The sequence below is a fragment of the Thamnophis sirtalis genome, unplaced genomic scaffold (assembly GCF_051295495.1).
Source record: "Thamnophis sirtalis isolate CommonGarterSnake01/CBP01778 unplaced genomic scaffold, rThaSir2_p1.2 scaffold_9, whole genome shotgun sequence".
Lineage (NCBI taxonomy): Eukaryota > Metazoa > Chordata > Lepidosauria > Squamata > Natricidae > Thamnophis > Thamnophis sirtalis.
In genome coordinates this window covers 61,817,285-61,889,373 of record NW_028261389.1, presented here as the reverse complement: position 1 = coordinate 61,889,373, position 72,089 = coordinate 61,817,285, and the positions used below count along the sequence as shown (strand labels likewise).

Sequence of the window (72,089 nt, the reverse complement as noted above, 5' to 3'; positions counted from 1 at the left end):
GCACCATGAACCTCTTCCCTGCCCCTCTCTTCTCTACAGCTCAGGACAGCACATTTTCTTCATTTGGCAGAATGTACTGCCTACTTTTGGAGAAAGCTCTATGCTGCGAAGATCCACTCTTCCTCCAGATGCACATTCAATCACAATAATGAACACATAAATCAACTGCATTATCACAGCTGCAACTGTAAGATGGGCATGACTCTATCAATATGAGATTTTCTAGCCCAAGTCTGAATGCTGCTTTCTGCAATCTTTATAAGGTAAAGGCAGAGGTTCCACTTGCACATATGTGCTAGTCATTCCCGACTCTAGTGGGCAGTGGTCATCTCTGTTTCAAAGCTGAAGAACCAGCACTGCCAAAGATGTCTCTGTGGTCATGTGGCTGGCATGACTGAATGGCGAAGGTGCACAGAACACTGTTACCTTCCCACCAAAGGTGGTTCCTATTTGTCTACTTGCATTTTTGCATCCATTTGAACTGCTAGGTTGGCAGAAACTGGGACAAGTAATGGTCACTCCATTATGCGGCGCTAGAGATTCAAACTGCCAAACTCCTAACCTTTCTGATCAACAAGCTCAGCGTCTTAGCCACTGAGCCACCACATCCCTTTCTTTATATCTTTCTTTAATTTAATTTAATTTCTTTCTTTCTTTCTTTAATTTTTATAGTTACCTTCCAAGGCAGCTCCATTGTAAAAGTCCAAGTGTGTGATGATTAGGGCATAAGTTATCCTAATGAAGGATTCTACTTAGAAAAGGCCGTTACTAACAAACCAACTGAAGCTGGACAAAGATATTCCTCAATACGCTATTCAGAACCACAAACCCAGTGAGAGCCCAAGAACCCAAGTTGTCAACAGGAATATAATCCTTTTTTCAACCACTTCTAGGACTCATGTTTCTGGATAGCCAAGCTGTTTATGCACTGTTGTGATGCCATCTGTCAATCACGAGACAGCTATTTTCCAGACAGGGAATACATCATCCTTTGTGTCAAGCAGGGCAATCCTGAGAAAGGGTGCTTACCTTATGAAATAGCAAAAGCAGACCACCCCCCTCCCCGGCCTTCTCTCTTTCCCTTGACTTTGAGAAATTGATTTTGCTCAAAGGATAGGTAAGCAACTTTGATTAGAAATGTTAGGATTTTATGTTTTATTTAATTTTGCATATTCCATCTTTATTTGTGATATCTAGTGATTTATTTTCTTTGTGTAAACTCAGCTATTGTATGGCTGATGCAATTCTGAGTATTGACTGAATGCCAGGAGCCTGTTGGGTTCAGGATTGGAATGGGAGGAAATGATGAATACTGCTCTCCAAGATCAAGAAGGTCTTTTGACAACTACAGCTCGCCTTATTTATTGAAAGACTATGATACCCCAAGGCTTGCAGGAAGAGCAACTCTTCAAGGACTCTTGGAAGGCAGGAGGCAAGGGCTTGCCAGATCTCACGGAAGGGCAAGGCAGCTTCAAAGGAAGTGTGCCATTTGTAGCCATTCCTGTATTAGAAAATTCTGCGTGTAGTCACTCATGTCCAAGTCTACATTGCTGCAACGTGCTGCTCATGAGGATGCCTCTGAACTGAATTTAGAAGCTACTGGACACTATTGTACTAAGAAGCTAGTACAAATCAGCCCATTTGTTCACTGTTTGGACTTTCTTGTTATATCCAGATAATCCTACTGCTTTAAGAACTACACTGGCTGCTAGTTACCTTCATGATGTATTTGGAACTTTCAGGCTTCAGATGGCTCTGGATCTGGTTATCTGCAGCACTGTCTCTTCCTACAGCTAATTGACTGTTTCCAAATACCCATCAGATTGAATGGGGTCAACTCCCTCCATATTCCATCCATCCAGGAATGCCATCACACGGGAGCTAGGAAACATGCATTTTACTCCACTGTCCCCATGGTTGCCTCCCCCTCCCTCCTATGGAGATCCAGTTTACTTTTTTCTCCCTCTTTCAGCAAAGCAGTTAAGATCCCATTTTTTTCCATTTAGGAAGCCATACTTTAAACACTATCAGACAAAGGGAAACCTATGACTTCCACAAAAACATCCCAATGATGCTATTTTTATTGAGGTTTTTTAAAATGATGTTACTGGTTGTTAGCCATTTGGATCCTTTTGATATCAAGGGTAAACAAAATAAGTAATGAACAAGTAAATATCATTAACAGATCCATGCAAACTTGTGATTTGACCCACACTTATATCAGTGATGGGATTCAAAAAATTTTTACTACCGGTTCTGTGTGCGTGGATTGATGGGCATAGCTTTTGGGGCGTGGCTTGTTGGGCATGGCAGGGGAAGGATACTGTAAAATCTCCATTCCCACCACACTCCAGGGGAAGGATACTCCAAATCTCTGTTTCCTCCCAATCAGTGGGACTCAGGAGGCAGAGAATAGATGGGGGTGCAGCCAGTCAGAGGTGGTATTTACCGGTTCTCCAAACTATTGAAAATTTCCGCTACCGGTTCTCCAGAACTGGTCAGAACCTGCTGAATACCACCTCTGGCTTATATCTTTTGTAGTCTCTAGGAGATTACTTTCTGTCTGTGATTTTAGCAAGACTGCATTTTTATTTGTACCAGCCCTGCTTTTGTATGTGAAAAAATAAAATAAAATTTTATACTATTGCCATTATTATACTGCCTCATGTTAAGCCCCAGGTAAAGATATGTATATTAGGTAGTTTTGTCTTTAACAGAACAGTAACCAATTATTTTAGTGGGAAATTTACTCCTTAGCTGATCAGAGGCCCATTGCTCAGGATTATGGTGTTGTCTGACACCCTAATTGATCTGATGGGATATTCAATATTTGTAACCAATCTCATGGTATTCAATATATTGTGCATTGTAGAAAAATCTTTGCTAGAAATTTATGTTGGCCTAAATGATCCTACATGCACAGGAAAGGCTAAGTAAAAACGAGTACAAGTAGTCTTTGACTTACTCATTTGCATAACAACCATTTGAAGTTATAGTGACAGTGAAAAACAGTGGCTTATGACCAGTCCTCAAACTTGCAGCTATCACAATCCCCACAATCAAATGATCAAAGTGTGGGTGTTTGGCAACCAGCATGTATTTATAATGGAGGCAGCATCACATGTGATTGCCAATTACGACCTTCTCAGCAGCGGTGTCATCCTCTGAAGTCTGCTACCGGTTCGGTGAGTCTGCTACTGAGTGTGTACACAAATGTGCTTGAGGCGCGCCCGTGCAGCGCTAAAAAAGGAACATTTTGAAGCATTCCGAGTCTGCAAAGGTAAATAGAACAGGGATGGGAGGGGGGGGGAATTGCTGTGCCACATGATTTAGATTAGCTAGAAAGCAGGAAATCCAACATTTATAACTAATGGAAATCGCTTGTCACAGCTGATTGTCGCCCAGCTGATCGTCAGAAATACCAGTTCACCTGAACCGGTAGTATTTTTTACTACTGGTTCGGGTGAACTGGTACGAACCAGTAGCATTTCACCCCTGCTTTTCAGCCAGTTTCTGATAAACTCAATTAGGAAAGCCAAATTCTCCTAACAACCCTGTGATTCATTTACCAACTGTAGTTATTTGCTTAAATATGGAGGCAAAAGAGATCATAAAATCAGGAATGACTCACTGAACTGTTCTTTAAGATTCTCTTAAATGTGTCCTTCTACCTTCTTCTTCACTTTTTCTTCTTTTTGTCACAGAATGTTTTTCCTACTTCCTTGTGAACACTTGCATTGTCTGAACTATCTGAACTGTAAGTAAAGCATGTTTGTTTATATAAAGATGGAATGATTTTTTAAAAAAACAGAGCAACTTGCTCCAGAAGAGAAGGAGAAAGGAAATGAGCTATCTATTTTGTATATTCTTTTTAGCAAAGTTATTTTCCCAGCCTTGCTAAAATCTACATAAGTGGAAATACATATTGTTTCTTCTGAATGCAGCACAGGCTTCCTACATTGAGAAAAGGGTCCCTTCCTAACTATTACTTATATTATAACATTGAACAATGCCTGGAATAGTTTATTTATTTGTCTTTCACCTTTATTATTTTTACGAATAACTCAACGTGGCTAACACACCTTCCTCATCCTATTTTTCCAACAACAACAACAACAACAACAACAACAACAACAACCCTGTGAGGTGATTTGAACTGATAATGATTAGCCCATGATCACACAGCTGGCTTTCATGGCTATGGAGAGACTTGAACCCAGGGCCTTCTGTTTTCTAGCCTGGTACCTTAATCACGACACCAAATTGGCTCTCTATCAGATTGGTAGCAATAGATTGGAATCAAATAAGAAGATTTGTAGGATGAAGTAAATACTGTGATTATTAAGGAAGGAGGAGAGTATTCAACCTTTTATGATCATGACTGCAATCCTCTTGAAGGATCAAACTTCTGGGATGAGTTAATTCATTTGTATCAGACAACACCATTCATTAACTTAGCCTGCTATATTGCCTGCTTTCTCTGAGTGAGATAATCTAGTCACAATTATCTGAGCTCTTGTAATATTTAGGACTGATTACTCTAGTACACAGTATGCACAATAGACACTACTGAATGTTGGAAACTTCTAATCAAACAATATCCTCTGGAGTATTAAATGGTATTTAAAGGACTTCCGTGGCTTTTCACTGATTTTAAAGCAAATTTCGAAGCACTAGCAATTATATTTTAAACTGAATTTGGCTTAGGATCTGATTTTGTCAACTTCTTTATACACTGATGTTATATTCAGATACCTTCAGCCAGGTAGGCCTGTTACCTGTAATAAAGTAATTATCAATGGTAGTGTTCCCTTTGTGATAATCTTTCCTGAGAAATGTCCATTTAGAAGGAATATCATTATTCCTGGTTTTGGCACTAGGAAAAGTTGAATTTTACTCTCCAAGCTTCTGAACGTATTTAATTTTTATATTTTATTTACATGCCTTTCCCAGAACTGTCCCAGAAGTACAGCTGAATAGGAGTAACAGAACAATAGAGTTGACAGGGACCTTGGAGGTCTTCTGGTCCAACCCCCTGCTCAAGCGGGAGACCTTATAAATATTTTAGATAAATAAATGTAGGCTGCTACTCAACTTTAGGAATAAGTCCCATTAAAACAACTAGAACAGTGTGCACTGTGGATAAACATTTGAAAATATGCTATTAGTAGTATTATTAGAAATAACAAGATACAACACAAGGATGGAAAATAACCATGATACCTTATGCCTGCCATCTGGCCAAGTACTACTAAGATAGCAATAGCAATAGCAGTTAGACTTATATACCGCTTCATAGGGCTTTCAGCCCTCTCTAAGCGGTTTACAGAGTCAGCATATTGCCCCCAACAACAATCCGGGTCCTCATTTTACCCACCTCGGAAGGATGGAAGGCTGAGTCAACCCTGAGCCGGTGAGATTTGAACAGCCGAACTGCAGAACTGCAGTCAGCTGAAGTAGCCTGCAGTGCTGCATTTAACCACTGTGCCACCTCAGCTCTTGATGGTAGGCCAGCTAATTCCAGCAGCAATTCATATGTCAATTCAGACTTTCCAGTGATGTGAAGAAATGCAGTGATAAATTCATCCTCAAATTCCAATGAAATTATACCATTGGACAAAGGGGTATTTTTGAGTACTGCCTTTTAATATAACCTTTTTGATATATAACCTAAAAAGAACATTAATAACTCTTGTGCCAAACAAAATGTTAAAGATGTTCCCATAAGCTATATAGTTGAATTTATGTATGAGGTTGAAACCTTCAAGAAAAACACTTATTATGAATAGGAAGTTGTATTCCTACAATAGCAATAGCAGTTAGACTTATTTTTGCATCTTGGAGCGGAAGGAGGAGGACGCGACAAGAAGGTAGTAAAACAGCAACCTTTATTCTAGCAGAGTAAACTATGATTAACCTGGCGTGGTTCGCGCCAAACATTTATACCCCCGGGTTTGAGCAATGAGCCAATGGGGCGTCGAGTGTCTCGGCCAATCAGGGAAGACATTGAACCGGCTCCGCCCGCAAGCCAGTATTCAACACCCCTCCCCCCCTAGTCAAGTACCCTCACGAAGGGCAAACATAGTCCTGTAGATAGGTGGGACGGTGCCGCTCTCGTCCCGACCTTCGTAGCTCCCCGGCAGCTGTCGTCGGGGGGGGAATCGCCAACAGAGGCAAGTCTGTGGCGGAACGGTGATCCTGTGATGCGGCCCCGAGAGATGGCGCTCCAATTGTCTGAGATGGTATCTCCGCAACGGCCGGAGTATCCGACGATGGACCCGTACAATCTGGTTGGAATATATGGTCAGAGTCTCGATAAAGGCTTTGAGGGAAAGAATGGCCAAATGAGGCACGTCTGTCCGAAAAGTTCGTATCAGCTTGTCCCCCGTTTCCCGAGGAAAGGCAGTCCGTTGGGGATAAGGTCATCAAGGGTAGCTCACGCTGAGGGCGAATGTCTGGGGGGCCCGGGCCGTCTATTTCCGCAGGGAGGCGGCGCCTTAACTGGTCCAGGTGGCGCCTCCATTGCGTTCCGTCGGCCAGACCGGCCCTGAAGGAACAGGGGCCAGTCAAAGCTGTGATTGTTGCGGGAACCCACCGTGGATCCCCTGAAAAGGAACGAGCCCAAACGGGATCCCCTAGCTTAAACGTATGGGACGGAAGGGCCCCCAAGTTGCTCGGTAAATCCCCTGCATAAAGTGGATGGAGCCTATCTAGGGGGGTTCGCAATCTCCTACCCATCAAGAGCTCCGCAGGACTTTTATTAGTTGTTGGACAGGGTGTAGAGTGCTGGCTCAAGAGATAGGCCGCCACTCTCTCCTGCCAGTCACCCTGGTCCATGCGGCCCAAAGCTTCTTTAGCTGAGCGAACTGCGCGCTCCGCCCTACCGTTACTAGCTGGATGATACGGGGCTGTGGCCGCGTGTCTAATCCCTTGCTCTGCCAAAAATTCTTGGAACATAGTGGAGGTAAACTGGGGCCCGTTGTCTGAAACTATCACATCTGGTAGCCCGTGTGTGGCGAACATCTTACGAAGAGCCCTCACGGTACTCTCTGCCGTAGTGGAGGTCATGATTACCAACTCCACCCACTTAGAGTAAGCATCAACCACTATCATAAAGTTTCGGCCGTGAAAGGGACCGGCAAAATCAATGTGTAAACGGGACCATGGGCCTCTAGGGATTTCCCACTCACGAGGTGCAGCTGTGGGGGGATTCGGCCTAGAATTTTGGCATATTCTACATCTACCTACATAATCTGCGATTTCCGAGTCTAACAAGGGCCACCACACATAACTACGGGCTAAAGCTTTCATTCGCGCTATACCTGGGTGATTTTTATGGAGCGCGGGCAGGATTCGTGCCCGTAGAACTTTGGGGATCACTACCCTATCCCCCCAAACAAGGCAACCCCCGTGAAGGGCAAGTTCGGCTTGTCGTGCCTTAAACGGTCGAAATTCTTCCGCTACCTTTTTTTCGGGCCACCCCCTCAACACCCATGAAGCTACTTGGGACAAAATGGGGTCAGCCTTTGTGCAAGCTGCAACATCCGCGGCTGAAACGGGGAGATCGGATTCAGCAATAGACAAAATGGAGAGAGAAGGCACGAGGGCTGTGTCCGTCTGTGGCAAAGGGCAACGACTCAGGGCGTCTGCGTGCCCTAGCTGCTTACCCGGACGGTATACCAGCGCATATGAATACGCCGCTAAGAACTCAGTCCAACGTGTCATGCGGGGAGACAAAATGGGGGGGGTTGGCTTATCGCCCGCCAATAGGCCTAAAAGCGGCTTGTGATCCGTAACAAGGGTGAAATTCCTACTGTAAAGGTAGTCATGAAAACGCTTAATACCCGACACTGCAGCTAGAGCTTCTTTGTCAATTTGGCTATAATTTCGCTCCGTTGACGAGAGCGTCCGGGAGTAGAAAGCTATAGGAGCCTCTGAGCCGTTCGGGAGGACATGGCTCAGGACCGCCCCTATGCCATAGGGAGAGGCGTCACACGTTAAAACTAGGGGCATCCTGTCGCTATATTGAATTAGGACTGCTGACGAGGTTAAAATGTCCTTTATAGCCGCGAACGCCTGCGCTTCACGGCTACCCCATTTCCAGGCCGCTGACCGGTCAAGCAATCGATGTAACGGTTCAGCTAACGACGCCTTGTGGGGAATAAAAGGGGCATAAAAGTTTAAAAGCCCCAGGAACGCCTGCAATTCCGCCCTCGAGGTGGGTGCAGGAGCGTTTTTTATGGCCGCAACTTTCGAGGGAGTGGGGTGGATGCCCTGTGCATCAATAAGGAATCCCAAAAACTCTACTTGGGGAACAGCAATTTCGCACTTGCTGCGCTTTAACTTCAATCCAGCCTCCCTAAAACGTGTAAGAACCTCCCGCAGTGTTTTTAGGAGTTCCAGGTGGCTAGGGGCTGCAACCAGGACGTCGTCAAAATAAGGAACGACGCCTGGGATCCCATGGAGCAACCGCTCCATGAGGCTCTGAAATATCCCTGGGGCGACCGAAACGCCAAATTGGAGGCGGCGGCAACGGAAAGCCCCGCGATGGGTAACAATGGTCTGGGCTGTAGCCGCATCATCGTCTACGGGAAGCTGCTGATAGGCCTGTGCCATATCCAGCTTGGCGAAAATGCGGCCTTGCCCCAAAGAGTGAAGTAGATGTTGCACTACAGGAACAGGATATGGATTTGCCTGCAGGGCCAAGTTGATGGTCGACTTATAGTCGGCACATATCCTCACCGATCCGTCGGGTTTGACCGGGAGGACTATAGGGGTTTCCCAAAGGGCATGATCTACGGGCTCTATTACCCCCTGCTCTATAAGCTTATCCAATTCAGCATCTACCTTTGCTCTCAATGCAAAAGGAACCCTACGTGCCTTCAGCCTAATAGGCGCGACCTGGGGATTGAGGCAAAGGGAAATGGGGGTGCCCTTATAACAACCTAATTTCCCGTCGAACACATCTGCGAACTCATCCAAAACGCTATCTACGGCACGGGGAACTACCCTATGCACCCCTTCTATAGTGAGGCCCAAAACGGGGAACCAATCTAACCCCAGAAGAGCGGGCAGGTTATCCTTAACAATTAAAACTGGAAGTTTCCCCTTAAAATCTCCATATTCCACCCGGATGTGGAATATTCCTGCCGTGGGAATCCCATTTCCCTGGTAATCTAAGAGGGAGACCCCGGCAGGGCGCAATTTACTCTGAGGAACCCTAGGGCAAAGGCGGGAAAACAAAGCCCAAGATAAAAGGGAACGGGAAGACCCGGAGTCCACCTCCATTCGGCAAGGCTGACCTTCAAGACGAACGACGGTGCTAATTTTGCGACCGCCGGCAGGGACGTGGGAAGCCTGATAGACTACGCACTCAGCACTAGGGAGCTGGTGGGTAGTTGAATAGCAGTCCTCAGCTCGCCTCGCTGGACGTGGTTGTTGGCGGCGTTGCAATGTCTGACGCTGGTTGCTGGGCTGCATGAACGATGGGGCTGGCAAGAGAGCCCGGCAAACCTTGGCGAGGTGTCCTTCTCCTCGGCAACGGCGGCAGACAGCGGAACGAAACGGGCAAGATACGCGGCTGTGGCGGCCGCCGCATCCACGGCAAGGCATGTTTGAAGCTGGCTGGACGGACGTCGGTGGTTGCTGGTGTGGCCTCTGCTTCGGCTGCGTCCTCATCTGTCCGACGGTTTCCTCCTCCTCGTCTTCCGTGGGGGAGAGGTCGTCAACGAGGTTCGTCTGATTGGAAGGCCCCGCAGCGGTTTGCGTGAAAGGTTTCAGCTGAAGGCGTTCCATATCGGCCGTGGATTGTTCGGAAAGTTCTGCTGCTCGCGCAGTCTCCACAGCTTGCGCCAAAGTAATCTTGTGGTTCCGGAACATACGGCTGCGCAATTGTACGTCGCGGACCCCGCATACAAACTGCTCCACAAGATTCTCCTCTAGGTCTGCAAAATCGCATTGGGCGGCCACTGTGCGCAATGCCTCGAGGAACTGACTGATAGATTCGCTGGGCTTCTGCACTCGGCGGCGAAAAGTAAACCGACGAGCAATCAAAGAAGGTGAGGGGGCGTAATGGTCCCTCAACCTGGACATTAGCTCGTCCCACCCAAGTTTGTAAGCTGGCCTCGGAGCGGCCAGGGCTCTCGCAGAAGCAAACATAGAGGGCTCGCAGCAAGACAGAAAAAAGCTGCACTTCTCCTCGTCAGTCTGTGCCCTGTTCTTTGACGCGATTAAATAGCATTCAAAACGCTCCATGAAGCCGTCCCAGGATTCTCCCGCAGACCCAAACGGCGCGAAAGGAGGAAGCGCTGTTGCCATTCTGATGCAAAAGCCAGGGAAAAGGAAAGAAGAAACAGAGAAGATTTTTGTTCGCTGCCGGCGTTCCTAACCTGAAAGGTATGATTCAAACGCGGAGGCAAGCTGGTTTGTTCTTCTCTGTGGTCACGGGAATCTCATCCCACCTTCGTCGCCAGTTTTGCATCTTGGAGCGGAAGGAGGAGGACGCGACAAGAAGGTAGTAAAACAGCAACCTTTATTCTAGCAGAGTAAACTATGATTAACCTGGCGTGGTTCGCGCCAAACATTTATACCCCCGGGTTTGAGCAATGAGCCAATGGGGCGTCGAGTGTCTCGGCCAATCAGGGAAGACATTGAACCGGCTCCGCCCGCAAGCCAGTATTCAACACTTATATACCGCTTCATAGGGCTTTCAGCCCTCTCTAAGCGGTTTACAGAGTCAGAGTCAGCATATCACCCCCACAGTCTGGGTCCTCATTTCACCCACCTCGGAAGGATGGAAGGCTGAGTCAACCTTGAGCCGTTGAGATTAGAACCGCTGAACTGCAGATAACAGTCAGCTGAAGTGGCCTGCAGTACTGCAGCCTAACCACTGCGCCACCTCGGCTCATACAATTGATGATATCACTCCAAATACTGCAATAGCATACTTGATCATGCCTCTTCTATGACATCCTGTTTGTGAAAATTACTTGGAACAAAATTAGGATGGATATTTCAAAAGCAAATGGTACAATACTTGAAGACCAGAACAAAAGCTTAATGTTAAAACTGAATAGAGAGATCTATCTCAGTGTAGCTATTATAAAAATGAATGGATACAGTTCTAAAAATGACAGTACCTTCCTAATTAAAATTAAACAACAGGATGTTGAAAAAAAACTCTACCCTTGAATGAAAAACTTTAGTTCATAGATCTAACTAAAAATGAAAGGTTAGAAAAAACAAGCCAAGAGTACGCTTCTTGATGAAATATTAAGGAATATTTGGACAATGTGATTACAGTATTAGCAGAAGGATCTAAAAATAAATGTCCCATATCAAGAAAACTAGAATCAGTCAAAATTTTCAGGACTACTTGAGTGGTAATTCAGAACCATCATTGTTATCTGCTGCTTCCTACCCATTTTCAGATTAAAAATTAATTCCATATCCAAATGGTATTCCCTTAATACTTTTTAAGGAACTACAATTTTTAGATTGCTGATTTGTTAAAAATATGCAGCATCTTGATATCTATTTCTAAGAATAGGAAAAGAAGCAACCCGACTCCTATCTTTCAGAGGAAGAATACAATAAATTAGACCATTTAGCTTTATTTTCATTTCAGAAAAAAATAATATTAATTAATAAAGATTTTAAAAAATCACATATATAGAAGAGTGTGTTTTGTTAAAAAGGAACAAATATGGCTCCATTAATATTTCTCCTATCCCTTTTAAATTAGAAGCTGCATTCACATGAGGAAGTATGCTGTAGTTTCACAAAAGCATATGCCTCTGAATAAAAATTGTTATCCTGAAAAGATAACACAACCAGTGGTGGGATTCAATTTTTTTTTACTCACGGTTCTGTGGGTATGGCTTTGTGGGCATAGCAGGGGAAGGATACTGCAAAACCCCCATTCCCTCCCCACCCCACTAACCTGCTTTCCAGCTCCGTTCTCCTGTTCAGGGCAACAAAAGAAGATCAGCTGGAAGGTTGGAGGCAAAAGGGGTGGGGCCAGCCTATTTGCCGTTTCTCTGAACTACTCAAAATTTCCGTTACCGGTTCTCTAGAACCAGTCAGAACTGGATGAATGCCATCTCTGAACACAACCCTACCACAACCCCTTTATTTTTGGCTACCATAGATTTACATGGGAAAGATGTCCTCATCCAAAAGTCATGATGGCCACAATCATGCAGTAACTAAGTCCAATATTTTTTGTTTTTCAATATATAAAAAAGCAGAGCTTAGATTGGTTGCCATTTGGATTTTTTGATACACTCCTTGAAGACATCCCTCTACATGGCTCTCCTTCTCCCATAATGTTAACAAAGTAATATGCCGTTAATATAATATGCACTGAACCTTTGGGATTCCAGGAAACCTCTAGAAAAAACTCACCAAAGAATACAAACTCAGTAGTCATAGGATAAGTAGATGGTAACTATATTGTGGTGACCAGAAATGGAGGCAGTACACCCAAGTATAAACTTACTAGTACAATATAAAGTGGTATGCAGCCTAGGATTAAATTGGATTTTTTGGCAGCAGCAGCAAACTGCTAACTCATAATTACACGGTGGTCTACTAAGACACCTAGATCCCTCTCACAATTACTACTGCTAAGTCAGGTACCACCTATTCTGTACCTGTGCATTTGGTTTTTCTTGCCTAAGTGTAAGACCTTACTTTTCTCATCACTGAATTGCATTTTGCTGGATAAGGCCCAGTTTTGAAGTCTGTAAAGATTCTTCTGTATCTTGAGTCTGTCTTCTATTTTCCCAGAGTGTCATCTGTAAATTTGATGAGTTCTGCTGCTAGCCCATCTGAATCATTTATGAAGATGTTAAAGAGTACTCTGCCTAAGACATACCCTTGAAGTACTCCATGCTTCTCTCCATTTATTGATGACTACATTGATTGCAAACTGTCAGCCACTTGCAAATCCATCTGGTGGTGATGTTGTCTAGCCCATATTTTTCTTTTGTACCAAGAAGTAGCCTGTGATCTACTTTGTCAAATGTCTTGTTGAAAGCTAACTACACTTTGTCTACTTTATTTCCCTGGTCTACAAATTATTCACTTTGTTAAATTCAAAAGAATTCCTATATTTTATGTAATTTTGAGATTGAAGGTCCAAATTTCTTCCAATAAACATTCTCTTTCAGTCTAGGCACAAATAAAGTACTTATTTACTAAATTAAAAGTTGAAGATAAAAAAATCCCCAAAACAAAACCCAGATACTGGTAATGTCAATTACAACTATTTATTTAGCAACTGTTTAGTGAATTACAATGACACTGAAAAAGTGACCTTCAACCAGTCCTTGCACTTAGGACAATCAGAGCATTCCTATACGCACCAGACATGCACTCTGCACACATGCACAATTGCCCAACAATAGATCTGGGCATGTGCAGAACCTTAAAAAGGGGGAAAAACATGTTGCCCCCACCAGAGAACCAGTTCTGAGGTGTGGCAGGCCTGGGTCACTGCCAGTTTCGGTGACCCAGGCTGGAAAACCACTACCGGTTCAGCCGAATCGATCCAAACCAGTAGGAACCCACCTCTGGCATATGCCTTACCAGCCACCTGCGGACACATTGTGGACAACCCACAATCTGTTAGATGTCAAGGTCCTCTTTGAACACGATGGATGAACATCAAGTGATAAGTGACAGTAAGACATGCAAGAATATCTCGTAGTTTTGTCCAAGCAAAGACTGGGGCTATGGAATGCTACTGTACCGAACCTCTCTGTCAACATTTTTAAGAAAAGGATTTAGACTTTGCTGATTCCTTTTTTTTTTTTTTACAGCTGCATCATTTTGGCATAATTTAGGAATTTCATTCTTTCTGATATTATTTTTTGTAGCTAAGAAAACAAGGTTGCCAACAAGCATGCAAATGATCACAGCTCATTTTATTGAAAACTGGAACAACATTGATAGAAAATGTATAATGAATAAAATTAGATAGATACCACATTGCAGCATTTACTTCTTATTCATATAATAATAAACCACCTGACGTTCACAAACTACACTTGTAAATGTACTGCAGTTACCACAAAGTGGCAGTGTTGTGCAATTCTATATACAGAATGCAACTTTTTCCATGTTATCACCAAAGGTGCGTGTCTACAATATATTCCTAATTGCATTCATGCCTTCAAGTTAACAATAGCTAGCACCTTTCCTGATAATTTAGTTATTCCCATTAAGAATATCCTTCAAATAAAAAGCTCTTTAACCCTTATTCCTTAAATAATAGCAAAGTAGAAAAGGCTACACTTGGCTTATCCATTAAAGTGAATTGTGTTTCACTGAGAAATTGAATTGAAATGATACAGCCTTAAGACAGCAAACTTAGCCCATTCCATCTTCTTATTACAACTATAATTTAGATGGAGATATTTTGGGTTTTTGCCTTTCCCATAGGCAAATTCTTAGTATCAATCAATTTAAAATATTTTGAAACCAATAATATAAGAATAACTATACATAATTATATAAATATTGAAATAATACTCATTATATAGGATTTCATTTCTCAAAAACTCAACAGGAATTTTAATCATATATAGGCAGTCCTGAATTTATTACCTTAATGGAGCCTGACTATTATGGTCATTAAGTTGTGATGGTCATAAAGTGAGTCATCACATGACCAATTTTACAACCTTTTATTGTGGCAGTTAAGATAATCACCATGGTCATAAGTGAATATGCTGTCATTAAATGAACGCCATTGTTGATAAGTGAACTCTATGCTTGCTATGGGGAATTTTTGCCAAGAAACAGAAGTAACACCGGGTTTTAGCAAACAGCCTTGTGGCTGTGTATGAGTGGCAAACAAACAAACAAACAAACAAACAGATGTAGTAAATTTGGTCATGTGACTGTGGGAGGAGGGTTGTCCGCCATGGGAACTTCGGAACCAAATCATAAGTACCCTTTGGGGGTCCATCATAACTTCAACTTGTCGCTAAGTGATAGTCATAAGTCAAGGACTACTGCATTTTTTAGTTATTATCTGAGCTTTAAAAAAATAATCAGGTGAAAAAAAGATTTCTTCAAATTATTCCCAGATATTTAGAAAAATAACCCAAATCTTTACAAATATTTATGAAAACATTACAATGGGCAATTAATGTATTTTGATCTATGAAACAACATCCCCTCCCAATTTTATCTCCAGATAAAATGATCATACTATGTATTCCTGCAGGGAATGCAGATGTAAGTGAAAAAAACCTGCAAGATCCATGAAAGTTTCATTTTATTTTCCCATTGTTTTCAATCTGCATTTTAGCTGCTTAACCTTAATCCACTGAACAAACTTCTTGAGACGTCTTCTAAAATCTGTAGTATTATTCTGGCAAGGAATTCAACTGGCCACTTATTCTGATCACTCGGCTAATGATAGAATATCAAGGAAGCTAATAAGAAGTGTGTATACATATACAGTATTTAAACCAGTGTCCAAGGAATTTAAAATGTAAAGCAGTAGATGGTGGCAGAGATTAAACAGACCCATATCCCCTTTTCAAGGGCTTGACTTAGGCTTGTGCGCAACTGCACATAGGTGTCAACACATACCTCTATGAAGGGGTTGATGGGTAAGCATAGATTGCAGATGGTTGCAGAAAGGTTCATGCGCACATCTTCCAAATCTCAACTATGCGTTGTGTGGAGATACATATCCTGCAGGCTGATTGGTTGATCCAACTTCTTGTTCTCGTTTGAGCGTCCCCTAGACAGCTCAGTAATATTCGCAGATGTACAAAGGCAACAGCTACACAACCGTCTCTGAACAACAGACACATGTAATGACACAGAAGTCTAATACTGCCTCAAGACTGTAAAAGAAGCAGTGTAGAATTGTAGGAAGAATATAGGACAATTTAGCTGATATACCAGAAGGGTCAACTTTCTATACACTGATGCCTGAATATGTCATTACAAATATTAGTTAATTTGAGCACAAAAATATATGTGTGTCCCAAACATAATTCACACTCAAAATATAATAGTTCATCTTCAGCCACTGTTGAAGTACCTTTCATCAGCCTAATAAGGTAATTCTATTAGCTGTCTTGGTTGGGATGATTTTCATAGCTTCATAAATCACACTTAAGGAAACTAGACAGAAGTATCAAAACACAGTATTTCTATCTCCCTTTTTAATTCTCCTGGGTATTCAGCTTGGCTCTTAATCCAGTCCTGTGCATACAAATAAAAAAATCCTAGTTATTATCAACTACTTTTATAAAATATATCAAAGTAAATGGGACAAAGCATGCAGAAGCAATTAAACAGATTTCACAATGAGGGCTCAAATGAGATTATAGAATTGCACTGAATCCTGCTTGTTTGAATGATAGTCTCTCCTTTTTTCTCCCCAGCTTTTTCTATTCAATAGCAAAATATTGGAATATTTTAAAAAAATCAATCTATGTTTTAGGTTTGGGGGTTGCTTTTGATTTCAGAAAAGAAACACAGTAGGAGCCCCTAAATCTGCTTCATCATATTTCTTGAGAAAAGAGTATTCTGATATTTTACATTAAGACAAAAACTTTCTAAAAAATAAGGATTTAGTTGCAAGACTGTTAAAAGGGAGTACAAATGTTGCAGTAAGCATGTTGCCATCTTAAAACCAAGAGTGAAATTAAGCAGGTTCTGACAGGTTCTGGAGAACCGGTAGCAGAAAGGTGAGTAATTTGGAGAACCTGCAAATATTACCTCTGGGGCGGGAATGGAGATTTTGCAGTATCCTTCCCCTGCCACGCCCACAGCCACGCCTACAGAACCGGTAGTGAAAAAAAAAAAGAATTTCACCACTGCTTAAAACATGAAAATAATTAAGGCAGCTAAAGAAATTCTGGAATATATTACTTTTAAAGTTTCAGTATAAATCATTCTTCTAATCCTACAAAAGCTCGATAAGTAATACTATCATTTAGGTTTAGATTGGCAGAAGGCCAGCTTTCATAAGCCTCTTGCTTGTGATGGACCATTAAAAAAAAATTAACTTTCCACTGACTTCACTTGAGTTTGGAACATCATACTTCCACTGGCTTCCATGGTAATTAAGGCAGCAGTGTAAATCCTTTAATATATGACTTAATTGCCACACAATGATATGATTAAAAGATTGCAAATTTAAATGCGTCCTGAATATTATGTAAGTATTTCTTCCAATTAGTCATTCTGAACTTGTGTAGGGCTATCTGTGGTCATACTAGACAAATATTTTCAACTATAATTCTATAGTGGAACTATAAACTTTTCTGAATGTGCATCCAGAAAAGGTTTAAGGTAAGGATAACTTCCAACTTGTAAGCCATGTTTTACTCATCAGTCCAACCCACTGTGTTTCTCTAAGACCACCAGAAACATTAGCAGGTATCAGATGAACCACCTGCCAGCTGGGCTGTAAGGCTCTTTTTGCCATTATTCCATGCCATTCCCAAAAGAGGAGGTTCGTGGCAGACAGAATTGCCTACCCAGGTCTTCCACTGTAATGCACTTCCAAATGCAGATATGATTTAGCATTGTTCACACCACAGGTCTAGCCCTTTAATAATCTCAATTTCTTAGAACAAGGAAAGAGATAGCAAGTTCAGGATGAAGGAATTAAAAATGAATTAATGGAGAGACAGAAACAGAGAGAAGTCATGCTACTCTGACTATTGAAAAATTGAAGTCTAATTGTAGCATCTTCTGTCCTTCTAACATCAGACATGGCTTTCATTAGAAGATCAAACTCAAGATAACTCCCCCAACATTTAAATTTACCAACTGCAGCTATGATAAAAAGAACTCATTATTCACTGCCAGAAGCCAGTTTGGTGGAAACAACATGGATCTTACATATTACATTCTTCAAAGAACTGGAGCTATATGTCTGAGCAAGTTACTCTGACATACCTCCTTGTCCAGGAGTATGTTCCAGCAGTCACTACTGCCAATTTGTTCGTGGGCATGCCCCACCCGCATGTACGCTTGATGTGTGCTGTGCGTACATGGACAGTACAATAAAATTTGTTCTGCGTATGCATAAGCAAAAAACAAGACAAAAAAACGGTTTGGGGGTGTTGCAGGTCTGGGTCGCTGCTGGTTCCAGCAACCCAGGCTGCCAAATCAATACCAGATTGGTCAAACCAGTCCAAACCAGTAAGAACCCATCACTGTCCCTGTCACTAAAAACAGAACCTTCAGATTTCTCACAATTGTTGCTAAATAAAACCACTTTTATAAGGGACAAAATGGCAACAAACCACCGCCAGACAAATATTTATACTTCTGTTCAGGCAAAAAATATTTGGTAGGAATAACTGGACAAAAAAATAATCATAATTCTATCCTGCCAAAGCTTACAATCTGAGCCTGGCTTGTACTACATTCCTCTTGCTATGCAGTGATCTGTAAAAGGAATCTACTCTGATGCAGTTTGAAAAGTGCATTTTGTATTTGGCCATCCCTTTGATCGAATTAATCTGCACGTTTTTGTCGCCCTAAACGGAGCCTATGGGTTGACAATGTAGCTGTTTAAAGGGGATTTAGGAGAATAATAGCCAATGCAAATAGTGCCATGAGAATGGCCAGTTGCTTTTTCACTCTCAGTTGCATAATAACAGTGAAGAAGGCTTTAAAAACAAATTGAAATTTTGTAGCATGCCATGTGGGATTATTTTGTGTGGTGTGTATGTAGGGGTGGGGGGAGAGGAGCAGCTGAATGCTGCAGTTGTATAAAAGAATGGGGTAGCGTGGGCCACTCTTAAGCTGACAAGTTTCAGATGGCAACCTTGTGCTTACTGCTGCAAAGTTGGCTAGCATTTCCCCACCCCCACATATTATTTTCTTTCTTGCCGGTTATCAGCTCCTCTCCCCCCCACCCCAATATGTTCTTTGGACCTGGAAAAACTTTGCCATTGTCTACGTTTTCAATTCAAGACGCTTGCAGCTGCTGATCCTTGCATTGTTCTGACCATTATGTATATGCAATAAAAATGAATGTGACCAAGCCTTTTAGGGTCCTTATAGGTATCTATACAAAGGATTTCTTTTTGCTGTGGTCCTTGTTTTCTCCTGAGTTTATATACAAATAAGTGCAGCTAAAACATTAATGCTATAGTTTGTTTCAGAAAATATACCACAGTGGGTGAAAGATATATTTAAATACTAATCTTCCCAATCCCATTAAAATTCTAACATATTATCAAAGATCATGCGGCTTGACTTTCCCTCAAAGTATAATTTCCAAATTACTTGGACTACAATTGCCTTAATCCCTAGATAGGATAGCTATCAGTGTGAAGGAAAGTTATGAAAAAAGCTTCATCAAATATACTTATATTTGCAAATTCAAATGCATTTTGTACTTTCTTCTGTTCTGAAAGAATTTTGTTTTAAAAAATCAAGCAGATTCTTGGAGACACAGCTCAGGTTAAACTATCTAGGATGCAAACTGAATAATCTTGTACAGTAAAACCCTAACTTATGGGACTTCTATTCAGCAGAATTTATATGCAACAGATAAAAATTTATGTTCCTCTAAATCAGTAAGAATAATGTATGTAATTTATATACAGCAAATTGTGATAACATGCATCATTTTCATATTTATTTGATTTTTTTAATGTCACCTGAATGAACTATTATTATTATTTTATGTCACCTGGATCAATTATCATTTGTAAACTGTCATCAACTATATTAATTTCATGTGCATGTGGATTCATATTTAACCAATGACCCTTTCCCTGACTGGTCCTCCAAATCATGCTGCTTTGTACCCGAAAATGCACAGAATCTTTTTCAGTAATTTATTTCTAGTAATTTAGTTTTCAGCTTTAATCTCAGAAATACCTTTGGCTGCCCTCCCCTAGCTATGGAAAATGCAGTTCCATTGTGTTCACTGTACAGTAATGTGTGACTTTTTAAAAATTATCCTGGATTGGTTCGGAAACTTTTGATACTATCAACCAAAGTACTCTTCTAGAATGAGTTTCTGAAATAGGATTCCATATTATAGTGTTATAATAGCTTAAAGTTAAAAGAGAAACTATTCCACACTATGGTTCTCAGGATAGTGATGGAGATGTATATAGAATTTGGAGTATAGTGACACCAATATACAAATCAGAAAACTTTTCCCATTTTCGCCACCAAGTAAAGGATGGAAATTCTGAACTATTGGTGAGACTGCAAACAAACCAAAGCCAAATGTCTTTGGACAATCCTGGCTCATAATCTTGAAACAGAGATGACTGCCACTCCTTACACTCAGCAATGACTAGCAGGGTAAAATCCACAGGGACTCATTTTCCTTCCTAACTCCTATCTAGATAAAAGCATCACCCACTCCAGTTCAGAAATTCCATTAATTCAAACTAATTTAGTAAGGTTATGTGTGTAAGCTAGACAAAGCGGACAGATTATATCTATCTTTCCTATACAAATACTATAATGTTACGTGGGAATGATTTTGGGAAATTGGAAGAATGAGATCAGACCAGATAATAGCTAAGAGGCACCTATGATTTGGATGGCAAACAACTTAGAATGGACATTTCCTAGTTTCTTGAAGGAGTGTAAAGGAAAATGGGGAGAAATATACTTTCAGACTTGCAAGACTTTGTTAATATTACCTTGCAGTAAAGTTAAAGTTAGTAGTTATGAGTAGTTATGAGTTAGTACTTCTTGTCTGGACTACCTCACAAGGCTGACAGCTATGTTACAGTATCTGTAACCAGGTCCAGGCACCTCTTCTGATTGTTTGTTTTTGACATCTGGAAATTGAAATATGAAATGAAATATGACAGAAGATAGTCAGGGATTGCTCTGGGAATGCTGTGAATCTGAGCAATCCTAAGTCCTCTCAGCACTAAAAGATACTGCAGAGGGGATAGCAGTAGCAATAGCAGTTAGACTTATATACCGCTTCATAGGGCTTTCAGCCCTCTCTAAGCAGTTTACAGAGTCAGCATATTGCCCCCACAGTCTGGGTCCTCATTTCACCCACCTCGGAAGGATGGAAGGCTGAGTCAACCTTGAGCCGGTGAGATTTGAACCGCCGAACTGCAGATAGCAGTCAGCTGAAGTGGCCTGCAGTACTGCACTCTAACCACTGCGCCACCTCGGGATCAGCTTATGTCACCCATTAGACTGTCATGAAAGGGATAAGAGAAATAGGGGTGTCCTCACCTTTTATCTTTTTTATAATGATAAAAAATGCAAACTAAGAAAAATATTAAAAGTAAATAAGAGAAAAGAACGGCAAAGAGACAGAAAAAAGAAAAAGAAAAGAAATATATAAAAGATGACTCCCCACTCCCTCCAGACAAGTATGAATAATTTTAGTAACTTAACACCTTCTCTAATATTTCAGTGATTTTCCATATCCCATACCATATCAAAAATCAAATTATAAAAACTCATCATTAAATTCTTATCAGCAAAAGTCTAACCTTAATCTAATACATCAATTTTATATTCCAATTTACTACTTTCTCATATTCAATCCTAATTAAAAAGAAATTCCCTTAATAGGTATCAGAAACCTCAATATATATATTAACCCTGATCAAATAAATCCACTTCTCCTCCTGTTTACTTTTCTTGATCTTTAATCCTATTAAATAATGTTCTACAAGTTGACTTCTTATCATTTTATCTTTCTCTTCTCTCCCAAAAAGTTTTATTATGGTAGTTTAATACATCCCTTTTGTAAATCCAAAATATGAAGACTTTCCAAGTCACTCTTCTGATTTATTGTTTTATATATACATTCCCTTTAATTATTAAGACTAAAGGTGGTTTCATTTGTAAACCAATCATGGCATCTTTTTTTCATACTAACTATTCTTTTATTCTGATATTTTGTAATTTATATTTGTTTTTAAAAAAATCCTAATTTACATTCAAATCAGCCTCTCTGTTTCATCCTATAAAATCTATTGTTCTTCTATATTATTGTAATATCAGGTAATCTTGTAAGTATTTTCTAAGTACAATGTTCCCAACCAAATTTTACTTCTTCTGTAGTCAAATTGGATTGTTCCATAGTAATGAATCTCTTCTCCTTTAATTGTAATTGGTAGGTTTCACTGGTTTTCTCTAGTCAACCATCAAGTCATGTCTTATCATCTGTTTATTTTACAAGATGGGGGGAACTGTCCTCACTTTCATTTTGGCTTTTTAGATTAGAAAGTCTGAGAAAGTTCCACAACATGGCAAAATATTACTTTTCTGGAAGCATATGTGTGTATATATTTTAGAAACAGCAACACCACATTTGCATGTTTGTATTATTCTACTTAATTTAATTTATTTATTTATTGCATAGCCTCATGAGAATTTAAGCCTTGACAAAGATATAGAAACTTTCTAATTAACAAACTATGTTTTCCCCCTCACAGAATTTAATACTAGTAATAACAGGTCAGGATATTGAAAGAATATCAAATGAACCCTTCTTTGGATAGAGATATAAGTCAAGAGCAAGAGTTTTAATTTTATGATCTGCAGCCACGTTTGGAATTTTGAATTGATTGTGACTACAGATTGGCTCTTCTCTTTCATTCAGGTTCCAATAAATGTAGCTACCTTAAAATATTTTACCACTTTTTCGCCACTAGATTTTCCAAACCACTTTCCTTCAGAAAGAGCTGAGGTGGCGCAGTGGTTAGAGTGCAGTACTGCAGGCTACTTCTGCTGGCTGCTCGCAATTTGGCAGTTCGAATCTCACCAGGCTCAAGGTTGACTCAGCTTTCCGCCCTTCTGAGGTGAGTAAAATGAGGACCCAGATAATTGGGGGCAATATGCTGATTCTGTAAACCACTTAGAGAGGGTTGTAAAGCACTGTGAAGCGATATGTAAGTCTAAATGCTATTGCTATTCTCCCTTTCCAGAAGGATCTGCTGCCTCACCAAATCTCTCCTAATCCACTAAATTTATGCTAAAAATCTTCCTATTTTTCTTTCAGCAGTGAAACAACATTATGATAGTTTATAGAGGTCTTGCCCATTTTCTTCATTTACTAATTGCCAATATTCTTGATCTTCATGGCATTATGAAAAATAGAAAAGGATTGGCTTGTGTTATTTACTAGCAAAACAAGTTTTTAAAACTTTTAAATATAGCAAAATGTTATCATTTAGCATAATGAGGAAGAAAGGTAAGAAACCTTTGAAGATACCATCAAGGGTCCATAATGCTATTCTGAGTATAGGTCTCATACTGTCAACTTTAGTCTTGGTAGACATTTCAGGTTTAGGTACTAAGCAACTTTCTGATCTCATCTTTTAAGATTTGACCTCATAGATTCTTACAATAATATCAAATGTATACATTTAGAGAAATCAAATGGGCAATGTGGGTCCATTCATGCATGTCTGTTTGTATACTGCAGGTACTATATAAAATTCAAATTTGGTCAACCAATGTCAGTCTTGCAGTATATTTTAATTTTTCTATATTAAATGTACACTTCCATCCTCTGTGCTCATATGGGAACAGTTATAGAAATGGAGATGAAAAATAATATTGCAATTTGAATTTTTATGCAGCCAATCTGTAAACAAATGGGCCAAAATTTAGGCTGCCATCCTGAGACCTAAAACAATTGCAAGCCTTTTCATTTTGTTTATGGTCAGATATAAAATTTCAGCAATTGTTCTTCCAATCTTCCAAGTGATTTTCACAGTTTCTGTTCTCAAGAATTTGCTTTGACAACTTGCTAGATTTTTCCTAACAAGAAATACAATTCTAGATGTCATTCTGTAATTCCCTTAAGGCCTTAAGTTAACATCTTACCCACTAAGCAGATGGCAGGACCCTAGCAAATGGGAGCTTGAGGCATCAGCAAATGTGAGTTGCAAGGGACCATATTGTTTTGACTCAAGCATTTGGAAGGCAACTGCAAGGCAGGAATCAAAAGAATAATATGGGATTGTTTCAAAGACATCAACAGTGTCAAATACAGTGAGGAGTAAATTTCTGTATTTTAGGGGAAAAGATTTAGCTCAATGTAATGAGTCAGGAAAAAGAATAATGTTGATGTCTACCCAATATAGTTAAGAAACATTGGTTTATGTGGTGGGAATCAGGTTAGAGAAGAAAGTGATAAAAATGATGGAGAATGTCGAAGAGAAGATTTGATTCAGAGCAACAGACACTACATAAGGAGAGTCAGAGAAAACAATCAAGCACTATCAGAAATAAACTGACAAAACTGAGGGGAAAGCTAGTAACTAGAAGGTATATATCTTACTACCCACCTTATTATGATGAGATTCTCAAATAAAAAATCAAAGATCAATAATCCAGACTTTCGCCAATGAATTAAGTGAGGAAAATATTGTGAGGAAAAAACTGGAAATATTCGGAGGATTTCGAAGAGCAAAACCATTATCTTTACCTTCCAAAACTACGTTCCACCAGTTTTGTCTCACAGAATTGGTAATAAACAAACTCTTTCCTATTTTATTTGAAATATACATGATAAATGTTGACTGTAGCCGCACAACTCAACTACTTTATCCACAATATCACTCTGAGTTCTTTCGTTAAAGTTTGACAAAAGCATACAAGACAGGAGTTATTCTTTCCAACAGACACTACAGGTAATACATGCCAACTTACTGGTGATAGTCAGAAACAAAAATATTGTATTATCCCAAGATTTGCAAGACTAGTACACATCAAAACAATTCCAGAGTGGATAGAACTGTCTCCTTCCACAAAGCCCAATGAAGATCGAGTATGAAACATGAAAAGATATGCTACTACTATTTGTGAGAATTATACAGTCTATTATTCTGATTTGATTTTATGGATTATACCCTCTTAAAGTATGCACTAAATTCAATTATTTTGCTGAAAACTGCTTTCCATATAACAAAAAAGGCAAAATGCTTCTGCATGCAATAATTTCCATGTTCCTCTCCAAAAAAATCATGAGTCAAACTGATGGAGGAAAAAAATATCCTCGATTCTTTATGCATCAGTCATTGTGGGAACCTAGCAAGTATCCATTGACAAAGGATCCACCATTGACCAGTGGGAGGGATCAAGGCGTCCTAGTGGACCATCACTTAAGTATGAGTCAGCAGTGTGCTGCCACAAAAGTCAATGCAGTCTTAAAGGTTCCCCTCCCACATATGTGCTAGTTGTTCCTGACTCTAGTGGACGGCGCTCATCTCCATTTCAAAGCAGAAGAGCCAGCACTGTCCGAAGATGTGTCCATGGCCATGTAGCTGGCATAACTCAACACTGAAGCCACATGGAACACTGTTACCTTCCCATTAAAGGTGTTTCCTATTTTTCTATTTGCATTTTTACATACTTTGAAACTGTTAGGTTGGCAAAAGCTGGGTCAAGTAACGGGAGCTCACTCCATTATGTGGCACTAGGGATCCGAACCGCTGAACTGCCGACTTTTCTGATCGACAAGCTCAGCATCATAGCCACTGAGCCACTGTTTCATTAATGCAGTCTGAGGTTGCATCAAAAGACGATGAGCACCAAATCACAAGAAGTGGTAGTTTTACTTTATACTGCACCAATGAGATCACACTTGAAATACTGCATCCAGTTTTGGTCACCACGATACAAAAAATATCCTGAAGCACTAGAAAGAGTAGAGAAGAGCAACAAAGGGGACAAGGGAACGGGAGGCTAAACCTCATGATGAATGGCTAGCAACTAGGTATGTTTAGTCTAACAAAGAGAAGACTTAAGGGTGACATGATAGCTAGCTTCCACTACTTGATAGGGTTTCACAAGAAAAGGAGGGGTCAATTTATTCTCCAAAGCACCAAAGAGCAGGACAAGAATCAATGGATGGAAGCTTGTCAGAGGAAGATCCAACCTGGAACCTGGAGAAATGTCCTGACAGTGAAACAATTAGTAACTGGAACATCTTGCCTCCTAAAGTTGAAGGTGCCCCATGGTTGTAGGAAAAGTTAGCACAACCACTTGTCTTGGATAGAATAAGGACTCCTGTCTTGGGCAGGGGGTTGGAAGCAAAGAACTTCAAGATCCCTTCCAGCCTTCTGCCGATCACCTCCCTCCGACCGATTAGATCGCACAGACTGGGCCTCCTCCGAACTCCATCCGCCAGTCAATGTCGACTGGCGACTACATGGAGGAGAGCCTTTTCTGTTGCAGCTCCAACCCTGTGGAACGACCTCCCCGTCGAGATCCGTACCCTCACCACCATCCAGACCTTCCGCACAGCCCTCAAGACCTGGCTCTCCCATCAGGCCTGGGGATAGGTTCCCAATTTACCCGCCCGAGTGTTGACTGTTGAATGCGAGTTGTGTTTTATTATTTTCTTTCTTTTGTTCACATATTGTTTGTTTCTGATATTGCACCCCCTTCCCTGTGATTGTAAGCCGCCCTGAGTCCCCTCAGGGAAAAGGGTGGCCTATAAATCTTAATAAAATGAAAAAAATGAAATGAAACCGTATAATTTACAATTCCATAAGAACATAGTAAGACTGATTCAAACCAAAATCCAGTATCCAGTTTTCTATAGTTTCTACAGTTTTCTATTGACAAAGGATCCACACTGAACTATGGGAGGATCTAGGCAATTAGTTTTCTATAGAAACTTCTATGCAACTCAGAACCTCAGAGCTTTTAAAAGACAGAACAATATCCTTTGATTTTTATTAGAAATAGATTCACACTTTTGCAATAGTACCTCCTTTGAAACATATTGTTCTAATGCTGGAAATTGCCATTACTGAAAACTAAAACATCTTCCACAAATGTTTCCTTTTAAAATAATTAATTTAATTAATTAATCAATCCTTTTTAAAACAATCCAGTTGATGGCCATTACAATGTCATTAAGATATTTCACTTACCTCCCTGAATTTCCCATCATTTATGTTCATTGAGTTCGTATGTTCTAATATTATGTGACATACATTATACTTTACCTACTTTTATTATATCTGTATTTTAGTTTTTCTCTACAATAAAAAATCCTAAACTTTATACATTTTCTTCTTCAAAGAATTGCTAGATCTTTACAACCCCACCTTTTATGAACACTTTTGTGTTTCACAATATTTTGAGTCATGTAGTGATTTCTCCAAAGGTATAATATTAAATGCACTTTAAACTTTTTTCTTCAGTGATCACTAAATTAGAATTCACCCATCTTCTCCCTTATGGCAAGAGGTTTCCAGGCAATTTGGTATAAATTTCAGTCAGTTTAAGATTGGTTCTAATGCTGAAATATTCCTAGTCATTGTGAGGAATAATATCTGACGAATAAGAAACATTCAAGGGGAGTGGCATCCTGTTCTCCCTGATGATTTGATACTATTAAAAAATAAAAAAAACTTGCCCAACTGGCTCCATGAGTACTGTGTAGATTTTAATCATAGCTGCAGTTCATTTTCATAAATATTGAGGGCCTTCTGAAATAATTTGTATGAAGCACTGGGTGAGATCATCCAGGAATTTAGATATGTATTATCAAAAAAGTAAGATATTCAGTTCTGTCTTTAAAAACCATGCAATTCAGGTGAGGCTATGGTGAGTGCTGAATTGCTGCTTGTGCTCAGCAATGGAATGTAGATCATTAATTCTTGACATTTTCTGCAAATTCACGTTTGAGATTCTTGAGTATCCTTAATACTTTTGCTTCTATTGCACATTTTTTTGTAAAATAAATTATAAAGAATTCTCTGCCAAAAGGCTTTGGAAACAAGAATGCTGTGAATTACTCCCTCCTATAATCTGGAGGATAATTAAAGTATCTTACTTTCCTTTGACACTGTGTTTCATATTGTATTATTATTTAAGATTTAGATTTCATACTTTTTAGTTATATTTATATGAGTGTTTCTGAGCTGGCCCAAATCAGTTTCAGTTGAAGCTATATATAAACATTGCAAAATAATAGATACACAGAGGGAAAGAAAGAAAAATTCTAGAAATAATTGTTTTATTAATACTTTGGATGACATCTTACCAATTGGAAAAGTATGTTATTTGTTTACAGAACTGAAGATCTTCTCTGTAGTGGCACCCTTTCAAATTCTTCTAGGAAATATATGCCTTACAATTAAAATAAACATTAGTTTTAATATTTTTACTAAAGTATATAAACCAGTTAAGAAGGTGTCTTTGTGTCAAAGTTGATTCCTTGTGACTGGATAGGTCCCTGAAGTTTTCTTGGTAAGATTTCAGAAGTGGTTTGCCATTGTCTTCTTAGGCCAGAATTATTAGCCAAAGTTCATCCAGCTGGTTTCATGCCTAAGGTCAGACTAGAACTCACTGCTTCCCAGTTTCTAGCCTAGTGCCTTAATTACACACTGGCTGTCTATTTTTTTTAATGTTAATATACTTAGCTTCAATTTCCAGGACTGTGACAGAACCAAATTGCTTTTAAAAACTGACTTCATACTGGCCACATTTGCTCATCATAGAAACAACCATTTTTTTTTTTTACATTTCTGGCTTACTCATACTCATGTCCTCTGCTCTGGTCTTCCTAACTCTTCCTACCAAGGGTGTTTAACTAATATAGACAACTCTATTCATGGTTTGATAATGGATATCATCCAATCTGAAAGCTCTGATTTTAAGTGGTTTGGAAATTATAAGCCACACTATGTATTCAGAGTTATCTACATTCCATGGAACTCCATGGTTATATCTCCATAGTATATTTATTGACAGGAATCTCCAATGTTCGCAGATATGTAGCATTAACAAATGGTTACATCTCTAAAATAATAATACAAATTTTTTTAAAAAATATTTTTTGGCTTATTTTGAAAAACAATGATACGGATATTTTTTTAATGGCGCCAAGATGCCAAAGGCACCATTTACTAACTTGACAAATAAAAATGTACTGTGGCATTTCTTTTAGTTAATGGAAATATAGCCAGTGGAGAAGAACAAAATATATAATTTAGTTAGAAATTATGATTGCACTCCATGTAATTTTCTACAGCAAGCATTCATTATTGCTAAGTGTTTTGTTACTGTTTCATTTTGTGATACAGAGTAATGTTTTCTCATTCTTTTACTTCGGCAATCTAATTGATGTTTAAAGAAGCACTGGAAAATGTGGGGGAAACCTGCATTAGTATAAAACGTAATTAGAATAATAGTTTGGATCAAGAAATCAAAGAAGCAAATAAAACTTAAAAAGGGAGAAAATCAGTTAAACACCGTAAATGCGATATCTTCCACATGCTGCACTTACATTTTTAGATAAAGGCAATGGAAAACTTGCCAGAAGAATTAACAGCTTGTAGCTCATTTACATGACAGCCACGTTGTATTGGAAAATATTGAGAATGAATAAAACCATTTAGGACTGTCTTCTATCAGTGGAAGGAAATTAGTGCAGGACTGCCTGCTGTTGATAAGACAAACTGAAAATAATCCTCTATACATTCAAATTTTCACTCTCACACAAACACACATACACAATGGATAGCTAACACTGATTGCTCGTTTTTATAGTTAACATCACCTGGAGAGCAGAGATGTCTTTTACATATTGCCCTAGTGGACTGTAAACTGTTTTTTTTATTAAAAGGATGTTTAATCCTGCAAGACATTTGGAACCCTATTTTAATAAATATGAAGACCATGCATTTTAATCCTGTGTATATTTAGCTAGAAGAATGACTTGTTCATGCTCAGTAAAAAAAGGTTGGCCAGGGCAAATGAAATATTGATTGCATCTAAATGATAAAGTGCTGTAAAGTTATTTGTATAGAAATATTCTTTGTCCAGAAACTCAAATACTTTGGCAACATAATGAGAAGAGACGAGTCATTGGAAAAGACCCTGATGTTGGGAAAAATTGCGAAAGGAGAATGGCAGAGGATGAGATGATTAGACAGGGTCATGGACAGAATGAATAGGAATTTGGGCAAACTCCAGGAGACAGTGGAGGAATGGAAGCCTGGTGTGCTATCAGTCCATGGGATCACAAAGAGGTGGACATGACTTAGCAACTGAACAGCAACAATTCTTTGTCCAAAGGTAGCTCAATGCACACAACCCAACCTTAAGATACATACCCCATCTACTTCTCTCAGGTATACCAGATCTTTTAAGAAGCCAATGAGCTCAGTAGTAGACTATTTGAAGGAGCTTTGCCAATATAGTGGTTGCTCTAAATTGCAGAAGCTGTAGTAAAGCACTAAGGGTACATTGAGGGCTGTTCATCTATATTGTCATATTAGATAAGCCTTGATATTAGCTTGCTAAAAACTTTTGACAGTTGTCATCTGGCTACTGGCATCAAGTCACATCTGCAAAGTAGATAAGTCATTTTAGCACTAGTCCAATCATGATTATGTTGAAACAACAACACATACAGGCTTTGTAAGCTTTGCATCATTTAAGTGATGGCTGCATAAATCCTTAGTGGTGTAAAGGACCTTAGCCTGTTACTCAGAGGTGGGTTGCTAATTTTTTTACTACCGGTTCTGCATACACAGAAGCATCAGGGTGGGTGGGAGAGCCTCCCACAACTGCTACTACCGGTCGGCCGATCCAGTCCAAACCGGCAGCAACCCACCTCTGCTGCTACTCCATTTAAATCAGAACTGTTGCTCTGGCTGGATGTAGGAATGGCATTTTCATTTAATATTTTAACTGACAACAGCAAAACTGAACTTCAGGCCCTCTGCATGCAGAGATACTATTTATGTTTACATGTGTTTGTCTAGGTTAGTATCATTGGATTAATGAATATGAAAACATAGGAAACAAAGCTGATTTAGTGCTAATTTTATTTCCATTCTTTCACACTGAACTTTTCAATATTAATACATGATAGTGATGAAAAATTCTAGTTAAATATTTTATATGGAAAGGAGTAAAAATAAATGCTGACATCTTAAGCCTAAATATAAATTCTATTACCCCAATAATGCAATTAATGTACAATGTAAGCGTGTTTAGCCTTCTAAACAATGATAAAATAAATAAACAAACAAATAAAAGAATGACAGAGATAAAACAATGTTTAAAAGAGCAACTACAATAGCTAAGAAAGGATTAGTCAGTAGGCCAATACTGGGAACTCAATCAAGTTCAGGAACTTCATGTAATCCTAGTGTAGCAAATACATTTGGAATCTGCAATTTGGTCATTAAATGATGAGACAACAAATTGAAATCATGGTTGTGTTTGTGATTTTAATTCACCTTTCCTTTCTTTACAGGCTTGCAAAGATTGTAAATGTGAGGATTGGTGGCAAAGTTACTTTTTTGTCAGTGTTATAACTGAATGGTTGCTAAATGGGGGAAGTTGCTCAATGAAAACTACCGATATTTCCAACTCCTACCTAGCCCACAGAGGCCTACTTTTGGGGCAGAGATGGAAGAAAGCGGATTTTTTTCCTAAACTCATCTGTAAAGGTAAAGGTTCCCCTTGCACATATGCGTAGTTGTTTCCAACTCTAGGGGGCGGTGCTCATCTCTGTTTCAAAGCCGAAGAGCCAGCACTGTCCGAAGACGTCTCCATGGTCATGAGGCTAGCATATCTAAAGGCCAGCATATCTAAATGCCAAAGGCACACAGAATGCTGTTACCTTCCTACCAAAGGTGGCTCCTATTTTTCTACTTGCATTTTTACATGATTTTGAACTGCTCATCTGTATCATGATACAATTCTCCATTGAAAAGAAATGGGGGCTTCTCCCTTCCTGCACAGGAAAAGGCAGTCTATCTATAGAAGGATACTGCATGGGCAGATTATATAGGACAGAATGGAGAAGCACTATTCCTCACACCTCCATGTAGTGATTTCAGCCTCCCATCATCTACATATTAGGAAACAAACAATACAAGGTAGCTATAGATAAAGTGGCTCTTCCTGTCCTTCATCATGTCTTGTCTTTTTTTGCTTTAGAGAAAATGATAACTGAATCAAAATTCCAGTGCCAGCTGAGTAGTAGATAGTAGGGACAAATAAGGAATTACCACTATCATCACTAACATCTTAAATTCACAACTTCTGATATAGCCACTAACTGGCCAAAGGTACAAAAATAATGCCACAGAAGATGGATTTGGTGTCACTGACTAATAATTTTTTTAATTCTCATTTGGTATCCTGAAGGAACATAGTAGTAATGAACTTACCAAGATACAGCACTTTACTTCATGAGCATTATCTAGGAGAATAAGCCACCATAATCAATTTTACCTAAACTCTAGAAATGCCTGCTTTTTATGAGGCTTGCATAACTGATAGCCACTTTGTGAAAATAATGAGCTGTTTCCTAGAATGATTTGCTTTTCTTTAATGACAACAGATAATGGAACAGTAAATGGGACAATGAATTTTAAGATAAAGTAAGTGTTTGCTTTCTCTGCCATCCAGGCAATCTTTTGTAAGAAGCAAAATATTAAGAGTCCTTTGAGCTGGACATTAAAACCTGAATGTTATTAATGCAATGTACACTGTTGCTAGCACAAATATACAACAGAGGATGGGTACAATAAGTTAATTGATTGCTAAAATCAGTAATATTAAGCTTTAGCTGGAACTATAGAATGGTGACTAATATAACAGCAATTTATTAAAGGTGTATGTCACCAGACTTTGGGATTGAACTGTAGAGTTTGTAGTGCCCTCTGAACCTGGTTATTATTATTATTATTATTATTTGTAGGCCGCCCTTTTTCCTGAGGGGACTCAGGGCGGCTCACACAAAACCGGGAAGGGGGAATACAGACATTAAGATAGAAACATATAATAAAATAGTGGGCAACATACATTCATCATTCGGGAGGGGTAACTATCATTGTCCCCAGGCCTGACGGGCGAGCCAGTTCTTCAAGGCTATGCGGAAGGCTTGGACGGTGGAGAGGGTACGAATCTCCACGGGGAGCTCGTTCCAAAGGGTCGGGGCTACTGCTGAGAAGGCCCTCCTCCTTGTAGTTGCCAGCCGACACTGGCTGGCCGATGGGATGCGGAGGAGGCCTAATCTATGGGATCTTATTGGTCGCAGGGAGGTAATTGGCAGAAGGCGGTCTCTCAAGTATCCAGATCCACTGCCATGTAGGGCTTTATGGGTGACTAATAGCACCTTGAAGCGCATCCGGAGATCGACAGGTAGCCAGCGCAGCTCGCGGAGGATAGGTGTTATGCGGGTGAATCGAGGTGCACCCGCAATCACTCGCGCGGCTGCGTTCTGCACTAGCTGAAGTCGCCGGATGCTCTTCAAGGGCAGCCCCATGTAGAGCACATTGCAGTATTCCAGCCTAGAGGTCACAAGGGCCCGAGTGACTGTTGTGAGAGCCTCCCGATTCAGGTAGGGTCGCAACTGGCGCACCAGGCGAACCTGGGCGAATGCCCCCCTGGTCACAGCCGTTAAGTGGTGGTCAAATGACAGCTGTGGATCCAGGAGGACTCCCAAGTTGCGAACCCTCTCTGAGGGGTATAAAATTTGACCCCCCAGCCTGAGTGGTGGAATATTAGTCAAATCTTTGGGAGGAAAACACAACAGCCACTCGGTCTTTTCTGGGTTGAGCACAAGCTTGTTAACCCTCATCCAGTCCATAACGGCCTCAAGGCCCCGGCTCATCACGTCTACCGCTTCATTGAGTTGGCACGGGGCGGACAGATACAATTGAGTATCGTCCGCATATTGATGGTATCTAATCCCGTGCCTGCGGATGATCTCTCCCAGCGGTTTCATGTAGATGTTGAATAGTAGGGGGGATAAGACCGAGCCCTGAGGCACCCCATAATTTAGGGGCCTAGGGGACGATCTCTGCCCCCCCACTAACACCGACTGCGACCTGTCCGAGAGGTAGGAGGAGAACCACCGTAGCACGGTGCCTCCCACTCCCACCTCCCGCAGTCGTCGCAGAAGGATACCATGGTCGATGGTATCGAAAGCCGCTGAGAGGTCAAGGAGGACCAGGATGGAGGAATATCCTTCATCTCTGGCTCTCCAGAGATCATCAATCAATGCGACCAAAGCAGTTTCTGTGCTGTAACCGGGTCTGAAGCCTGACTGGAAGGGGTCTAGATAGTTTGCTTCCTCCAAGGACCGTTGGAGCTGGAAGGCCACCACCTTCTCAACAACCTTCCCCAAGAAGGGAAGGTTGGAGACTGGACAATAGTTATTAAGAACAGCTGGATCCAAGGATGGTTTCTTCAGGAGGGGTCTCACCACCGCCGCTTTCAGTGCGGCGGGGAAGTTCCCCTCCTGAAGGGAGGCGGTTACAACCGCCTGGATCCAGCCTCGTGTCACCTCACTGCAGTTAGTAACCAGCCATGAGGGACACGGATCCAGAACACAGGTGGAGGTACTTACAGCTCTCATGGCCTTGTCCACATCCCCGGGGGTAACGTCCTGAAACTCAACCCAGAGCTGTTCTACTTGGTCCCCCTGTGCCTCGGCTGGAACTGTGGGGGTGGAGTCCAAGTCCGACCGAAACCGAGCAATTTTGTCCGCTAAGAATTGGGCATACTCTTCAGCTCTGCCCTGCAAGGGTTCCCCCGCCTCCCTTTTGTTCAGTAGGGAGCGGGTTATCCTAAACAGGGCGGCTGGACGGGACTCAGCGGATGCAACCAGGGTGGCTATGTGCGATCTTTTTGCTGCCCTAAGTGCCCTGGTGTATTCCCTGGTGCAGGTGGTTACCATTGCTCGGTTCGATTCGGACTTATCGGACCTCCAACGGTGCTCTAGGCATCTCCTCCGGCGCTTCATCTCCCGGAGTTCCTCGGTGAACCAAGGGGGTCTCCGGGATCCGCCGCCTCGGAGGAGCCGCAGTGGCGCAATCCGGTTGAGGGCCTCCGACGCTGCCGAGTGCCACGCAGCAGCCAGAGTCTACACCGGACTGTGGGCGAAAGTGTCAGGAATAACCCCAAGCTCTGTCTGGAACCTTGACGGTTCCATAAGACGCCTGGGGCGGAACCACCTGGTCGGTTCCTCCTCCCTACAGTGGGGGTTTGGCCTCCGGAAGTCAAGCCTCAGTAGGCAGTGGTCTGACCACGACAGGGGTATGATGTCGCTCCCCCTCAGACCAAGATCACAAATCCACTGCTCCGAGAGAAATACAAGGTCAAGCATGTGTCCCGCTGAATGGGTTGGGCCTCGAATTACTTGGGTCAAGCCCATGGCTGTCATGGAAGCCATGAACTCCTGCGCCCCATCAGAGTTTTCACCGAGCGACGGCAAATTAAAGTCCCCCAGGACCATCAACCTAGGGAACTCAATTGCCAGCTCGGCTACCGACTCGAGGAGCGAGGGGAGGGCTGCTGCAACGCTGTTGGGAGGCAGGTACGTTAGCAGCAAACCCACTTGACCCTTGAGGTCCAACTTTAACAGCAAAGACTCACACCCAACAATCTCCGGAGCAGGGACCCTACGAGGGACTAATGACTCCCGGATAACAGCGGCCACACCCCCACCCCTTCTCTGGGCTCTCGGCTGATGCAGCACCTGAAATCCTTCTGGGCACAGCTCTACAAGGGGGACTCCTCCCTCTGGGCCCAGCCAGGTTTCAGTAATACATGCCAGGTCTGCCCTCTCGTCTAAAATTAAGTCCCTCTCGTCTAAAATTAAGTGGTTGTTTGATTGCAGACATTTTGTCACCAGACTAGGTAACATCTTCAGTGCTAGAAGAGAGTGGGGGTTGCTCTCTGTTTATATACATTGGCTTTCCCTGAACAGTATTGGCGGAGTTACTTTTTTCTTCTAGATAGTTCCTTGATTAGGCTGCTGTTCACTGCTTGTTTGCCTGAGTTGGTAATTAATTTCACAACATATGGGCAGATTTACCCATAGCTTCAACTGGGAAATTGTGGGCATCCTAGATCCAGCTAAATACAAATGCTAAATAAGCTCAGAGAGCACTAAGGACTTCTCACTTCAACCCTGAGCTACAAATATTCTCCTTTATTAGTTCCTGGAAGCTTGGCATTCAGACAAATCGGCATCAACAGACATAGAGAAACACCACATTTACAGTCAATTCAAAATAGAGAACAAAAAAGCTAAGAAGGAAACAGAAGACCAGATGACATTCTCTCCAGCAAATAAGCAAAGATTAACACCAGGCAAGTAATCAAGCAGAAAACAATACCCTAATCAAGGAATAACCAAGGAGAAAACCACATTCCCAGCAACATCAAGCTTAGAGACCATCCACGACTCCACAGTATTAGATTGAACATATATTCCCCCAAATTTAAAACCCTTAGTCTATTCAAATTGAATGATATTAATTTTCCAACTGCAGTGTCAGATGTCACATCATTTAATAATTAAAGAAACCTTAATATTGAAAATAATAAATCTAATCTTTCAACATGGCAATATATTTCCTAGAACATGGAGACTTCAACAAAGCCATCATCAGTGAAGAGGAAGCTGGATGAAGATTGTTGTCATATTGGAGGATAATGCCTACTGTTGTGAAAAATAGGGAGGCAAGGATACACCTTTGTTTGACTTCCCTTTAAATTGGAGATGCGACAGAAAATTAGAGTTGTTGGTAGCAAATTTTATATGCACATAGATGTTTTCATGCCACGTCATACTAAAAATAGTTAATGATTTAAACATAATTTCCTACATAACCTCTCTCTATGCCTGGAGGTCAATAGGTGATTAGGGTAGTAGTTTGTCAGGTGATATAACTGATGTATCAATTAAAGGTAAATCAGCTAAGAAAAAATGAATTGTTTGTTTCCAATGTATCAATCTATCAAAATTTTAAAGACAACATTTAAATTAAAACTAATGGGCATGTTCACTGTTAGGACTGGGTGATGTACTAATCATACTAATGCTAATACAGTCGAGCCAAGGTGGCGCAGTGGTTAAATGCAGCACTGCAGGCTACTGCTAGATCAGCAGGTCAGCGGTTCAAATCTCACCGGCTCAGGGTTGACTCAGCCTTCCATCCTTCCGAGGTGGGTAAAATGAGGACCCAGATTGTTGGGGGCAATATGCTGACTCTCTGTAAACCGCTTAGAGAGGCCTGAAAGGCCTATGAAGCGGTATATAAGTCTACTGCTATTGCTATATAATACCAATAATATTGTAATTATAAGAAACATTCATTGTAAAAATCCTCAGAGATTTACCATTATTAGCATAGTTGTACTACCCAGATGTAGTATGAACTGAGCATTAAATAGGAAAAAGAAATATAATTAAAATATTTGCACTGTATGAACATTTAAAGCTATATTATCATACATAAGTTATAAAACAAAAGGTCATAGAAGTTTTCCTTTTTCAGTGGCATGCAGGCTAAAAAAAAGCATGAGGATTTATATTTTATAACCTGGAAGATAAAATGGAACATACTATTACATAAGTTATCAGGTGCATTATACCTGATATATACTATTGATAGCATCATAACTATCAGTCTTAGCTAGAGAAAATATAAAAGATTCACCAGAAAATAAACAGTACTGCTTAAGTTAAGGCATTCACAACTTTCTGACCATTTGAGGTCATACTATATAACGGCTGTCTTTGACTTATGACCATAACTGAGACCGGAACTTCTGTTGCTAAGAGATGCAATTGTTAAGTGCATCACACCCGATTTTGCAACCTTTTTTTGCCATGATTGCAAACAAATCATGCTGTCATTAGGAGAATCCAGCTTCCCCCATTAATTTTGCTTGTTGGAAGCCTCCTGGGAAGATTGCAAATGGTGATCATGTGACCTTGGGTCAATGCAAGTATTGTTAATGCATGCCTGTTGCCAAGTGCCCAAATTTTGATCACATGACCTTAGCAATGCTGTGACAGTCATAAGTGCAAGAACAGTCATTAGTCACTTTCTTCAGTTATATTTTAAATTAAAGTGGTCATTAAACAAATGATTATATGTTGAGGACTACATGTAATAGGAAAGTATATTATTAATTTGTCTGCCAGTGTTTCAATGTTAAATTCAGATCATCACTTTATGGTATTTGGCCTTCAATCCTCGACTAATTTTGCTGAACGCAAAGAATGCTATTAATTCTCAAGAAATATACTTCTCAAGGCGGCTTTCTCAATTCAGAATACTAAGTTACCTGCAGAATGATTGATTCAACATTATGCTTGAAGGAAATACATATAGAATATTCCTAAGCTTATGCATCATTAGCCTGATTATGAAAATAACTGGCTAATGAGTGAAAGATTTTATTTTTGTTATTTTAGTCATCTGTAACTAGAGAGGATATTAATATTAACAATATCTGTTCATAAAGTTTTCATCTCTTTTTAAAAATTATTTTATAAACTTGTAGGGAAATTATTTAAATAAATAAAGTCATGCTTTAGGAATCAAAAAGAATGATACGGTATTCAAAATTTTTACAGAAGCGTTGAGCTGTAGTTTATACCCAACATTGGCATAAAACAATTGAATAGTAATGAATTTGTATGGAGATGCTACATGACTATTAAATATTTTAATAGACAATTTGTTTTGCATTCTTGACTCATGGATTTCCCACTGGATTGCCTGATGACATGACATGAATTTACTGAACAGAAACTTTTATAAAAGCTGAACACCAAGAGAAGGGCTGCAGTTACAAAATAGCAAACATTCACCATCTGTCATTGGGACTCCTTCCAAAATCACATGCTGATATACTGAAAAAAAAGACAACAATAAAGTTGCCCCTAGATACAGAATTTAAATACATGACATGAAATTAATTTTTTAAAAATTGTCCTTTTGAAGGCTTTAAACTGCTGCTTGGACAAATCTGACTCTCCCAGCTCCCAAAGCTCTTAAACCCATTGGATACTGCTCTTTTTCTGATCTCATCACAAAGAGAATCTGTAAGGAGCACCCTAGGCGATCCCAAGCCCTTTCCTTAATCCAGAGAGAGGTTTGGGGAAATGATTTGACTCACCAGCTGTGCTTTCTGCCATGGATGTTGGCTCTGCTGGCTCAGCTCACTATTGCTTCCCTGGAAGTCGAAATTACACACACAGACACACACACACACCATTCATAATTTATGCTGCCACATTAAAATTAGAAGAATTGGCAATTTTAGGAAAGATTCTGAGATCACAGCATGTGCCATATCCACAAAGAAGCTCATTTCTTTTATGCTATATAGATAATACTTGAAACATTTGTGTGAAATTATTGTATAAACGTCAATAAATTGCATTGCTACTAATATCTAATATGGAAATCTATCCTCTGATACAATAAGATTCATCTGAAATATTAGTAATGTGAAATTTCTAATGTTTTGCCAGGCCTAAGATTGCAGTAAAGCTTATTTATCAGATGATTTACCAAAGTAGGAAAAACTCATCCTACCTATTTTTACTCTTTTCCAATAAAGTTTAATGGTATAATAAACGTCAATAGAAAATGAGCCAAAGGAAAGATAAGTAGTTCTTCTAGGGTTATTGCAAGTTGTAATTGCTCTTACTTCTTCTTGTTGTTGTTAATTTTGATTTGCATTGACTTTTCATTTGTACGCCATTACAGCAGCATTTTTCAAACTGAATCCTTTCTGATACTCAACTCCCAGAAAATAAACCAGGAATAATGCACATTACTTTCCAAAGCAAATGGAAGAATTTCACATTGAGGCAGGAACGATACATATATAAATTCCCATTGCATGGAAGACAACAAATGCTAAAACACACTATGAGTTGTTTTATTTTTCCTTCAACCTTCAAGTTATTAAAGCTGCAATCCAATAAACATACTTTTATGTGGACCTTTGAACTTAGTGAGCAGATATACTTTTACCATAAAGTTAAAATTATTTCAAAAAAAGCCACAGCAATCATGTGTGGCTTTAAAATGCAATCTGAATGATACTTTCACTCCACCTTCCAGTAAGCTCCAAAAACAAAGAGATGCAAATATTGCATAATGGTATGACCCTCACATGGTGTTTTACATATTTGGCAGGGGGTTGGGTGAGGATCTGGATAGTTCCTAAAGCTAGTACATGTGAGAGATGATGTCCGCAGAGAAGGAACTAAAGGCAAGCAGCAGAGTCCAGAGCTGGATAGGAGACATAGGAAGAGAGTAAAGATACTACTCCCTAGAATCTTCCACCATATAATATGTAGGGTGAGAGTAGAAAGCGTTTAGTCAGGCAAGATTCTGTCTGTTATGTATAAACAAATAACTGAACTTTGGATGGATTGTTCTGTCGTCATTGGAGTAACAATGAACTACATATATCAAATTATGTGTGAAGGGCCATGAATTGAGTAGAGGCTTTTGAACTCCATAAAAATAATATCTGGCTACCCACATCTGAGGAGCACCACAAATTATAAAAACAGGTCATCCGGTGCCTCTGGGATACTAAAGGGTGCCTCAATGTCATATCACTCTCTTGTACTTGTACTTGTACTTGACGCCTCTTCACCCATCGTGGGTATAGGCGACTTCCATATCACTCTCTATTTGGAACAAACCATATTATTTTAAAAAACATTTTGTTTAATATTTTGCCTTCACTCACCTAAATTACCAAAATGAAAACAAATAGAAACATCATCACCAATGCTTTTATAGTAACCTGGATGGGGATATAGGGGGAGGGTTTTTATAGATTTCCTCTGGATCTGCCTTGTTTGGAAAGAAGCTTTTTGTAAATTACAGGAAGAAACGATTAAAATCCTACTCATGTTGCAAATCTTGCCAGGACTTGGCTTCCATACCCTAATGGCATTGTTATAAAAGGAAAAGCATCATGCAGAGTCCAACTATGTATTATATATATATAAGGGGTTGTGACTTTATATATACATACATACATACATACATACATACATACATACTAGTCTCCCTTTATTTATTTATCAGCACAAATAAAACACACACACACACACACACACACACACACACACACACACACACACACACACACACACACACACATATATATATATATATATATATATATATATATATATATATATACATGTGTGTGTGTATCCAACAACTCTGCATATAATCATTAGATACGACAAAGATGAGAATGATGCAGATTCATTTACATGGAATTTAGTCAATTAGATATTTCTTACAACAATCTATTCATTCACTGCCATCCTTTATTCTGCCTTTCACTGGTAGTCTGTGGGGAGAAAAATCAAAGAGTTATTTTCTGTAATACTTTGCGCTACACAAAAGTTGCTTGTTTCTATATTTCTTTCTGGGATTTTTCCACACCAAAATATGTTGCTGAAGTCACACTCTGGCATAGTCTTTCCTAACCTGTTGCCCTTTAGATATGCTGGCTCTGGATCTCTGGTTTCAATTACTGTCACTTGGATTCAAGATTGAAATCCCAAGAGCAATTCTTATTTGGCAAGGTCTACTAAATTCTGTATTCCTGAATGATTGTGAATAAATTTAATTAATAATGCATAGAATGCCTATTTTAATATTTAAACCACCAAAATCAGATTCTTTATGAAAACAATAATAAGCAAATATACTCTGTGGGAGAGTCAAGCTAAAATTCTAGATGAAATAAATATTGAGGAAGAAAGAAGGCAATCTTTAGTAACAACTACCTTAAACTCCCCTATTTTAAAATTTTCAGACATGATAGGAATCCATGCTAAAGAGATGGAAATGTGTATATAGCATAAGAAAACTATGCTGAATACACAAATTGATCCCCAAAACTCAAAGTATAATGGAAGAAAATAGTAGAAAGCAACTTTTTTTGTTCTTAGGCTACTAAATGCTCTGTACCTACTCCTTAATAAGAAGCAATGTACATCTCGTCAATAGAGAAATGGCCATTTCCCATCATTCTAATTTGGAAGGGCTACTCCCTTTCCTCCAAAGAGAAAAAGAACATTGCAAGAGTATTTCGTTGATATTCAGTTATCTTCTACATTCTGTGGTTTTAACCATATTCGGATGAGGCAATTCATCTGAATAAGCAGAATAAAATGTTCCCTCTCCTCTTACTGTCAAGGTAAACACAGAGAATATTTTATTTCGATGGTTCTACAGGACTTCAGAAGTTTTGCAAAGCATAAAATTATTGTACGTCCATTATAGATATATATTGTACTTATCTTACAAAGCCATTCGATTTCCATGCAGTGCAAGTGAAGCTCTGCTTCCTTTCTTCCTGGTTATCCCACTGCATTCTTGTCCAACTCCAGGTTTCATCAGGCACTGATCGCTTTGCGGCCGTAAATAGGGTGCAAACATTATTTCCACCGCGTTTAGATTACTTGGATGCAGCCTATGGTACTTTAGATACCTGCAATGATGCTATACTTCTTACAACAGTGTGAGCACAACGCTATCTTTGCTATGCAGGAAGATTGCACAAAGAACGGTCGATGAAGCCCAACAGCAATAAGACGGGGCAAACCAAAGCATTCAGTAAAGAACCGACGGGAGTCTGGTACGCCGGCACAAGCAATGTTTTTGGACATCCCGCCATCCAATGCTCAAAACCCGGCAATTCTCACTCAAGCCCGCGTCACTGCAAGTACTCCGGGGCTGGGAGAACAGCGGTAATGACAGCTGCCACTCCCCTTTTCCAGGAAAACGCGTTGCGCGGACCGAGCGGTAGGAACTTTCTGCTGCTTTGTTTCGCTTCTGCAAAGCTTTTCATATGTCACTTCACGCCTCGTCCTAAACTCCCGCGATTGCATTTTGTAAACCTGGATTGCAAGTGTTCCTCCCATACATCCCCATCGCCCTTCGGAACCACAAGCGAGGAAAACGGCAGGCCTCAAGGCATTTGTATTCTATGACTATCATTAAGAGTTGTACTTTGATTCTTGATGAATCTTGTCTTTTTATGTACGCTGAGAGCATCTGCACCAAAGACAAATTCCTTGTGTATCCAATCACACTTGGCCAATAAAGAATTCTATCCTATTCTATTGTTACCAATGTGTACACTTGGGCTTACTAAATATTTAGAATGATTCTATCTTTCTGCTATGACATTAAGTGTTGTACTTTATGATTCTTGACGAATGTATCTTGTCTTTTTATGCAAACTGAGCGCATATGCACCAAAGACAAATTCCTTGTGCGCCCAAACACACTTTGCCAATAAATAATTCTGTTCTATTCTATTAACCTAAATGGGTGAAGAACGAGTGGAATTCCCCACTTCACTCCATCGCAGCGCTTTCTAAACTGGAGCTTAGAAGCCACAGCAAAAGCAGAGGGGGCTGAGTCCTCTAACTCTTAGTATATAGGCTTGTTTATTCGATCAACGCCACAGCTAAGTTCACACAAGGTAAGGTCTGTGGTTGGCTTGTGTGGATACGTAATTCCTGGCTCAGAGTACGGAGGGAACCACGGGCACCACTGCGGGGGGCTACGCCGCGCGCTCTCTCCCAAACTCGTCACGCGGAGGCTTCCCCACTCCTTGGGATGAAAAAAGTCCCTCCAGTAGACTGCCATCGCGCGCGCCGCTTCCTTCCCATTGGCTGAAACGCACGTGGAAGAGACAAGTGGTGTGCGCGCGCACTCCCCCCTTTTTTTGTTTTTCTCTTTTTTTGGCCTCCTTTATTTTTCTTTTTCTCTCTCTTTCAATTTTCGGTTCCTCGCGCAGGAATAACACCTGCCCGAGATCGGCTCTGTGGGCGGTGTGTGTGGTGGTGGAGGAGGTGGAAGGAGAGAACCGTGAGGCGTGAGGTGGCCCCGGACCCGCGAAAGGGTGCGCGCGCGCGCGGGCGTGTGTTTGTGTGAGAGCGCGAGCCGGAGAAGCCGGGTGCGGCGCATGCGTGTTGCGCTGCCCCAGGCCTGCAGCGGCCGCAGTCACTTCCTGCCCTTGGCCCATCCGGCTCCGGGGTCGCGTCGCGCGGCCGCTTGGGCGGGACGGGCGGCGGTAACTTTCACACGGGACGCTCTGCGGGAGCGCTCCCCTTTCCCCCCTCTCCTCGGCGGAGGCGCGGCTGCCCGTGAGAGGACTCGGCTGGCTCCCGCTGTCACCTGCCGCTGTCTGGAGAGCCCCTCTCCGGCTTTCCTCCCGCGCGCACTGCCATCCCGTCCGAAGCGCCGCCGAGCGGGTTGCGCTCGATGGGCTAAAATCGCCGCTTCTCCTCCTCCTCCGGCTGGGCTGGCGGCTGCCCGTCTTTCAGGAGCCTCGGTAGGTGTGGTGGCGGTTGTAACTTCTCCGGCCAGCCCCTCTCCACAGCCACGCCGGCTCGGCTCCCGCGAAGGCTGCGAGCTGAGACTTTGTGCGCCTCTTGTCTGTGTCTGTGTGGGGGGAGAAAGTGCGAGCCCCGCCGCTGCTTTGTAAAAGAGACTGGCTGATTTAAGTGACAGGTGGCCCAAAAGGAGACGCCCAGGGGAGCAGAGGTGATGGGAGAAGGCGCCCGCTCTGGATGAAGCGCTCTCCCGGCTGAAGTTTCTGTATTTGTGCGTCAGGAGAGAAAGATGTTTCGAGGGGGGTGGGATTAAGCTGTAATGGTGGAGGTGGGCTTGGTGGTGGATCCGATGGTGCTTTTTTCCCTCGGGGACAACCCTAAAGGTAAAGGTTCCCCTCGCACATATGTGCTATTCGTTCCCGACTCTAGAAGGTGGTGCTCATCTTCCTTTCAAAGCCAAAGAGCCAACACTGTCCAAAGACGTTTCCCTGGTCATGTGGCCGGCAAAGGCACACAGAATGCTGTTACCTTCCCACCAAAGTGGTCCCTATTTTTATACTTGCATTTTTTTTACATGGTTTCAAACTGCTAAGTTGGCAGAAGTAATTACACAGCGCTAGAGATTCAAACTGCCAACCTTTCTGATCAACAAGCTCAGTGACTTAGCCACTGAGTCCCTAGAGGGACAACCCTAAGAAGGGGCTAAAGGGGTTGGGTTGTGGACATTTCCCCATATTTTCTTTTAAACCTTTTCTTAGATGGACGGACACTCAGTCCTGGCAGAATTGGCTTAGGCGGTTCTGGGCCTCTATGTCGGCCCAATGGTTAAAGTGGGTGTGTGAGGAATATTGGATTATATGTGGTTGAGTTGTTGTCAACCCTAAGTGATCACATAGATAGATTTTCTGCATGGTGATTTGTTTCTAAACTAGTCTCTCAGATCATCTTTTGGTACACTCATCACTGGGGAGTCTGTCCATCTTGCTGCTGGTTGCACTCTTCTTCTTTTCCTTTTAGATTTCCCAGCATTTGAGATGCTAAAAGATATTCTACACATGGTCGGTTTTAGTCTGCTGTCTGTAAAAAAAAAACAGTGGGGACCTGTCATTTTGCACGGGGAGATTGCCACATAATATTTTGTTATAAAGAAGATGCAACTAGGTACACTATTCACTAAAGGACTTTTCTTATGATATTAATATAGATAATACAGAAAATGTGTATATACATGGCTTGAAAAATGTATGTCATAATAAGTACATTTCTATAGCCACCCTTCTCAATGATTCTGATGGTTAGAGTTTTCTGTTGTAAGTGGCTAAGCAAGTTCCAAGCCCTTTAATTTAATTTTACAATTTATTTAATAAAAGAAAGCTTTTTTTAAAAAGAAGACAACAATGTAAATTATAGATCTCACATACCAGGAACACTAAATTCTAATTTATTTCTTTTCCTAGTATGTAAGGAAAGGGCTGTACACTTGAGTTTGCTTTTAATACAAACACTTTTAATCAAAATCATGTTAAATAATGCCTTTAAAACATAAACTAATGTTTTATGTTGATCAGATTAATATAGTTTGTAGATAGCCATGACTCATAAACTTTTAGATGTTATCAATTACATTCAGAAGTCTATTGGATTCCTATGTGATAAGCTATGGTTTGCTAACATTCCTAGGCTTTCCAGAGCCACAATATGCCTAGCTTTCCTGACCAAACTAGATAGATAGAAACCATCTGTCACTGAAGTAACTCAGTCCTACGAAAACAGATGCAAAAATATGGCAAGCATAGGAAATTTAGAATGAAGGTATAATTTCTTAAAATGCTTACATATTGAACGGAAAGTACACAATCGCAGTATGTAGCAGTTTTATATGAACTGACAGTTATTTTTGAAGGAATTCTTGTAGTTTACTGTAATGAAGGATCGTTTGCAAGTGACGTTTTTAGTTATTTTACTGTATATCTGAGATCTCATAACAACATACTGTGAGTTAGGCTGAGATAAAGATAGTGACCCAACAAATCACCGAACAAATTTAACTGCCTGGATATTTCTAGTTTCAATCCAATATATCAGTAATTCCAGTGGTGCTAGAATTAATGTAGTTTAGCTTTGTAGTACAAGGTATATGTAAATTCATATGTGTGGCGATTCAGAGGAAATGAATGAAACAGTATTGGTACAACTAATATGATATTGTTGGATAATATATAGAATCTAGGTTCATAATAAAGTATTGAATTAAAAAACCTGCAAATGAATAAACCTCTTTTCTACATACAATAGTTAAGGTGGAATTCATTTCAGAACTTTTATTTCTATCAAAGCTGAATTGAAAAACACAGTATTAGTTCTCATTGAAAATACATATGCTAGCAGTGCAGATCAAGTTGATAAACTTTTTTGTTGGGATAATCTATTTAGACATGCATTATACATGAAAATGATGGATAAGATTGAAGCAAGAATGGCATAGCCAGAACAGAAAATACCACCATTTCTTTTATTCCTATTATAGCTTACAGTATCTCACTTCAGATAATCAAAAGACTAAATTGATCAATAGCAAAAATATTTTATAATTAGCTTGAGGGTCATGAATGTAAACCAGTTGCCACACATAATCTGGACTGCAGATTGCCTATCCCTGTTACCTTTGGAATTCATATACAACATATGTTTGTAATGAATATATGACCTTGAATTCTTTTCTGGATTTAAAATCCTATATTATAGTGATTCATCTGATCTAGGTCTTTCTTGGGTGGCAATTATGGTAGCTGCAAGCAGCCACAGCACTGTCTGGGCCTTTAGAAAATGTAAAGGCTATTTTAGGACTATACATTTTCTAACTTTTGTTTTTTCGGTGGTTCTTTTGCCATTTGAATGCCGACATTAGCTCCATCAGTAAGCTAAGTAGGTTCAAAACTGACAGGCAGATCTGAGATAAAAGGGAGGGGGCTATAGACAGGGCATAAATTAGACTAATTTGAATCAGGAGTGACAAGTTGTGTTAAAAAATTTGGTTCAGAAGCAAATTAATGCAACAACTTCTAATGGTAATAGTTATATAAGCTATAACTCTTTAAGGGTATCTTTTTGATGTACTAAAGTGTGTGTGCGTGCACGCGTGTGTGCTTCTGCACGCACACAATCATAGTTTGAATTTATTTTTTCATGTCTAAAAGTGTATTCCATATCCACAGCTGATTTTTCAGACTATTGGTTTGATAAATTACCATGTAAAACAATTAATATTTGTTTATTTTATCAGAAACAATCTACTGAATGTAGAAGGAAAGCCAGTTATTGATGTAGAAAATGCCTCTTAGAGACAAGTACTGTCAGACTGACCACCACCATGGGTGCTGTGAACCAGGTAATAGAATTGTCTTAATACTAAAATTCCCACTTTTGCAATTTTTGTATTTTTCACATATTAAGTTTTATTTTCTGTGAAATACTTGGGTAAAATATATTAATGTTACATGAAATTGTTTAGATATAGCATGTTTATATGTCTGGACTTGACAAGTGTAGTTTATTTTATTTTATTGTACCATGCCTTTATTATTTTAACAGATAACTCAAGGTGGCAAACCTATCCAATACACCTTCCTCTTACAATTTTCCCACAACAATAGCTCTATGAGATGAGTTGGGCTGAGAGAGACTGACTGGCCCACAGTCACCAAGCTTGCTTCCATGGCTAAAATGAGATTAGAACTCAGACTCCTGTTTTCTAGCTTGGTGCCTTAACTACTAGACCAAACTGACCAGTGTTCTAATACATATGGAACAGTTTTTGTAAATAAATAGTTTGATAAATAAGTATAAAACAGTATTTTATATACTGAAATATAATAAAACATAAATATGATTTTCAGGCTAAAATAGCTGTATACCTCGATCCTGAGTATTTAGTATATATGCATATAGCTTAGAAACAATTTTTCAAATTTTTGTTGAAATTAAAGAAAGAAGTTTGTGTGTGTGTGTGTATGCATGTTCTGTGAACACACACACACACACACACACACACACACTTAATGTTAGAGTATGTGCTCCATTGGAGAATCTGTGGGATACTTTTTATGAATATAGTTATTGCCTATGTATTCATGCTGATTGAAGAAATTGTGTCATTGTTTTCAGTGAGCTTTCTCCCAAGTAAATATCTATATACCTGAGGAAAAAGTTCACGATTTTGGTTAGTTTTATGGCTGAATAGGCAGTGTAAGACTTTATATTAATTTTTAGAAGGTGCTTTGAAACATTTGTTTCAGTTGTAGGACCTCTCTGTACACTTTTCCCAGGTCCATATAATTTCTATCTGCATCTGTCACATGTGTCTTCGAAGGGAGAGGTGATGTGAGGGATTATAGTAACTGCAGAAGGTTATCAGGAAGGAGATAGCACATTCCAAAGAAGGGGGCTAGACAAGAGACAACATAATTTGAAGCTGGATTGTGGAAAGAGAGAGATTTAAGATAGCCTTTCCCAGGATAATATAGATTTAGTCTGGCAAGATTCTGTCTATATGATGTAAGAAAAAATAATTGAACTTTACCTGGATTGTGCTACATTGTTCTTGGGCTAGTTTGACACATGACCCTAGGAAAAAGACAGCAGTTTCAAGGAAATGTAGGGATGTGTTACATTCATGTCCTTACATATAAAATATTGTAATACATTCTGAAGTATTATGAGAATCATATTTGAAACATTGCATAACCCTATTACTGAGGAGATACTGTATAAACAGTGTACCAAAAGTCAGACCCCATATTCAAATTCCAATGTGCTTTTATTAATTTTCTTTTCAGAGAAAATATTACTTAGGAACATTCAAAGGTCACATATCAAATTAGTAAGGAAGAGTTTAGAAAAAAATGGCAACAAATCCAAACATTTAAATTATAATAAATGATAAAATGCTAAAATATAATAAACATTAAATATTATAATTTAAATATATACACCTTGTATATTATTCCAAGAATTGAAAGTTTCATGTAACTATTATTGTATATTCTAAGGCAACATGCTAGCCATTATATATTAATATCTGATGTATTACCAACATCAAGACCATAACCACATAGTTTAAATGAGAGAATGTTCTTCTCCATCTAAACCTAGCCTTAATTGCCTCACTTGGCTGGCCCAGGGGCAAAATATATAATTGAATGTCATCAGCATATCTGTATGCTGATGATATGGTATGATATGATAAGGTTAACTCAGACTCCCATCCTTCTGAAGTGGGTAAAATGAGGACCCATATTGTTGGGGGCAATATGATGACTCTGTAAACTGCTTAGAGATGGCTGTAAAGCACTGTGAAGTGATATATACTGGTAGGTTTAAGTGCTATTGATATTGTTATACCTCAAACTGCATATGACCTCACCCAGTGGTTTTGTGGAGATACTGAAAAAAAAGGGAAAGAATAAAACCTACAGCCTATAAAGGAGGGGTAGGGAATGATCCGCCCTCTCAACCAACACTGATTGGAACCAGTCACAGAGAAAGGAAGAAAACCACCACAAAACAGTGCCCCCAGTTCCCAGGGCCAGCACACAAGGATATTGGGATGAAGAGTGTCAAAGGCACTGAGAGATCAAAGAATACAAGAATTGGTACATGAGCTAAATAATGTTTTGTTTAGATCTACACAGGGTTCATAAGAGGCATTTTATACTGCAGAGGTATTTTACATAATATAGGTGTACAGGTTGTACAGATGTTTAAAACTAAAGGAATTAATTCATTTATAGTACATAAATATGCTAATTATTGTAGAAGAATTGTTTTACTGAAACATATAATTGATTAATATAGATTTTTTTAACATGACTAAAATTTTCCAGCATGCTCTACAGTTGAGATAATTGTTTTCCTTGCAAATATAGTCTAAATTATTGTTGTTGCTGCACTAATATCAATTAAAAAAATGACACAGAACACATTTTATTTTTCCTTTGATAAATTATGTGCCTTAGAAGTACAATATGTATCTATTTGTATACATGTGTCTTTTTTTGAATTTCTGTGTTATATGTGAAAAAATATTTGTGTTATATGTGAAAAAATATTTCTGTGTTATGTTAACAAAATAGATTAATACTTAATTAACAAAATGTACACTTGCTTTTCCTCAAAAACAAAAGCATGAAGCACAAACAAAAACTTAAGTTGGTTAAGTATATGCCACCATTCATGTAGTGACTCAATTAAAATTTCCATTTTCAATATTTTATAGTACGTGTGCTGGAACCTGGAGACCCACCTTTATTACAGCAGCCTTTTCATACATCAAAATCTGGAATCCAGCAAATTATTGAATGTTTTCGATCAGGTATACTTCTTTTGTTTATTATTTTTCTTTTTTTTTCTTTTAATATTTTTGGGATACTTTCATGATTAATTCATTTTACCATGTACAACCTTATTTGGCCTGAAGAGATGCTTGTCATCTGAGTACAATATCTAGAGCTTTAAACTAAAAAAAGTAGGCAGTGTCAGGACAAAAAATTTAATTTAACTTAATTTAACTTTTAATGGTCATTAAGTCAGTTAATTCCCATGTAATATTTTTCATAACAACATCATTACCCAGACCTCCTTTCTGAGTGATATGAGTGGTTAAGAAATATGAAATATAAACTAATGAACTAATTAATTTACTAACTAACTTTTGGAGATACTAGATCAGTGATGGCAAACCTATGGTACATGATCCAGAGGTAGCAGGCAGAGTCACCAGCTGCTCTTCTGATTTCCGGTGCCAGCCAGCTGGTCTTTTCAGGCGCTGGAGTGCTAGAAAACGGGCATGTGTGTGCTGGCCAGCTGGTCTTTGGGTTTCTGGTGCTCAGGGGTGCCAGCAAACCATCTGGTAGCGCGCATGCACACCGGCCAACTGGTCTTAAGGTTTCTGGCGTTCCGGTGCACGGACATGCACATGCTTTCCAGTTTGGTCACTCAGTGCTGAAAAAGTTCACCATCACTGCTCTAGAGGTTATAAGAATGACTTTGGAGGTTACAAGTTCTATAGTAATGGCAATAATAAAAGTAAAAACTTTGAATTCCATTTTATGTAAATAAATTTGAATACACATATATTGTTAGGTATTAGGATATACTTTTTATCTAAGAGTCTTAAAATGTACCTACGTATACTTTACATTCATTCTAAATTATGAAAATATCTCAGAGCTTGTCTTATAAATCTACATGGACTGTCAGATTTCTCTGCAGTATTTTAGTGTATATTCACTACAAGTTAATATGACTGTAATGAATAATACTGCAATTAGATTATTTTACAATTGTCCTGGACCACTTGTCCCTTTTGATCTATCACTCAAAATATTTTCCCAATTTATAATCTTTGTTTTTTATGTACACAATTTCTTATCTATGTAATAGTTGATTTAGAATAAGAGATAAGCTGTTCAGTCATTTTGAATGTGTCTAAAGCATGAAACATTTCCAAGATGATAGAAGCAGTTCATTTTACACTTAAATTAATTCTTGCATAGTGAAAACAGAGCATTTTGAACTCAAGGCAGCTCATGTTTTGTTATCAAGGTGGCTTGAACTTCAAGCATTTTGTAGCCCTCAGTGGTATTGAGCTTGTAGCTTTTGTGTCATATCAGGCATAGATATTTTAAATGAAAGTATGACCTACGTCATGTTCTACCTGGTGTTCCTACTATGACTGTAGCCTGGTTGAGGTATCCTTAGTAGAATTGCTGCAGTACACTTAATAGGCTTATCCATCAGTTTTTCTGAAATCTGCATTTGGTGCAGAACATATCCTCCTATGATGAAGTAGGATGAATGAATCAAAACATGAAGCACCTCAATTATAGAAGACTCTCCAAAATAGATCAAATATCTCCCAACCGGTCTTCTTTCAGGAAACAGTATGATTTATATCGAAGACATAACTGTTCATTCAGGAAATTATAGTATAACATTCTAAGATCAGAGTGCTTTAATGCTTTCATATTGCTACTTAAGAGTGTAGTTTTTATTGTTGATAATAGTAATGATACTTTTCAAAAAAATCTGTTTTCCTTTAAATGATTCTAGAGTATTGTAAAATATTACTGGGAATTGTGGCTTTTTAAATAACATAAGGTTTTTAATTATATATAAACTAGTAAAACTAGCAAAACAACAGGTGGTAAGGCTACATAACTATTAAACAATAGTCATGTATTCCATATGTTTCATGATGGCATTACAATAGAACCTTTATTATACAATAGAACCTCTGATCACGAACGCTTCTGACCATGACCAAATTGGGTTCCCACCAAATAATTCACAATATTTTTTTTTGCAGCCGATTTTCCCTTCCGCACCATTTTTTTTTTTTTTTTGTAAATACCAAATTTCCAAAATTATGTTTGGGTCAAGACCAAATCAGTTTACGACCAAAGTTATGGAACAAATTATGGTCGTGACCAGAGGTTCTACTGTGTCACTTTTTATGCTACCCACACTCACAGCTGAGGTAGACGGAAGGAAGGGAGGGAGGAAGGGAGGAGAGACAGAGGGAGAGAGAAAGGAATAAATAAGAAGAGAAAGAGAGCACGCGAGAGAGAAAGAATAAAGAAAGATAGATTGTATATAACAGCCAGAATATTTGTATAGCCTAAACTGGAGAATGAAGAAGAATTAATGCATTCTTGAAACTTATAGATAGGAGCATGCATCTGCCAGTTAAATTATACCTGGTAAGCTTGTAGCATGCAAACCAGATATTTTCTAAGCACATTGTTGAAGCAATCTTATTATTTTCAGGTAAAGTGGCTTTTTTGCATGGATGAAATATTACCACACAATTCGTTTGAATTCTACTGTTTTTGATGGTTAGATAAAGCAATTTTTTTTATCGTTTAGCTAACATCAGTTAAAGCGAATTGTTCAAGTGAATATGCTGTCCTGGTAAAAAATTTTAAATGATTTGTTTAGGAACTAAACAACTCAAGCATATTTTGCTAAAAGACGTGGATACCATTTTTGAATGCAAATTCTGCCGCAGTCTCTTCAGAGGGCTACCAAATTTAATAACTCATAAAAAATACTATTGTCCACCAAGTCTTCGGATGGATGACAGTAAGTTTCTCTTCTATAAATTTTCTTCTTCAAATTTGAAAGTTATAATGGGATAATGCTTTTAAGGATAGTGATTGTTAAAATATAGCTTTTTTTCTATAAAGCATGCATACATACTCTTAAAAATACAATTTCTTGTATCTGTACTATATTCGTACTGTACATTATGAATAGAAGATACCTCTTACAGGAGTTTCTAAAGAGAATGGAAAAGGGCAAAGGTAATATTAAAAATATGAGCAAATAAATTGGCAGGTACTTATTTTAATTTATCTTTAAAAAACTTGTGGTTACACACTATATATAAGTATTCTGTGAGGTACTGTATGTGATGGGATTTTGAGCTACTCATTTCCCTTTCCTTTCTGAAAAAAAGGTGGTTAATGTTTCCAGAACAGAAAAGGCTGAATGTTAGTTCATTTGAATGTCTATGGAAGAGCATTTATGGTGCTGTCTTCTCCTCTTATAATCTTGTCTTAATGTACTTTACTGTTATATTATTTTTTAAAAAAAACTTTTTAGTGACAGTTGTAAAATTGTCTAATTTAAACACTCTGTTTTATATTTTAGACTCTCCTGATATAAATGATAAACAGAGTCAAGCCATAACTGATCTCCTAGAAGCTATGTATCCACGAGTGAACAAGCAAGATTATATAATACGTTTGGAACCTATAGAAACAAACCAGAATGCTGTATTTCAGTATGTCTCAAAGGCAGATAGTTCAGTGGAGAACACTGACCCAAACGCTATTCCTGACCAAGCTTCTGTAGAAACACCAGAACATGCAACAGAACCTCCTCCTAAACCAGTGTCAGATACTTCAGAAACAAAAGCTGAAGAGACTCCTCCCTTAGTTGTTGACAAGATAATGCCAACTCCAGAAGAACCTGCCCCATGTTCAAAACCTGAATTAGAATGTGATAATAATTCTGATTCGGGTCATCAATTAATTTGTTCCCTGTGTAAAAAAGAATTTCATTCCAGACGCAGTATACGCCGTCATATTAGGAAAGTCCATAAAAAAAAGATGGAAGAACTAAAGAAATTTATTCAAATTAAAAAAAGGCCAAATCAGATATCTAGAAGGGGTCGCAATAAGAATGTTTTGGTAACTTTGGGTAAAAGTTGTCCTTTGTGTATTAAATCATTTGCTACAAAAGCCAATGTAAGAAGGCATTTTGATGAAGTTCATAGAGGACTGAGACGGGATTCTATAACTCCTGATATAGCTACAAAACCTGGACAGCCTTTATCCTTGGATAAAACCTCTGGAAAAACTGCTAGAACACAAAAACAAAAGCCTTCAAAAGCTGAGTACAATTTAACTGCTTGCAAATGCCTCTTGTGTAAGAGGAAATATAGTTCCCAGGTAATGCTTAAAAGGCACATGCAAATTGTTCACAAGATAACTCTTTCTATTAAGAATCCTAAAAGAGAGCGAAAGCCTAATGCAGAAGTGAAAGTGAAAATCGAACCAGCAGAATCTACAGTATCTACGCCTTCCATCTGTAGTTCTTTGCAGAATGAAGTAAAGGGAATAAATAATTCAAATGAAAGAAAAAATACATCATCCATTGAGAGAAAGAATGCAGTATCCAGTGAAAAAAAGAAAACACCCACTGAACGAAAAGGCATATCATCCACTGGAAAAAAGAATGTAACTCCAGCTAAAAAAAATAAAGTTAAGCAGACCTGTCAGAAATCAAAGTCAAATAACCAGTCTCTTGCAAGTGGTCTCAAAAAGCCCAGGAAGCCAAGGCTGTCAGTTGGCTTTGATTTTAAAAAGCTTTACTGTAAACTCTGTAAACGCCAATTTACTTCGAAACAAAACTTAACAAAGCACATTGACTTGCACACAGATGGAAATAATATTTATGTTAAATTCTATAGGTGTCCCCTCTGCACTTATGAAACACGCCGGAAGCGTGATGTGATAAGACACATAACTGTAGTACATAAAAAGTCTTCACGTTACCTTGGTAAGATAACTGCAAGTTTAGAAATCCGAGCAATAAAAAAACCTATTGACTGCATTCTAAAAAAGGTGGCAAAAAGAGGCCCTCAGAGGGATGAAGGTAAACAGAATGGTTCAAAACAAGACATTACCTCTAACTCGCCAAATAAAAAATATGAAGGAACTGATGTTGGCATTGAAGTGAAAGTCACAAAAAACTTTTCTCTGCACAGATGCAATAAATGTGGAAAAGCATTTGCCAAAAAGACTTTCTTAGAACATCACAAGAAGACTCATAAAGTAAATGTGACACATTCACCTGAAGACAACAAAACCAAAGGCAGAAGTACAAGATCTAAAGCTCTTGTCTGTTGAAGAATACTAGTGCCTTCTTAAATACATGCCTAAATTTTCCATTGGTACTTAAAGTGCAATCACATTTTTATAGATCTAATGCTTCAGACGGTAAAAGACTCTTGCATTCATTAAAAAAAGCGTTTAAGATTTTTTTTCATGGCAGTGAACCTAAAAGCAGTTTAAGTTAATACACACACAATTCTTCAAAGTTTAATATTATATATTAGTATTTGCATAATATTTTGTTAATAGTTCCATAGTTCCAAATGATTTTTAAAATTAACTTTGCACTTCATTGGTACTGACCAGGCACAGCAAGCATATATGAACTGAAGATCTATAGATGTGATGTCGCCTCAGTATGTTGCTTTAATACATCATTTTTGGCATAAAATTTGGAAAATACATTTGTATTTTAAATTAATGTTATATAATTCTTAAACCCTAGAGTTAATACTTTTGTATTTAAACCACCATTCCTTTTGTATTAGGAGAAGATTGTCACTCAAAAAAAAATCTTTTATTTGAGGAGTGTTTTTGGTAGTTGGTCATTTTTCCCCGAAATTTTAACTTCTTTTTTACATAATTAATTTGGACTGGGTAGGGGTATCAGATAGCCTATTTTATTGTATGTAATGAAAATATGGAACAGTTCCAAATTACCTTTCCCTTAATTGAAAAATCTTGGACAACCAGCAGTTAAAGAAAGAATAGTGTTTTTAAATTCCTATGACAGAGAAAACTTGTTTCAATTTAAGAGAAATGTGAGTGTATCTCAGTAAACAGGTGCAACAACTTCTTTAATTGAAGGTAACTTCATACAATTAAATTACTTGTTCTGGCAATTTAAAAATTATGTAAGACAAGTTTCCAAGCATTTGAAAGGTATTTTCAGGTTGGTTGAAAGGTTGGCTGGTTAGTTTTTCTTTTCTTTTCGCTTTTTATAAAATAAAAAAATGGATCTCTAAACCAGTGATAATCTAGACCTTTGAACCTATAGCTTATTTTTCCCTTTTCCCCATATTTAGAAGGGGACTTGTCAGCAGTGAGGGAAGTGATACAAAGAGAACACAGAATTTTTAGTAAAGGTGTCCCTTCCTATCCTGTAGATAAAAGTTTCTACTGGATCAAAAATTATGGGTATCAATTGAATGTTTTCTCACTTTTTACCCAAATGAGCAACCAACTTATCAGAGAAAATCTGATTTCTATGTGGTAAGCTTATATGCTACTAATAAACAGAAAACCTTTAAAATCGGTTATAGTTTATATTATATATGTATTTCTCCTTAGTTAAAATAATGTGATAATATTTGAAATTAGAACCACTAAAATCTAGAATAGTAATATGAGAATAAGCTGTTTTCAGATTAAATGTGTTGACTCTTAAACAATGTAACATCTTGCCTAATATTTTCAACAAAATTAAAATTCATTAAATATAACACCTAAAATTGAAAACGTGATGCAGTTCTGGAGTGCTAGTAATGAAATGAACATTTTAAAAGGAAAGTTTGCAAATATTTTAAAATGAAATTACCACCTAGAACAGGTGCTTCCTAGGTGTGGTCCTTACTTAATTCTGATTTTACTGAAAAGATTTTATGTTCGTTGTGATATACTACTAAGCAAATGCTTTGTGATGTACTTAAAATATTTTTTTATATATATAAATGAATGTATATGAGCAGTTTTCTTAGTATAATTTGAATGAATTGTAATCTAGCATTTGCTTTAAATTCAATTCATGGTTGAGTAATTTTGGGGAGTATTAAATCTGAATTGTACTATCAAAATCTATAGTGATTTTGAATGATTAGCACATTCAACAGTTTTTCATATGGAGGTTTACAAACTACCCACATTCCCCTATTTTAATTGTTCTTTAAAAAAATAAAATTACACACAAGCACTTTAATAGCCAGAGTTTAAATTTCTTTTAGTGATTTCTTCTAAAGACATTACACTAATATTCCTGTGAAGATAGTAGTTGGTTTTTTTTGGTAGTATATTCAGATTCAAATATTTGTTTTGTAGTTTGTTAATTATTGCCTAAGAATAATAGTGCAAGGATTTTTTTTGTTTTGTCCACAAAATGTTGAATGACCACTTTAGGTAGCACTTGGCTTTTTTTGTAAAGTTTATGAGGGGCTTGCTCATTATTGTCTATTTTATAATCAGTTCTATAGCAAAACAGTAGCACACCTCCCATTATGAATTTTTGGCAGGTTTGTGCACTTTTTAAAAAATTTTAGAAAATGTTTAGTGATTTGTGTCAAATTGCCAGATACTGAATATCAGAAGAAACGCCGTTTGTAAAATACTGGTTGACTCCCTTGCTAAGGGAATGCCTTGTGTCCATATAAACCTTTTGTACAAAATATATCTAAAAATGTTGATCATAAATAAAAAAAATATTCTTTTTTGAATAGATAACATGTTTGGCCTTTTAGTGCTTTGCACTAAAAAACTGTGAATGGAAAATGGACTGTAACTGTTTCTGGAAATGTTCTATGTTGAATGTACATGCTTGGATAAATGTACTTTATTTGAATAAACTGGAAATTATTTCAGCTAAATATACTTACGCCCTCTTTATAAAATGCATAGTTAGATATTGTTTATATACATTACCATGGAAAACCTGTAAGAACAGTGACTATATCAGATTTATGCAGTTTAGGGTGCGAGATTTGTTTTCTTCTTTTCTTCTAGGGCAGTGATGGCAAATTTTTGGGGCATGTCAAAAATTCAAAAAAATGCCTAAATTTGACTTTGCTGGCATGTCATGCATTCTCTCTCAGCTGCCTCATTTTACTGACCTCAGAAGGATGGAAGGCTGTCAACCTTGAGCCAGTGAGAATCGAATTGCAGGCAGCCAGCAGTCAGCAGAAGTAGACTTACAATACTGCATTTTGTGCCACCACAGTTCATATGAAATGAAAACTATGTAGCTTCCTATCCTTTAATCAAAGCAAAGGCCTGGGGAAACACCCCAGACTTCAGGGCTCTTCAAAGTTTCAGCAAACTGGGGGGGGGGGGTGTTTAAATCTTGGGAGATACTTCATTCCATAGGGTAGGTGGTGCGATGGGGAAGATAAGATGCACTTCTGGGGTACTGATAGATCACATTGATTAAGTAGAGAATGTACTCTAGCCTGCCAGATCATATAAGCTGAGACATACATAATGAACCAAATAAAATGTTAAAAAGTTATATTTATGTAGTTACTTACCAAGTACATCTAAATTAAAGTAACCAAAATATATTTGCAATCCCCAAGGGATGTTACAACTTTTGAGCAACCCAATGTTTGGAAATTGAAAGTTGAAAAATTTGACACGTCCTAACAGATTCACAGACCTAATAGAAAGGTTGACAGTTTGGCAGTTGAATCCCTAGCGCTGAGTAACGGAGTGAGCTCCAGTTCTAGCTTCTGCCAACCTAGCAGTTCAAAAGCACGTAAAAAAAATGGAAATAGAAAAATAGGAACCACCTTTGGTGGGAAGGTAAGAGTGTTCCATGCACCTTCTGTGTTTAGTCATGTCGGCCACATGACCACAGAGACGTCTTTGGACAGTGCTGGCTCTTTGGCTTTGAAACTAAGATGAGCGCTGCCCCCTAGAGTCGGGAACGACTAGCACATATGTGCAAGGGGAACCTTTATCTTTAACAGACTCTCAAGTAATCAGGTCATATGGGCTTTACAGGTAGCAAACAATATTTTGATTTATACCCAAAGTAAATTGGCAACTATTGCAGCTCAGAAAGCCAGTTTTTATTTGTGCATACTGAGGCCTGTCCATTACTGCCCATTCCATTGCATTCTGGACCAGTTGAAGCTGCTGCTGCTGATCTTCTAGAGTGGTCCCATATAGTAATGGTGACTGTACGACTAAGTAACTACTAAACCTCATTATCTAAATTGACTGCTCAGTATCTACAAAATCAGGCAAATCTAAAGTCATCTAATACGGCCTAAGTAAATTATTACTTGGTGTTATAATTGTACTCATCTTTAAATATTAGATGTAACCCACTAGATAGAAATTTCCAATCTGATTTTCCTAGGCACCATTTCTTTATATTGGCATCTCACATGCAATTTTTCATGGTGATTTAATTTTTTTTCACAAATTGTGAGACCAAATCATATTCTCGTTTGATATAAGATATTCATCACAAAATACAGTTACGCCCTGTTACTAGCATAAGGATGTGAATGTAATGGTTTCAGTTGTGCTTGACTGCACTAGATGTGTACATATTAAACAGAGAAATGAAAGTTATAATAGAAATCTATAAAGTCTTAGTTTTTATTGACCTGCTGAGTTTCTGCAGTGCATAATTAAGTTCCAGTTTTGCAGATCACAACTTAAGGCATTTAAGGACAATTTACACCAATCGATGGAAAGGCATAGAGTCATTTATATTCTAATTCAGCAGCACGATCTTACACCTTCAGGAAATTTCAGGGTTTTCAATATTGTCTGAATATTGAACTGCTGTATAAGTTGAAGCTGGCAATTCTGATTTCTTGGATTCTGCTTTTCCAAGACTGCTAAAGGAGACAGAACTCAGTCTAATTTCTGATAACAGTTCATAAAATCATCCATGGACCACTGCAGCTAAAAAAGCTTGCTAATTGTTCTTTAAGAACATGCCCTCAAGATGTTGCCTTTGCCTCATGCCCAGCCCATAGGTGAAGGTTCTTTTCTAGTACTTTTCTCATTCAGTGTGAAAACAGCAGAATCTCCATCTTCTCCAAACATGAGCTTACCTTCTTTCAAAACGTGACTCCTTCCCCAGCCCTGCTGCAGCCCACCTTGGAAATGGTGATTGGGCTTTTGCCTTCAGGGAGGAATCCTCCAATCACAGGCCGTATCTCACATTAAAACCCTAAGCCTTCCTCGCTGACTACATTACTGAGGTAAGTTAGAAAATGGCTGTTGGAGCAAAGTTTCCCTCACAGCTGAGAAGAATAACATCTTAAAGTTGCTGTCTGCAATGAACTCTTTCTTTTGGGGAGGATGTGTCCAGTTTTTTTTTAAAATCATTCATCTTCATCTTTCATGGACCAGAATGCTGTTTATAAGCTGTAAGTTACTGTATTTCAGTTACTGGCCAGCAAAACTGCTTTGAAAAGCAGTCACACTTAACTTACCAAATATCAATAGAGTCCACTGGTTTTGTTTTTTTTTACTCTGTTACCCTACAGTATTATAGAAGAGAAACTGACTAGAAGAAAACATCATCATATAGCAATACAACTAAAAGTATATGTTTAAGAATTTTGAGCATAAAATTAATATAGCAAGGCTGTGGCTTTCAACCTTTTCTTCACAACAGACCCCCTTTAAATACTTTGGCCATGGACCACCAAAACTTAACTCAAGATTTAAATCATAAATTTTTTTAAAGCCTTCATGGACCCCATGTGACAACATTGCAGATCTCTAGGGGTCTGCAGACTACAAGCTAAAGCCACTGTAGTAAGGCATTAGGCAATTTGAGTAAGCCAATTTAGAGTAATAGAATTGTAAAATGGAGAACGTCTAAGAAGTATTAGATGAAAAGTTATGGCATATTATGCAAACTATGGAATTGTATTTTGGTTAGTTATTGAAGTAGAAACAGATTGCTCTGATAGTAACAATTTGAGATAGAAGGAATTAGTGTGACCAGGGTATTTGTTGGCAAATGGTTAGCATCAGCATAGAGTACAATATAATATAATATGCTCTGTTATTTCAATTACTGCTCTGTCAGATTGGTACAGTCTCTATTCAAAAGAGGTTCCAGTATCTCCCCTCAATGGCTGCTGTTGGAAGGCCATTGAATCTAATCAAAGAGAAAGGCCTGCTAATTTTAGGCATTGTTATGCAACTGAGGCATCTGGCTGGGTGAAGTAAATGTGTAGAATGGCTCAGAAAGATATGCCAGGGTAAAGCTAATAAAATCTGATTGTAAATCAGTGGCATATTGTTTAAGATTGCCTTATGAACTTCATAGCCCATAGTTTGATCAAGTTGTTAAGGCACCAGTTTAGAAACAGGGAGATCAATAGTTCCAGTCCTGTCTTTGGCATGAAAGCCATCTGGGTGACTTTTGGCTAGTCACTCTCAGCCCAATCTACCGCATAGAGTTTTTGTTCTGATGAAAATAGGAGTGTTACATATGTTTGCCAACAATAATAGTGGCACAGTGGCACAGTGGTTAAATGCAACACTGCAGGCTACTTCAGCTGACTGTACTTCTGCAGTTCGGCTGTTCAAATCTCACCGGCTCAGGGTTGACTCAGCCTTCCATCCTTCCGAGGTGGGTAAAATGAGGACCCAGATTGTTGTTGGGGGCAATATGCTGACTCTGTAAACCGCTTAGAGAGGGCTGAAAGCCCTATGAAGCGGTATATAAATCGAACTGCTATTGCTATTGCTATTGCTAATAGCTACAGCAATAGCAGTTAGATTTATATACCTCACCCTATTGCTTTACAACACTCTCTGAGCAGTTTACAATGTCTGTAATTTGCCTCTCATTTTACTGACTTCAGAAGGATGGAAGGCTGAGTCAACTTTGAGCCTGTCAGGATTGAACTCCAGACTGTGGGAAGAATTAACCTGCAATATTGCATTCTAACCACACACCACCAGGGTTTCTATACATAAAATGAAGGTGGGATATAAACAATCAAATAAATAAACAAGGGAGGTGGAATGTATCCTTCTCTCATATCTCTTTTGGATTTCCTTGGTGCAGCATTTATGCATATTATATCATATCTTACATTTATAACTGTAAAATGTTATACTGAATTTAAAAGGAGATTATTTTTATATTTCTTAGAGTGGGTGGTCAGTTGTTTCTTAGCTGTATGGCATTCTCTGTCAAACCAAGACTGGTAAAAGGAAAATCAGTCCCTGTTAGCAGAGTTGGACTAGTAGAGGTATTTGACTGGAAAAACTGGATTAGCTAGGTCAGATATAACAAAATGGGGTTATATGATGCTCAAGATGATGCTATAGGGCATTGCATCCCAAAACAACAGAGGCAAGGACATTTCCCCCCCTATGCCATCACTCTGCTAAACAATTCCCACAACACTGTTTTATGCCCTGGGATGGCAAACCACCTAGTAGGGCTGTATTACTATTATCCTCAACTTTCCTATTACCCATTTTCTTAGCTTATGACTATAACTTGGTTGTTGGTACCTTATGATTTATGTTAATTGCTTTTATTTAGTATATTATGATTTATCCTGATTTCTTATTTAGTATCCTATGACAATCACTGAGTGTTGTATCTTGTGAATTATGATGTGTTTTACTATTATAATCACGATTTCTCCCTTGTTGCTTATATGTACACTGAGAGCTTATGCACCAGAGACAGTTTCCTTGTGTGTGCAATCACACTTGGCTAATAAAGAATTCAATTCTATAAGAAGATTGGATTCACGCCAAATCTGGGTGCTATTGACACAGGAGGAGGAGGCTATTGCCTGTAGGGTAAGCAAGTACTGAATGGAACAGAGAGTTATAAGGCTGATTTTTCCCCCCATGGCTCTTGGGCTGAATAAAGAGGAGTTTCCCCATCTCTTCCATACAGTAAATGATGGTGTAGGTTGATCAACAGTATAGGTTGCAGCAGAGTCAATTTATTCAGTAACATCAAATTTTATTAGTTAACTATTACAGATGTTTTTCCTAACAGGGACAGCTATTGGTTATGTGAAACTGAAGCTATGAGGTAAATGAATCAATTGGTTAAGTTTCTCTGCCAGAGCAAAGGTTTTAAATATCTCTGCAGAGGATACAGCAGATGTTAGGGAGCTTTGAACTTCATTTAAAATGGAAACAAGTCCATTCTTAGACATGCAGGGAGGGAGTAGCTCATTTGTTTCCTGAATGAGAAAAAAGTACCTAATTGCTACTATCTTTGAGTACAGCTGATTAATCCTCTTAATCAGTTGTAGGGAATCAGCACTAAAATGTTGTCAGCTAGTTTTGTTACCAACTCCCCCAGATGCAGCCTGATTCTTGTGCTCTAATAGTTATAGAATGGGGCAGCATCTTTAAATACCCCAGTAGGGATCATTTAAATTCATTTAGAAAGTCTTTCATTCTGATTAATATGAAAGGATAAAGTGCACATATAAAGGTAAGCACCAAACTTACATGCATTCCAAATCCAGTAAATCAGAATGGAGCTTTAAACAGTGAAGAATGTCAGAGGGAGAAGGTTACCACTGTTTTCATCTGCCACTTGCTGGAATTAAATTAGTTAGCAATCAAAAGCATGTGTTTGTGTGTTTGTAAGAAACTTGGGTTGTTTGAGCTGGTGAGAATGGAAATCTTGATGTCAAAATATTGATCCCTAACAGCACTCTTCTCTGCTTTCCCTCCGTTCCAATACTTATATGGCTGGATCTTAATGCTGTCAGAAAGCCAGTCTTTATATAACCACCTTTGCTTTGCAGTGAAGCCTTCCTTTTTATCTTTGGTATTCCCTTTGGGAGAAAGTTGTAGGCAGGAAAATGTGGATTTACAGTAATTAGCAGCCTTATCTTCTGGGGTGGGTTAAATAACAGCAGGCTTATAGAAAACTCTAAAGTAGTTGCCTGAGCTCTTTGTGGTGTATACTGCCTCTTCATCTCTTGCCTCGCCTTATTATAGGCAGTGGATCCAATATTTTCTTTTTCAGGTGACAGAGGTGAAAAGTTACTCCAGTAACTGAGTAGCTAATTGATTCCAATTCAATTCTCCTAACTCCCAGCTGCCATGAACTCTATGTGGTCCTTGACTATTTTCTTCATGCCTTGAGAAGACTTGCTCTTTTTACTTATGCATTTATTTATTGGCACAGTTGGTAATGGGGAACAAAAGCGCTGTTTCCCTGGGGCTGTCAGCAGTGAAGGAAAGCAGGTTGACTTTTTTTTGAAAAGGCGTGAAAGTTTCAGCTTTAGCCTGCAGGCAAATGGATGTATGGGTCCCCTGGACTCCTTTACTGCTGCCTCTTAGTGATTCTGCAATCATTGGTATAGCTCTTCACTTAGAAATCTGTTTTCAGAATGTGGAAGCAACAGCAATCTTTTCCAGATTCTGGACTGACCAATTAAACTGTGGAAACAAATATCATAACAACTTACTCAATTCATTGCAGTCAGGTAACTGGAGAGGGTTGATTTTCCAACAGTGAAATGGAGATCCCTCTATTCGGCATTATGTCAAAACCTGTTAGAGTAGATTTACTGGTGGTTGGAAATGAATGTAAAGGATTAGATAACCTTGAGGAAAGAATCTAGATAATGGTAAATACAATGCAATTAAATCCTGGGAAATAAGAGGGCATGATAAAGAACTTCAAAGTAACTCTGTCTTGGTTTTGTTTGTTATAAAGGAGGCAGAGATTTCAATATTATGCTATTCTATTGCAGAATAACCTTGCAACCTTACAACAATTACATTGCAGTCCTGTAATCCTTTCAGTTTCTATTTCCTGACTGGTCACTTTGAAGGGCTGATAGAGAGCAAAAGAAATTATATTGATGGAATTTATGTAATTATGAATATGATCCATTACTTCTCACATTATTGCTACACAGAAACTCAATGTTTTCTCAAAATTTCAAAACTTTAGAAACAGGTATGTAATTCTCCAAGGTTTTCAGGAAAGTTCAAATAAAGACAGCAATACCGAAAATTCTGTTTTAGCAATGATACATTAAATGCCTACTATGAGAATAGCCAGGAGGTAAGATAATATACAGTGAAAAGTTGGAACAGATCTTGAAGATCATCTAATCCAACATCCTACCCAATATAGTAATACACTATTATGACTTCCCTGAAAAACAGTCTCAGTTTAAATATCTCTAGTGAAAGAGAGTTCACCTAAATCAGTCTATTGTATTGTTGAACAATTCTTATCATTAGGATCAGTGGTGAAATTCATTTTTTTAAACTACTGGTTCTGTGGGCGTGGCTTGGTGGGTGTGGCAGGGGAAGGATACTATAAAATCTCCATTCCCACCTCACTCTGGGGCCAGCCAGAGGTGGCATTTGTCAGTTCTCCGAATTACTCAAACGTTTGGCTACTGGTTCTCTAGAACCTGTCAGGACCTGCTGAATTTCACCCCTGATTAGGATAGTATTTTCCAGATGTCCAACTGAAATTTATCTTCTTGTAATTGAAACATGTTACTTCCTGTTCTTTCTCCAGGAATAACTCAATTTCCATCTTCTACATAACCAATAGTCTCCAAGTACCTCTCAGAATAGCTGCTAGATCTACCTGAAAGCTAAAATTAACAAATGCTCCTGACTCTTCCTCATGCTTTTCCTTCCAACATCATTATCATAGTAGCTGCTTTCCTTTGGATATATTCCAGCTTGTTTTTGTTTCTCTGTGTCAGAAACACCATCATTAAAATAAGGCATACTATGCAATATAAAATTTAAAATATAAAATACAAGATTAAAAAATTCTGGGCAAGAACTTGCCCAGAATTTTTTAATTTTGTATTTTATATTTTAAATTTTATGTTGCATAAACTAGCAAACTTAATTGCATTCTATTATACTGCCATGAGGTCCTCAAATATGCACCGATCAGGACACAAAGGAGAGGTATATATATGTGTGTGTTGTTCTCTGTATATCATCACAATGTTCATTAATAATCCAGCTTGTTGAGAAAATGCTCAGCACTAGATGAAGATTCAAGGTGCATTCAAATAGAAGAAGAATACAAACAGTAATTTCTCTTAAGCTTGGCAATACTTTTATTGACCCAGTCTGTGATTACATTTACTTTCTTTGCAATTGTTTCACATGTTGGATCATATGATTTTTGCAATCCATACAGACACCCAGTTTATTTTATATATATTGTATTGCTGCTTAATATGGTTTTTTCCAGCCTATACTCAGACCTGTTACATTTCCCTACCCAAGGGAGCATTTATTGGTTAGTATAAGCTTTAAAGAATTATCTAGAAACCTGAGTATGATATTAGTAAATAAACTTACATAAATGTAAATGCCCTTCAATTAGAGAAATAAAATATGATATACCAGTGAAATGTGGTTGCAGTAGCTGCTGAAAAATCTTTAATTTTTTCAAAAGGCTCCAAGGATTTGCCTTGCATGAATAGTACGGAATTGAATCAATTCTGTTTTTCACAAATGAGGAACATGATAGAGGCATGGTATCTTATTTTGGGCATTCATGCCTGCATATTATGTCTAAAACAACTCATGACTATTCTTTTATCATTTGTGGCTTTTTGTATTCATGATGCCTTTCAATGCATTGAAAGAATATTTAGTATGATATTATAGGCAGTCTAATGTACTCTTTCACTGTGGCAAAGAAACTTTTAATGATGAACAGTGCCTCCTTTAATGTCACCTACTTTGCTATTAACAGTATTGTCATGAATTTGTCTGTTATTGTCCTGATTGAATCTCTTGCTATGGTTTTACTTTAAGTGTCTGTGACTTCAGAAAAGGACTTGGATGGTCCATAATAACATGAACTCTTCACACTTTCAGGATGCCTTACTTATAAGGATTGGAAATAGGCTATGTGAATTCATATAATTCATACAATGACATCCTAACAAGCAGTGTTAGAAGGCCTGTCTGTCTCCTTAAATTTTATTGGAATTCAACTCATGTAAAATGAAATCAGTACTGTATAGTCTATGGTAAAAGAAACAATAAGTTAAGATTGAGTTCTAGCTGTTATGAATTGCAAGCTTTAGTTGTCTTTCTCTTACTCACTGTCATTTGTAAACTGTATGTTATTGTTAGGTCTTAATTATTATATTATTATAATATTATGGTACAGTAAAGTACACTACAGGATATTTGATTTAGTGTCCATGTTTCACCGGCATATGTTAGACCAGATAGCATACACTGATCAAAAACTTTTCTCTTCAGGCATAGGGGCAGGCTGTTCTTGAAAATTATGCTTAGCTTGCCAAATGCCTGCCAACCACAATTAGCACATTGTCTAATTTCCTTTATTGCATTGATACAAAAGCTACGAGTGGCGCAAAGAGACATGGAAAGATACATATTCAGCATCACAAGACAAGATAGAAAAACCTGCACATGGATTAGAGAGCATACAAAAGTACGCAATATCATCAACCGAGTAAAAGAATTAAAATGGAAATGGGCTGGTCACATGGCAAGAAGAATGGAGGGCAGGTGGACCAAGGCAGTCATAGAATGGATCCCATTTGATAAAAAGCATCCACAAAAGAGAGCTAAAACATGATGGATTGACGACATCAGCAACTATTGCGGCAAAAGAAACCTCAGGACCGAATTGGTTGGAAACATGCAGAATAGGCCTTCATCCTGCAGTGAATAGGCAATGGCTACAAATCCTCTTCTCATCTCATATCTCATATATCACATCATATCATATTATGTCATATCATACATCATATTTATTATACATAGTGTAAAATTGTATTTGCCTTTTTTTCAGCACTCATACTACTGCCTCATATTCAGCAAGTCACTCAAACATTTACATATTTGTTAAAGAATCATTAAGATACTTTTAGCCTCAGCTACAGTATGTATCTAGTCAATAGTATGCCATCCAGGCAAGTGTAATCAATCTGCTAATGAAAATGCTATGGAGCACTTTATTAAATTATTTGTTGAATTCAGGCTATATTATATCTTTTCACAATCCAAAAGGATAATGCCTAATTAAAAAAAAATAAGGCAATGTGATTATTATCAATGGTGATATAATTTCTCAACACACCATGCTCTGGCAATCACCACCTCATTTTCAGTTTGCTTATAGATCAAAATCTTTATTATCTTCTCAAGACTCTTCCCATGTATTTGATCTTAAAGTAACTGGTTTGCAGTTTCCCCAGCATTCAGTTCTTTGTGTTCTACAAGTCACCTGCCATTTTATTTTCTAGAATTTTTCAAGGATAAAAATGAAGAATTGGCTAGATCTTCTGGGACTTGAAGTCCACATGTTGTAAAGGGGCCATGGTTGCTCACCCTGGGCTAGATCATCGATGCATTTCTTTAGAAATGTAGGGTACAATTCATTTGTTGCTGGAGGCTTAACCTCATTCAGCTGTATTCCTTGACTATGTTTCTTTGAACTTCCAGCTTCAATTATGTCTTTTCAGCCTCTTCCTTACAACTTATTGGTGAATCATATGCTCTGTTAGATATGTCGGAAACAAAATTGGAATTTAATATTTCTGTCTTTTCTTCCTTATTTTTTTAGCATTTTGCCATCTTTATTGAGCAGCAGAAATTAGGATTCTGCAGTACTACTGATTCAATCTTTATGCAAGTGTGTGAATGTAGCACCTATTTGTAACACCTTAAAGAGATTATTCTCTTTGTGGAATGAAGCATTACTGATTCATAGAGTTACATCCATAGTTCAGCAGACTACACTTTCCTTTGGAGATTATATTTGAAATGCTTTGTAGCTCTAATTGGTATATTGATAACTTCTCCCTTTTTTGTTTTGGACATTTTAAGAAACACTTTTGTTTTTCTTAACATCCTTTTCCATGATCTGTGATTTGTAGGTGCCCCAAAAATTATCTCTGCAGTTGCAAGCTATTTGCAGATGCTCTTTCTTGGGAACCTACGGTGTTTCTTAAGTCCTGCATGTAACTTAGAATATTGCACAGATTAGAATGAATTTAAAGGTATTCCTTTGATTACAGAACTCACTGGTGGGCAAAAAAGGAAAAAGAACCAGATCAGCAACAACATCATACTAAATTCTTAGGGTAAGCAGCAGAAACACTAAATCAAAGCAATTTGTTTACTATTTATAAATAGTAAATTAAATCAATGATTCAAATGATACTATGACTGCCCATTTGCGGTGCCTGGAGGCTGTAGGAACCTGGATGGGAGACAACAGGCTTCAAATGAACCCTGGTAAGATAGAATCACTGTGGATGTGGGGAACCCTAACTTTTGTTGCAAATCTTTCATGTTCTCAAACAATAATATGGCATTACTTGCATTACATATATATTTATATCTCAAATCAAGGTACCTCTGATACCACAGACATTCTTTATACATTTATTCACTTACATATTGAAAGGTATGCCCCATTTTACTCAATGTTTATCATTAGCCAATTCTAAAATACTTGTTCTCATACATTTTATTTCCATCACATTCTTGTCTTCTAAATTCAGCAACCATTATGCTATTCTACTTTTGTGCAAAATTTGCCATAGTTTTTGACTATTCATTTTATCCTATGCTTCCCTAAATCAACAATAAGCTCTCACTCTTACCCTCATTCATTCTCAATGATTCTAAACTGAATATCCAGTATAAATATGCACTGTTTTCCCAAAATTTGCATATTGTAACTTGTCAAATTTATTTACAAAGTTTTCTTCCAAATGTTGTCAGAATAATTAAAGTTCCCCCCATGACTATTACTTTATGACTGTTCCAAAGATTTCAATTTTGTTTTGGAGAACATTATTCATGTATTTTCTTTGCATGGATGAGCAAAATTAGAAACCAACATTGGTACGAAAGGTATAATTCCTTCAGTGATGTTAAACGCTCTACTGCTGTGTCAAGTTCATTGACTTGGTTTTCTAAACAAAACTGGATATTTTGAACACACTTTCAGCTCCCTGTTACATCTGTTCAATCATACTTGCTTTCTTGTACTAAACATTCAGGATAATTTCCTATATTCAGAGTACTGAAGCCATTAAGAAGTATGAATTAATGTTATTTCAGATTTATTTTCTTTTTTAAAGACATAAATCTTTAAATTTTTCACCTCCAAGGCTTACAAAATGCAGTTTAAGCTTCTTGATCAAGCTCAGTCTGTTTTAGCCAAACAAATGTTTACAAGTTCTTTTAAGATACAATCCATCCAATAATCCATAGTTTTGTTTCCAGAAGTATTCCAAGCAACTAGACTTGTTCTTTTCAGAACAAAAAGTATTCTGTGACAACCAAGAAAACACAGGTCATATGTGAACAGAAGTTGCAAGTTTGCATAGCTGTACTTTATCCTCAATGTACTTAGTTTAAAATAATTTACAAATGGAGCAATCTGTGTTCTCCCTTATAAAACAGAAATTCAAATACTTGTCAATTTCACTCTACATGTCTCAAATGTGAAACTGACAGAGCATAGGAAAGAGATACAGTAATGATCAAAGAGAAAGAAAGAGGCAGGAATTAGTGAGCTCTAACAAGGATTTGCTTTTACAAATAAAGCAGCTTTCAGTGGGCATGGAAAAAAAACCAAGAAGTTACTAAGAACTAATAAGAAAAGTTTTCCAAAATGTAAACCATATAATGGGAAAAGGCATTGAATGAAGAATTCCATAGTGAGTAGAAGCCAGAGAGATAGGATCAGATAATTGGAATGTAATGGGTAAAGGAAGTGAGATGAAATGAGCAGTTACGCTAGGGTTATTGCTGAATACGATGTGTACCTTTTGATACATGTAGAGGATAGAAAGAAATAGCAGGTGCAGCTTCTCAAATGATTAAATAGCACAATGGGAGCCGATTACGTTTCACAGGACTGTCCTCAGGAGTTTTAAAGATGACATTTAAATTGCTATCCAGAAAGGATAACAGGAGTTCCTTCTTCCTGACACATGGCGGCTCATCAGGCTGACTGCATCTCAAAATGATTTTTTTAAAAAAAAAATTGGTAACACTGCATATCTTTTTATATGCTGACATATTCTGACATTGTAATTTGTATAGCTGTATGGAATACTAAGACACAATTCTTGGTTGATTGAAAGAGCAATCGTGCCCTCTCTTTCACAGTTAAATCCACACTAGCTTCATTCTGATTTCTCTTTCCCTAGAAACAGAATGAGGAGAGAATGGGAGGATGGCCTACATTAACTTTTTATTCATAGAAAGAATAAATATAATTAAAAGACTATCAAGTGTCCCTATTTGTCTGTCTGCTGCAGAAAAGCTGAAGCTTCAAATAAAAATATCATATAACAAAGGCAATGCAATTGTGTTTTAAGCACATTCTTGTACACAAATCAAAGTTCTATAGTAAAGTTAAATTAATTGTACTACATAAAATATTTCTTATCTGCGGGGTCCTTAATGCTCTCTGAGCTTGGTTGCTTTACCAAACTGGCTAACATCATCAGTGCTAGAAAGTAGTAAGGTTTGGTTTCATTTACTAGTGGCTTGCCCTCTCTGTGCAGGTGGGAGTGGTATTGATGGTTCCGTGATTAGGCTGTTTACTGTTTGTCTGAGTTGGTAGTTCCTTGATGGAGGTATTTTTTATTCCTTGATTGTTGGTCTAGTGTTAATCTTTGTGTTTATCTCTGCTCATTTGGATATTGATTGCTGGTGAGGAGGTGTCTTGTTTTGTTTCATTTTTGGCTTTTTGATTGTCTCTTTTGAATGTTATGTAAATGTTGTTTATCTCTATGTGCCTGCTGATGGCAGATTGGTCAGAG

The 72,089-nt window shown here is 38.5% G+C and overlaps 1 protein-coding gene across 1 annotated transcript; it reads left to right on the top strand.

The window, feature by feature from the left end:
* The first annotated feature begins 43,790 nt into the window (after nucleotides 1-43,790).
* Nucleotides 43,791-58,152, top strand: ZNF800 (zinc finger protein 800). The gene is made up of 5 exons (XM_014060476.2): nucleotides 43,791-44,124; nucleotides 47,409-47,513; nucleotides 50,400-50,495; nucleotides 53,123-53,266; nucleotides 53,837-58,152. Exons 2-5 carry the CDS (start codon nucleotides 47,456-47,458, stop codon nucleotides 55,597-55,599), a joined length of 2,061 nt encoding a protein of 686 aa, XP_013915951.1. The 5' UTR covers nucleotides 43,791-44,124; nucleotides 47,409-47,455; the 3' UTR covers nucleotides 55,600-58,152.
* Nucleotides 58,153-72,089: the final 13,937 nt, after the last annotated feature.

Coding starts and splice junctions, on each gene's coding strand:
- ZNF800 (XM_014060476.2), top strand. CDS start 47,456: ATGCCTCTTAGAGACAAGTACTGTCAGACTGACCACCACCATGGGTGC. Junction 50,496..53,122: donor TATTGAATGTTTTCGATCAG/GTATACTTCTTT, acceptor TGATTTGTTTAG/GAACTAAACAACTCAAGCAT. Junction 53,267..53,836: donor AAGTCTTCGGATGGATGACA/GTAAGTTTCTCT, acceptor TTTATATTTTAG/ACTCTCCTGATATAAATGAT.